Source organism: Chanos chanos, chromosome 12, assembly GCF_902362185.1.
Source record: "Chanos chanos chromosome 12, fChaCha1.1, whole genome shotgun sequence".
NCBI classification, from domain to species: domain Eukaryota; kingdom Metazoa; phylum Chordata; class Actinopteri; order Gonorynchiformes; family Chanidae; genus Chanos; species Chanos chanos.
This window is the reverse complement of record NC_044506.1, coordinates 5,157,259-5,222,258: the sequence shown is the minus strand read 5'-3', so window position 1 is coordinate 5,222,258 and position 65,000 is coordinate 5,157,259. Positions and strand designations below refer to the sequence as shown.

Sequence of the window (65,000 nt, the reverse complement as noted above, 5' to 3'; positions counted from 1 at the left end):
GAATGACTTGATGGGCATAGTACTTTTCGGGTGCTAGCATAGCGCTTGTGCCTGACCCTTGCTCGTGGCATCGTGTTTTTTTTCCCCCGCCGCAGCCCTAAAATCGTAAGCTGGATAAACACATTCTTATTTTAGGTTATAATGCGGATCACAGCCACACAAGCGGACACACAAGCACCTACCGAAACGGAGTGTACGCTACCTCTTCAATGTACAAATATACATTGGACGTTGCAAAATGGTCATTGTTGGGGGATATAAAATACCGGTAAAATAAAACATAAAAACTATGTGCCCCCTCCCACAATTCCAGACATTTTGAGACATGAATATCAAAAGCTAAATGAAATACGTTCTAAGACTTTATATTTTGCACGGATCTTTAAAAATGGCGGTTGCAATCATCGTATACCTGCGTCTGGACCAATGGCTGTACACCTACGTCACAAGGTTCCTATTGTGCTGCAAAAGTACCTACCCTGGAGTAGGGGCTAAAAAAGCCCCTCAAAACGGAGTTCTTAGAACTAAAATCGTTCTAAGTTCCTGTGGTGCGAACACGCCAAAAAGGGGGTACTTTCTCCAACAGTTCTAAGAACTATGAAAAGTTCCTCCGGTGCGAAAGCGCCTATATTCTCTATCTAATATGCACTCTCTCTCTCACCCCTCTCTCTCTCTTCTCTCTCTTTTCTACCATACACAAACACACTATCTCCATCTAATACACTCAGACACACACACACATACACACACACACACACATACAGACAAGATGTATGGTAGTGATGAGTGGATGTAAACATTCCTCTGCTCCACACTCAACACTCCACATTCAACACCCCACACTCAACACTCCACACTGCACCCTCCACACTCAACACTCCACACCCCACACTCCACACTCCACACTGCACCCTCCACACTCCACACTCAACACTCCACACCCCACACTCCACACTCAACACCCCACATTCAACACCCCACACTCCACACTGCACACTCAACACTCCACATTCAACACCCCACACTCCACACTGCACCCTCCACACTGCACCCTCCACACTCCACACTCCACACTGCACCCTCCACACTCCACACTCAACACCCCACACTCCACACTCAACACCCCACACTCCACACTGCACCCTCCACACTCCACACTCCACACTCAACACTCCACACCCACACTCCACACTCCACACTCCACACTGCACCCTCCACACTCCACACTCCACACTCCACACTCAACACCCCACACTCAACACCCCACACTGCACCCTCCACACTCCACACTCAACACCCCACACTGCACACTCCACACTCAACACTCCACACTCAACACCCCACACTCCACACCCCACACTCCACACTGCACCCTCCACACTCCACACTCAACACCCCACACTCCACACTCCACACTCCACACTGCACCCTCCACACTCCACACTCAACACCCCACACTCAACACCCCACACTGCACCCTCCACACTCCACACTCAACACCCCACACTGCACCCTCCACACTCCACACTCAACACCCCACACTGCACACTGCACCCTCCACACTCAACACTCCACACTCAACACCCCACACTGCACCCTCCACACTCCACACTCAACACCCCACACTGCACACTGCACCCTCCACACTCAACACTCCACACTCAACACTCCACACTCAACACCCCACACTGCACCCTCCACACTCCACACTCCACACTCCACACTGCACACTCAACACTCCACACTCAACACCCCACACTCAACCCTCCACACTCAACACCCCACACTCCACACTGCACACTCAACACTCAACACCCCACACTCCACACTCAACACCCCACACTCAACACTCCACACTCCACACTGCACCCTCCACACTCCACACTCCACACTGCACACTCAACACTCAACACTCCACACTGCACCCTCCAAACTCAACACCCCACACTGCACACTCCGGTGACTGTGGTGAGTCTAAAACACAGTGAAAATGAGGAATAGAGATGGATCCATTCACACTTCCACCAACTCTACTACAGCAGCACAAGTAAAATTAAACTCCCTTTAAGCAGACACCTGCATGCTTTCTGTGTGTGTGTACGTGTGTGCGTGCATGTGTGTGTGTGTGTGGCTGTGTGTGTGTGTGTGTGTGTGTGTGTGTGTGTGTGCCTGCGTGTGTGCGTGTGTGTGTGTGCCTGCATGCGTGCATGTGTGTGTGTGTGCGTGCAAGTGTGTGCGTGCGTGCGTGTGTGTGTGTGTGCGAGCTGCTCATAAACACAAACACGGGGCATCAAGCAGGGACTCAACATGATTAATATGTCAAATAATATTTGGCAGTTTTGTGTGTGTGTGTGTGTGTGTGTGCCTGTGTGTGCATGGCCGTGTGTGTTTACAAGTGTGTGCATGGCCGTGTGTGTGTGTGTGTGTGTGTGTGTGGCCACTCACTCACACACACACACACACACACACGCACAGAGAAACCGCTGACAAGGTGAGATGTCTGGAAGTAGACACGCAGACTCCTGCAGTCCAGGTAACCTTGATTTCCAGACACCACAGAGAGAGAGTGAGTGAGTGAAAAAGAGAGAAAGACAGTGAAAGAAAGACCTCATTCAACCCCCCCCCCTCACCTGCTATTCCTCCATCCCCCTCATCTGCTCTCTCACAGCCAATCAGAATGAGGGGTTCTCTTACACCTGACCAAGTGCCTCAGAGGCACCCTGCAGGGAAGAGAAAAGGGGAGAGAGAGAGAGAGAGAGAGAGAGAGAGAGAGAGAGTAAGGGGAGGTGGGGGGGGCAGACAGGCAGAAGTCTTGTATTCATCTATATTTCACAACACTTTTATTCTTTCATTGACTGGCATTATCAGTCTGTCTGAATGGCCACCTTGGGTAACAGCATGAGTAAACAGTCTGACCTGGAGAGGAAGCTGCCTTTATTTTACTGAGCTCTGCTACATGCGCAGTTTCGCTTACTTCAGTTTAAAATGCGTAACTGACATCTAAGGACGCGGTGCGAGGGAGAGAGAGACGGCAATTAGCTTTGGTCAAAGTTCGGTAAAACTCATAATTAATTATTGCTGCTACAGTGAGTCACTGAAACTCTTTAATGGTCTTGTATTGTCATCTCCGAAGCAAGGAAAGATTTTACACGACGGCTCAGCTACCTTGGCCGTGTAAAGAACACGACGGCGACTTTAACTGACCTTTGGCGCCATCAAAAAAACCCCAAAACAAAACAGCTTACAAAAAAAAAAGAGAGAGAGAGAGAGACATTGACCGTGGAACCACGAGAGCATGCGAATTAACTGCGGGGAAGTATTTCAAAGTGACAAGCGAGAAATTAATTAATGTTCTGGATCTCATGCAGCGGTGCAACCTGCAGCTGGGAGATGGCTCCTAAATCATTGAAGTTCTCCGCGCCCGCCCCACGTGACTAGCGCGCGGACCCGCGGCGTTTGGCTGCGCATGAAAGTGTAATGAGATGTCTATCGCCTCGCCTCAGACGGCTCTTTCTCAACCAGCGAGCTGCACCAAGACGACAGTCTGCCGCTGATGCGATATTGCTGACAGTTTGGGAATAGCGAAATGCCCCGGTAACGTTGGGCCGAAAGAGAGCGGGGGGGGGGGGGGGGGGGGTGGGGGGTGGGGGGGGGCGGATAGTGTCTAGAGCGAACAGCTTTTACGCGCTGATCGTACCGAGATAGACGCAATCTGTTCGCGCCGAGCTGTCTGCGCTCTCTCTCTCTCCCTTTCTCTCTCTCTCTCTCTCTCTCTGCATGTATACCCCCACCCGGCCTCACCACAAAATCTTACTAAGAGCATTCTTCTCATACGATGTTGAGAAACACAGAGAAGAAGATTACAGAGTCACACCCATATCCATAGCACTTAAGCTACAAAACAAAACAACAATTTGCCATGTTCGGAAAGGCGGAATGTAAACAAATGAGCGCCACAGCCCTGCTCACTGAGATATAACGTTCTTATAGCTTAATGCTCGCTAATGTTCAGGTCTGGCTCCCTTGGGACACAAAAGGCAGATATTAATGGTTCACTTCGTGGTTGTAAATGTTGAAGGGGAACGCGGTACTGAAATATCTGTGAGGCAAATAAGTCCAGTTGACCCATAAAAAAAAGAAGAAAAAAAAAAGACCAAGACAGGGATGTTTCTGTCGTAATGAAAGCTCTCTGACATGGGCTTGACAACGTTTTTTTTTTTTTCTTTTTTAGTCATTTGACAGTCACCACCTAAGTCTCTGTTTCCGCCCTGGCTGCTCAAGCGACTTAAACTACACCGCGGTGATAGAAATGAAGATTAAGAGGGTGTCCGGTGAGGTGTTACTCCGTTAGTGTTTTCATAGTGGGTTTTTTTTTTTCTTCTGGAGCATGTGTTGGACTCACGACCTTCATTAAACACAGATTAACTCCAAACATCCCCACATGCAGCAACCGTACAAACACCAGAGCGCTCACCGTCACACACGCCCATGGACGGGAGGTGTTCACAAAAGTGTTATTATCAAGACAATCAAGCTTTTACATGTAAATGCGCACACACACACACATACACACATAGAGACACACACACACACACACACACACATAGAGACACACACACACACACACAGCACACTCCCCCGCACATGGTTTAAATAGGCAATTATTATTATTATTATTTTTTTTTTTTATTAATAAACACGGTTTCAAAGAGTGAGTGTCACTAATGGACATCCAGTCACTCTGGTGAGCAGGAGTAGACTGCTAGACTGCCGAGCCGAGGACAGACTAATTCAACCGGATCACTTCGGCACGTCCTGGTATTCCGAATCGCCACTCTACTAAATTACTCTCCAAGATCATCAGTCACTCTCTCACAGTGAAAGAGGCATCCACCTCCACGCTGCACCGGTCAGGTCGGCACAGAAGGGGAGCGTGTCGTACCTTACGCTCTAACTGTGAAAGTAATTCATTTCTAATAAGAGTAAACGGAGAATTGTTTTAATGCAGCTGATGAGATGAAACAGTGAAGTGAAGTAAACTCTACCGTGAGGCACAGCTGTTTCAGGGGTTCTGTCTCGACACGTTTTTAGAGTGTATCCGCATCGCATTGTGCACAGATGCATAAAATTTACATCCAGTTTTTTTGAACTTGCTTTTTGTAGTCCTTCATGCATTGTCTTTATTGTCTTTGTCTTATGTTAAATATATTTTTCTCTCCTTTCTGTGGTAAAATCATAAGCTGATTCAACTCTGTGGGTGCATGTGTGTGTGTGTGTGTGTGTGTGCGCATGACGGAACAAGGGGAGGTGAGAGCTGATTATGACAGTAAATTTGGGCATCTTAACAAATTCATAAATGCTCTCTCCCTCCCTCACTCTCTCTCCATCCTTCTCTCTCTCTCTCTCTCTCTCTCCTCCACCGATGCCATGCGTAAACAGCATTCCCCTGGGACACAACGATCCACTTTCTGATCTTCCGGATCCTTCTCAGAGACGACTGATCAAAAACAGCGTAGCATCGGCCTAGATGCTAGATGCCTCACACACTGGGGACCTCATCCAGCATGGGACCACACTGTCACTGAACGCAAGTTTGGATTGGCGAATTGATGCAAAATAAAACCAAAAAAAAGCCACAGTTTCATTTGATAGAAGAAAAATAAAATAACAAAATAACAGAGAGAGAGAGAGAGAATGAGAGAGAGAGAGAGAGAGAGAGAGAGAGGGAGATTTTGTTGCATGTTCGTATAAATAGATAATGGTTATTTTGATAATCAAAATGTCAGCAGTAAAGTGAGTCCCACATCCAAGGCTTCAGAGCAGTCTGAGCGACCTCCACCCACACTTAGTGTGGTTATGAAACTGAGAGAGAGAGAGAGAGGGAGAGAGGGAGAGAGAGGGAGAGAGGGAGAGAGGGAGAGAGAGAAAGAGGGAGAGAGGGAGAGAGAGAGAGAGAGAGAGAGAGAGGGAGAGAGGGAGAGAGAGAAAGAGGGAGAGAGGGAGAGAGAGAGAGAGAGAGAGAGAGAGAGAGAGAGAGAGGGAGAGAGAGAGAGAGAGGGAGAGAGAGAGAGAGAGAGAGAGAGAGAGAGAGGGAGAGAGAGAGAGAGAGAGAGGGAGAGAGGGAGAGAGAGAGAGAGAAAGAGCTTTGATATTATTTATCGTGACCGTGCCTGGGGAATACACATAACAGACTAACTGTCATTATTATAATTATCATCACGATACATTCACGGCCTGTGAGAGGGGAGAACCGGCGTTTAGTCTGGCCCGGCATGCCTGAATCTGTGGGGAAAGTGATGGTTGAATTAGACGTGAATGTAGCTACACGGTTACGGTTATAGATGCAATCCCGTTTTACTCTTATCTAATGAATTAGACCATTTAGCTGAAAGTTCAAGAAAATCACAGTTGTTGGATAAAGCCCTTGCCCCATAGCTACAACCGTGCATTTGATACAGTTTTCAGTTTTCATATCAGCGTTGGTGAGTGATGTCTGGATCTGAAATATGTATTCCCCATTTATTATTACTATAGCACTTATTATTAATTACTACTGTAATTACTATGGATTACTGTTGTAATTACTATTGATTACAGTTGTAATTACTATTAATTGCAGTTGTAATCACTATTAATTACTATTATAATTGCATAGTAGTTAGACTGAATTTGACTGAGAGGTTTACTTTTCTGCTAGTTCTAAGCGAGGGTCAGATTTTCATAAATACAAGCTGCTAGCGGCTGACTCTCAGTCACTGGACCCAGACAGGACGTTCTGATCCCAGATCAGTTGTTAAGATTAGCCAGTTGTTAAGATGGCCATAAAAGCATATATTAATGTGAATCTCTTTTTTTTTATGTTGAAATCTCAGTGTGAAAGCTTGTTAACCTTGTTTCACTATCAATGCTGTGTGAACCGATGACATGCTACACACACACACACACGCACACTACACACACGCACACACACACACACATGCTAAATTCAAATTTAGACATCCTGCACGTTTAAAGGAAAACAGATTGACAGCAAATAGACCTCATATCAAATACATGGTAACTCACTGTACATTATGTACCGTTCGCTGCTACTACACTCCCAGGTATCTCAGCCTGCATCCTCAGACGCGAGCGAATGCAAATTTACACGCCGTATATAAAATGAAAATGTCTATGAATAAGACAGGGCCCTTCCATAATACATGTGACGACGAAGAGGGGCCCCGGAGCATAGCAAAAAAAAAAAATATTTTGAATAGAATGCATTATAGAATAGAAATCGACATTGAAGCTCGGGGGAAGGGGGAGGGGGGGGTTCTGTTTTGGGGGCTGGGGGGTTTAGGAAGGTGGGGGGGGGGGGGGGGGGGGGTAAGCCGCTCTTGTTGCCAAGCTGCCACAGCCTCAGTCAGAATAAATCCATCAAACGTCGAAATAAATCAGGCCACGAATTTGCATGACTACAGTGAAAAGGAAATGATGTGCTCGGTATAATGTATTCTGTTTAGACGAAATCCAGTGCCCCTGGAAGAGTCATCCAGTCGCATCCGGAAGGTTCTATTGTGCGACTTTAGTGTATTGTATTTGATCCTATGCACACAACCAAAGTTATTTATCGGTGGGGTTCGGTTTTTTTTTTTTGGCTATAATGGAAAAGCAGTGAACAAAAACATTGAGTGATAACGGGACAAAACAGGTCTGGGATCAGGCCTGGTGGTTCTGTACTGCCGTGATTCCACTGCAGATTCGCGTTGATGGGCAGTGTTTGAATATTGGATGGTGTTTCATAAACTGTTTATATGTGAAATGTAAATAGGCTAAAAAAAAAACCTGTCTCCTCCAGTGCATTTTAGCAGCCATGTCAAAGGTGCACAAATGTTGGCACCTAGGTCTCTCTCTCTCTCTCTCTCTCTCTATTACTTTCTCTCTCTCTCTCTCTATTACTTTCTCTCTCTTTCTCTCTCTCTCTGCACAGACTGGAGAGAGGCACGGAGATGCGGCAGTGGAGTCAATTAGAGGTTCAGCAGTATGTTTGCGTATGTGCGTGTGTGTGAGGATGTGCGTGTGTGTGTGTGTGTTCATTTGTGTGTGCGTGTCTGTGTGTGAGTGTGTGTGCATGCATGTGTGCGTGCGTGTGTGTATGTGTATGTGTCTGTGTGTGGTGTGTGTGTGTGTGTGTGTGTATGTGTGTGCGCATGCATGTGTGCGTGTGTGTGTGTATGTGTCTGTGTGTGGTGTGTGTGCATGCGTGTGTGAGTGAGTGTGTGTGCGTATGTGTCTGTGCGTGGTGTGTGTGTGTGTATGTGTGTGTGTGCATGCGTGTGTGAGTGAGTGTGTGTGTGTGTGTGTGTGTGTCTGTATGTGAGTGGGAACAGTATGGAGCTGCAGATGTATCCAGTCCCTCTGTGAAAATGCTTCCACTGGGACAAGGACAGCTGTGGCATAGCATCAGGGCCGTTAACGAGCCTTATCACACACACACACACACACACACCACACACACACACACACACACATTTGCCAGCACACACACAGGAGTACACTCTCAAACTCCACCATCCTACTCAGTACCTATTGAACAACAGTTTCCAATACGAACACATGTATACATTCATTTACAGATAAGGATCCGGAACATTTTGTCGATGTTTTCACGGTAAGCACTGTCCATTTCTGTTGGGTTTTTTTTTTTTTTCATATTTAAAAAATACCTGTTCATTTTCTCACTTCCCTCATAACAAACCAACAGCACACACACACACGCAAGCTTCCTCACACACAAAAAGCCTCAGACAACAATCATATTCCCTTTTGTTTGTCTTTCGATTTATTTTACAGTCACCCAAGGAGCAGATACATCATTAATAATAAAAAAAAAACAAAAAACAAAAAAAAAGAAGAAGAACAAGAAGAAGAAGAAGAAGAAGAAATAAAACTGATATTTGCTTGTCAAAAAAAATTATACAATTTTCTCAATACAGATTTTGTACAGAATAAGACAGGAGTAAAACGTTACAGCATCATGTTCGTGTAATAAAGATAATGTAGAATTATTTCAGAGGGTCGGCGTGACTCTCCCACAGACCCCCAGCTAATTCATCCAATAAATATTAACGGTATATAGTATGGGTAGTGTCGTCAGCCAGGCGTAGATGATACCAGCTCAAAAATCTCAATGGATCTCAGATACATTACTGGTCTACACCCACCCACACCTCTACACACACACGCACACGCGCGCGCACGCACACACACACACACACACACACACACACACACACAAACACACAGACACAGACAAGCACACACACACACACACACACACGTAGATATGATTAGCTCAAACACAGAAGCAAAAGAGAGTAAATCACAGTGGGGCCATGATAAAGGACCATCTCATACAGATCAGAGAGAAGTGAATGAAGGACATAGTAGAAAAAGAAAGACAGAGCGAGAGAGAGAGAGGGAGGGAGGGAGAGAGAGAAGAATAAGATGAAGACAGCCTTCATTGTTCTCGGTGGGCGAGTGAAAGAGAAGGATGGATGTCTGACAGGCGTATGTGAGAAGCTGCAGAGAGCCACTTGACATTTGGCCTGATTCAAACAGCTCCGTCGATGGACAGGCTCACGCACTCTCTCTCTCTCTCTCTCTCTCTCTCTCTTTCACTCTCTTTCACTCTCTCTCTCTCTGGCAACCAAATGCACTCTTTTTCTGTTTTCTATCCATCTCTCTCTCATAAGCTCATTAATCAATCGCTTCAATTTTTTTCCCAGTCCACTTTCTCTCTCTGACTTAACCACACGCTCACTCACTGTCCACTCTCTCCGTCTCTCTCTCTCTCTCTATCTTAGATTTTTTTTCTTTTTCTTTTCTTTTTTTTTTTTTAAATTTTTTCTTTTGCTCTGTAGCAGAAGGAGTAGGATCCAAGTCTTAGACACGCGGCCGCATTTCTGCCCTTTTGAATGAAAACTGCATCCAACGCACTTGTCGTTATAATGAATAAGAAAATCTCACTGACACGTAACGATCAAAAAGACGGACCACAGCAAAAGAAAACGCGTCTGGTGTTTATAACAGGAGTAATGAATAGGGGCGGGGGGGGGGGGGGGGGGGGGGGCGGGGGGAGACCACATGGGTAAGCGTGCACATTTGTTGTTTGTTGTTTGTTTGCTGTTGTCGTTGCTGTCTGTTTGTTTCCCTGCGACATAGTTTGACGGAACCACAACTAGGGCAGGCCTCCCCAACTCACACTTGTGACCTTGGCACACTATGCTGCATTTTCAAAACGAGGAAATACATATTTGCACGTGTCATCACTCTTGGTGAGCACTTAATTACTTTTTGTCTCTCTCCGCTGTAATCGTTGGATCAGAGGATATGATAGGGGGCCAGCCTGAGAGGAGGAGATATCGCCTGTTTATTATCCCCGGACTCTGTTCCTCTGCAAGCAATTCACAAGCGTAATCCAGCGCTATCTAATCATTCTGTGGAGTAGGTTTGATTCGTTTGGAATGTGGTCAGACCTTTGAGGCTTCGTTTTAGCTGCACGAACGTGGCGCTATCGACAGAACACACCCGGCCCCAATTAGGCGAAAACGGCCCGCAAACGTTAACGCGATAGCGCTGAATTTGGAATGAACGAACGAAACCGACTCAACTTGGACAAATTAGTGTTAAGACGCTGATCGAATAAGCACAGATTATTTAAAATAACGTCGCTGTATTCTCTCTTTCTTTCTTGGTGAGACCACACGCCGTCGCAGCCAAAACAGAGCCTGCGTCTTTAATTCTAAACTGCACAGGAAAACATAATGGAGTCTGTTCCCAGTGACAGGAAGAGGTGACTGTGATGCCTGGATGGGAACGCCAGAGCCACGCTCCGGATGTGCGGCCGCCTCGGATCATTCCTTATTTCATTACAGGGAAAAGCTACATAAATCCACGGAATGGCTGAAGAAAGGGGGGAGGGGGGGCACAGTAGGAATATTTTGCATTTCCCCGTATTCTGTCTCCACACCTCCTCACATCCTTCTATCTGCCCCCCCCCACCCCCCACCCACATGTAATGCAAAGTGACTTTAATCATCACTTTCACCGAAACACATTAAGTCAGTATTTCCGAGGGTAGATCGAAGGAGAAAGGGTGGAGGGGGGGTGGGAGGGGTTGGGGTTGGGGGGGGGGGAGTTTGGTAACCACTGCCGCTTAGAGCGTCATATTCAATTTGCAATAGTGATGCATTGCTGCAGCATTACTTTGGAGAAGATTAAACAGGATATGCTGAATTTCAATAGAGTCTCACTGATGTAGATCTGATTGATCACTGTCCTGGCCTACAGCAAGGGACGCCTACTGATCCTCCTCCGAACAACGAACAACGAGTTCTACAGATGCAAATAAAGCTATCCAACACACGCTCGCACATACATACACATACATTCACACACACGCATCTCCCAACAGCGCACACACCACATTTTCATGGGCGCAGGTTCATGGATAGCTTATTATGCAACCGCTCAGTTCCTTACTCCCATAGAAAAACAGAGACGCTGTTTTGTTGTTTTTTTTTGGAGTTGTTCTTTTCCTCTCTTCTTGAAGGATAACAGAGTCATTTGCATACATTAAACTCAGGCCAGAGGACGCTGTGATTTCCCCTCAGGTGGCCCAGGTTTCGCCATTACTGCATCTGAATGGATGGATGTAAAGTGCTTAAGAGCTTCTGACCAGTAAATTATGAAAGTGATAGATGGACAACAGACTGAAGGACGTTGCCCGTGGGCACGGAATCGGGCTCAAGAAACTCCACGACGGGGTATGGAAAGAGAGAGGTAGAGAGAGAGAGAGAGAAAAAGAAGAGGAGATAGAGTAGATTGGAAAGGTGACCTTAGGACGGTAGGAGACATTAGGAGCTGAGACATGTCCTGCTTGTCGCAATATTATCAGTCTTTTTCCTGAACGTTGACCCGACAGGTCACTCCCAAGGCTTTATGGGTGATTTTTTTTTCCCTTTAGAGTCATTTTTCCACCGTTGCCATCCTCATCCGGGCACCCAGCTCTGGCTGTTGTGAGCCTGCGGAGGTCCTGCGAACACCCCCATGCCCATACCTAAGCCCATTCCTACGCCAACGCCCTGCGACAGGGAACCGTCAAAGTTGAAGTCCATCCCTTCAGAGTCCATGAAGTCGTTGAGGAGAATGGACTCCACGTCACAGTCCAGACTGCTGGGGAGAACCTCCATGTCCAGGTTCGACGGATGCCGATTGTGAGGAGGTTGGTGCGGGTGATGAGGGTGGTGGGGGTGGGGGTTTCCGTGATAACCTGCGGTTTGGGAGTGTTGCTGTTGATGGTGTTGGTGTTGGTGGTGATAGTATCCTTCATGCCAAGGCTCCCTCATTCCCTGGTGGTGGTGCTGGTTGGGGTAGGGTTGGTGTCTCGGGTGGGGAGCTGAAGCCAGGCGGCAGGGGTCTTGGGGAACGTCGATGACGCCAGCTGGGTTTGGCGGTAAGGCTGTGGAGGGGAGGTGAGCACGGGGACCATAGAGGCTGGGTGATTTGAGGTTATAGGGTTGAAGCATGTCACTGTTAACCCGAGGAGACGGGGCAGGCTGTCTCGGGCTACCGTGTAAGTGACTGTGCAAGTGGTTCGGGTTGGGGCTGGCACTGAGCTTGTGGTCATGACTCTGGCTGTACTCGTGCCCCGGGTGGTGTTTGTGACCTTGGTTGTAGTCAAGACCGGGATGATGCTTGTGAGAGGGATTCTGGTTGTGATGGTGGTTGTGGTTGTTGTGGTTCTGGTCATGACTCGACCTGTGACCGTTGTGAAGGCTTTGGCCGTGATCTTGATTGTGACCGCCGTGCTCGTGGTTCCGAGAGGGATTGTGACCGCTGTTCTGATTGTGACCGTGCGAGATGAGCGCGTGGGCCGTTGCTCCCTGACCCATCACCATGTCCTTTCCGCCGTACTGTGGCCCGCCAGCCAGCAGGCTCTCCAAGGCGTTGTTCTCTGAGTAGCCCCTTAGGGGGCGCTGGAAGCTGGTTGGCTTGTTCTCCTGGATGGTCTGCATAGGGGTGTGGTGCCTCAGCATCCCTATGGACGGCTGACCGTAGACGGACCCGCAGTAGGAGCTGTCGCCCTTGGGACCATAAGGGAACCCATTGCGTTTTAGCTGGGCGGTCTGGGAGTACCCTTCATCCAAGCTAATGGCTCCCGTAAGGTCTGTCAGCTGGGGGAGCTCCACAGAGGGGCAGTGGCTGCCCGTCCCCAGGGCAGGGGACTGGGTGCTGGATGGGCTCGGGTAAAGCCGCGGGGAGGCCGAACAGGACAGTCCGCCCTCTTCCGGCTCGTCCGGTTCCGCCTCGGCAAGTATCGGAGACAGGCAGCCGCTTAGCGTAGACGCGGACGAGCTGGTTCGGGAGTGGAGATCCGTCCAGGTGTCGAACTCTTCGCCTCCCACTCCGACTCCGCCTTTCCCTGCCGGACTGCCGTGCTCTGGGGATCCCTGCATCCCGGGACCAGCCCCCAGACCTCTCCCCAGGCCTACCCCACCTCCGGGCACGGCCCGTTTGCGACTGACACGTCCACGGGTTTTAAGGTACTTGGTCCCGTTGTCCATGGATATGGCGCGTCGTCGAGGGCCTTTACCCATCTTCCCGCCTTCTGGATTCAACATCCACCAAGAACTCTTGCCCGTGCCTTCATTCTGGACGCGGATAAAACGAGTGTGCAGGGACAGGTTGTGACGGATGGAATTCTGCAGAATGAGAAAAAGAGGAGAACAGAGAGAGAGAGAGAGAGAGAGAGAGACTGTTAAACTCTGGGGAAATGCATAACATATTGTATCTCAGAAAAAAAGGTCAATATGCACATTGTTGATGGTTTTAAAACTGGAATACTGATCAGTATATATACCAATTACTTTTTAACTGCAAGTCGCAACTCTTATCGATCATAACACAAACAGCTTTAAAAAATAGCTTTAAAATCTAAATTTTGTGCTAAAAAGATAGATAATTACCCCAAAGTATTCGTGGAAGTTTACCTACACGCACAAACATGTCAAACATGATATATACGCAACATATACTCCTGCACAGATTCATTAAGCACGAAAGCACTGGCCTACATTATGAAAAAACAAACAAACAAACAAACAAACAAAAAAAGCATATACTGCAAAGGAGTATCTGAGCATGCTGTGCAGCGAGCCGCGAAAAAAGCTCTTAGCAGCTGAAGCGATCAATACAGTAAGCAGCCTAGTTTCTCTGTGCAGCACGCACTCTGAGTCATACTACTGCAAGGGGATCGGCGCACGCACGCCAGTGCCCGCGCATCAAGCCGTCACCAAGGTTACCGAAATGAATCACACGTGGCAGCGCAGTCGCAGACACCTCTATCGATTGCAGGCCTCCGAACGAGGAGAGAAGCCAGAGAGAGAGAGAGAGAAAGAGAGCGAGACCACTGAGAGGCATGATTTTGGCAAAAGGCAGAAACTGGGGGAGCACCAGACAAAGAAACAGATACCAGAGGATATGAGAGAAAGAGAAAGAGAAAGAGAAAGAGAGCGAGAGAGAGAGAGAGAGAGAGAGAGACAGAGATGAAGGGAGGGAATGGAGGGGGGAGGAAGGGAGAGAAAGTTCCTTCGAATCCAGTAGAAGATGTATTTTTTTTTTTTTACCAGAAGGGCAGATCCAGTTGCATTGTTGTGTAGGTGACAACAGTTAAAGGGAGTGGGATTTAAAAAAAAAACAAAACAAAACAAAAAAAACGTTCAGCCAGTTGGCACATTTCTCACACCTGTCATTCCTTTAGAAATCAAACCCTTAAAGAAAAATAAATAAAGCTATAGTTTAAGGAGGTTTTCAGTAAAAAAAAAAAAAAAAATTGCTTATGAAACCAGGAGACGGATGAAACCAGGTTGACGGATGAGGGATGGATCGGTTGTGAAAATGGAAGGATGTAGGGGGAGAGATATGGAATGTTTAAGAGGAGTTCCTTTCAACTGGACTCCTCTCCTCTTGGCGGTGTGTGTGGTTATGGGTGAGTCTTGGCTGCTGTAGCAGCATCAGTGGCTAATATTAGCCCGATACCTACATCAGGCCTGAAGAAGGCATTTCACAAACGCACATCACATCACAGCCAGTCAGTTTTCTCGGTGGCACTCTCTCTCTCTCTCTCTCTCCCTCTCTCTCTCTCTCTCTCACTCTCCCTCTCTTCCAACCTCTCTTTCTCTTGCTCTCTCCCTCTCTCTCTGGCTCTCCCTCTCTCTCTATCTTTCTCTAATTCTCTGTCTCTCTCTCTCTCTCTCTCTCTCTCAGTGTTGTAAGGGCCAAATCCTCCCATCTGTTTCTCTCCATATCGTCCTCTTGCCACAGTATGCTCGTGAACCACACTCTATACAGGATGTAGCACTCATCCACCCCCCCCCTCCTTCTCTCTCACTATCTCTCTCTCTCTCTCACTCTCTCTCTGTCTGTCTGTCTCTCTCTCTCTCTCACTCAGTCTCGGTTGTAAGTTTTTCTGTATGGTAGTTCTTACTCCCAGTGGTGCAGACGTCAGTTTTTCCAGTCAGTTTAGTTCAATTCATTAAAGCTTTATTAGAATTGATGTCAAGATTACACTACGGCAAAAGCGATTAACATCAGATCACTGCAAACTGCGGCATGCTGTATGAAGACTATTTTAATCGCACTCAGACTAGAATATAAGACACATAGAAAAACTCACTATGTCTGTTCCTCGACGTTTTAGTATCTGTTCATACTGCATTCATACAATATGTGTGTGTGTGTGTGTGTGTGTGTGTGTGTGTGTGTGTGTGTGTGTGGCACTATTAGGGCAGTGATTGTTCACACACACACACACACACCCTCCCTTTCTCTTGCTTTCTAATCTCTACTGCTTCTCCTGAATTCACACCCACCTCTCCATCATGCTTTTCTCTTGGATTCTCTCTCTCTCCCTCACACACACACACACACACACACACACACTCAGTCATCTCCCTACTCATGTCCCTGCATCTGTTTATCACTCTCTCTATCTCACTCTCCGTGTCTCTTGAGTCCCTGTACTCATAACCTGTCAGCGACACCATTTTCATTCACCCACTGAGATGGAAAACTGTGGAAATGACGAAAACAAATAGGACAGTCTAACACTATATCACTCACACATCAGTGCCACACATACATGCTTCTTCAAGTCGTCGTATTAGTCCATCTATACTTCATTTATCACATTTGGCCGTCTGTTTTACACACACACACACACACACACACACACACAGAGCGGGTAACGGCCTCTTGTTTTCAACAGTGATTCTGAGAACCATTATGGCTCCAAACCACTGAGCAGGTATCAGTCACTGAGAAGAGCCAATTACCTCAGTGAAAATTTACAGTTCAGCTTGAGATCAACACAAAAGTCCACCCCACCCCTCCTACCTATCCACCCCTCCCCACCGCTCTCTCTCTCTCTCTGTCTCTCTCTCTGTCTCTCTCTCTCTTTCTCTCTCTTTCTCCTGAAAGTCTGAGAGAGTAATTTTACACCCGTCCCTCACCCAACACATGCTGCTTTGACTCCGCTCTTCACTCGGAGGGAGTGAAAAAAATTGGATAAACGGGATGTATTTATGTTCTTTTAGCCTTTTTTTTTCCCTCTCTCTCTCCGCGTGACACTCTGCCAAATTGTGTCGGAGCCACATGCCGCTGAAACAGGCAGATGCCGTGGCGTCGCGGCACCGGCGGAGTGGGACTTAATCAAAGCCAAATTGAATGATGGCGTCGTGAACGAGGCCGGGCGTCGGAAAAAAAAAAAAGGACCCCGAGTCAGGTGATCAGAGAACGAAGCCCTGACAGCTCGACGGCTCCGAAGGCGGGTAACCATGACGACGGCGTAAACCGTACGTGAGAGCGGGAAGCGATGCCGGTGGCGGGGATGGTGATGGTGGTTGGAGTGCTGGTGGGGAAGGAAAAAAGAGGGAGAGGAAAAAAAAAAGAAGGAAAAAAAAAAAAAACACAGAATGCCTTTTGATGCTAGCAGGTAACTCCAAACAGCTTCTCATCTCCCGCTGTCAGACAGCTCAGTCAATACACAGGGGAGGTTCAATCAACAGCAGAAGCACAGACACAGTCTCAGAGGAAGGCTGATTAGCAAATCAAGCACACGAATGTCATGACTTCCACCAAGACGACTAGTAGTACTACAACTGCAACGCCAGAGCACGGATCAACTTGTTAAAAGGAAGACCGGCATCGTTGATCTGTAAAAAAAAAAAAAAAAAAAAAGAAAGAAAGAAAGAAAGAAAGAAAATGGTTTCTGCGCGACAGCGTAAATGAGCACGTCGAAGTAAAAACGCACAAACTTGTCGCGTTCTCTGACGAGGTTCTAAGGTTCTGCATTTTGATGCCACAAAGACGTGGTCAAACAAGAACAAAGAACCTCGCCATCTGTCGGTGAGTTCCAAAATTCCGAGTTGGAACTATCTGAAAATACGTTGAGAAGCTGACATTGATGAATGTAGTGTCGCTCTGGAAAAGCTTTGCCTTGAGGAGATGTGCTAAACCCACTGAAAGGCACATCTGCAAAGCCACTGTGTGGTCTGCAATATAAATAGCTCTTCCGTGACCACTAGTTTGACCCAGACACTCTCTATCCTGTGAGTCAGTGGCTGGTAAGCACTTTGGCCAGTCGGCCTACTCCCACACAAACACACACACACACACACACACACACACACACACACTCACACACACCCATGCCGCGTCACCCCCACAATCACCTCCACCCCTTTCCTAAAATCTCACTTAATCCCACTGCAGCCCGGGTAATCCCTGGGAATTTGGGGCTAATCCCAGTTAAGTCTGGACACTCCTCAGATGGGTGTAACCCCTATAACTGCTCTAAACTCCCTGGGGATCATATGCTCGTCGGGTAGGTGGTACTTAATTATATCGCTGAAATGTCTGGCACAAACTTTGTCCAACTGCCCCCCACCCCATCTCGTAAAAAACATTTTGTTTCCAAACAAACACAAACACGGCTCTCTCTTTTCCATGTAACGGATGTAATGGATTTATCTGCAGGTTATATACGACTGCGTATAGCTCCATTAGAATGATCAAACGGTGCTCAACGAGTCCCGTGATGAGGTCTGAAGTATTTGTGTTGCCCATAACGCGACAAATTAAATTTTATACATCGGTACCATCGCAAAACTCAACCGCCTGGCGCCAGCCAGAACGAGTCTCCACTCCACCCTCCTGTTCTTGTTTTTTTTTTGGTGTGAGACACAGCTGCCCACAGCAAGTCGTTTAAATGCACTTTTACATGGAAAGACTTGGTTTAACAGTTTCCTTTGACTGACCAAAAAACACCAACAGCACCAATAAACCAACACGTGGTTGAGTGGAGGAGTGGTTTCCCTCGTTAAAGTAAAGCAGCCGTTAGTCGGACTGGGTAGGCGAATGTGGCTTTGAATTTCGCACCTTCGTCGTGACTGTCTGGGGGAACCGAAGCTTCGGAGTTATTGGTGAGTAATTCAGTGAAGTTTTAATTACTTAAGGCCCCGAACCAAAAAATAAATGTCATCTTACGAAAAAGATCAATACCGGCCCCCGAAATTCTGAGATTTCCCCTCAATTAGCTGAGCCTCCAGGTTTCAGACGATCGATTTTTCTCTATTGGTGGCCCATTGATCTCAACTGCAAAACGCAAGTTGCAGAGACCTCGATCAAGTCGACTTAATGCAGTATCAAGGAGTCTGCAACCTTTTTGCCCAATGTCTCAGATCTGGGGTGAGCTCTCATACAAGCTTCTCCGAGCGCTTCACCGATGTAGTGATCATGTGGAAACCAAGGACGGAATGACAGCTCAGAACGTACCAGAAAAACAGAACGGATCAGAAAAACGTCAGAATGTCAGGGGTGCCTTTAGAACAACCTTCAACATCTGCTACAATACTGCTACAACAACAATACAACCCTAAAATATTCTTTTAGCAATCAACAACAATACAACCCAACAATACAACCCAACAATACAACCTAACAACCTTCTTCTATCTCCATATTTTTCCTTCCTTTTATTCATTTGGGCTTTACTTCCAGTTTTGGACACCAAAAAAAAAAAACACAAAACAAAAAAAAACAAAAAAACAACAATACTGAAGTATGTATGTATGTATATGTGTGTGCGTGCGTGTGTGTGTGTATGTGTGTGTGTGTGTGTGTGTGTGTGTGTGTGCGCGTGTGTGTGTGTGCGTGTGCGTGTGTGTGTGTGTGCGTATGTGTGTGTGTGTGTGTGTGTGTGTGTGTGTACATATATGTGGAGAGTGGCGGGGGGGGGGGGTGAAACCTCAGAGTGAAACCTCACTCTGAAGAACAGTTGTGTAGCGCAAATCATATTGTGTTACTATCCATTTTTACATTTCCAGAAGCGTTCTAATTTACAGAGCGCTCTCCTCGGAGCATTCCAAGCCACCATTCTGTTTCGCATTCCGCGTGGTGTTCCATTCGACACGGTCCAGAACGTTCCGTCGAGTGTTCTGGGAATTGTTCTGTGGAGCATTCTTGCGAGCTAGCGGACCAAGAGCGACGGCTGTTTTGTGCCGTGCTCAACCATTATTTATTAATCCATTTCACACAGCCAGGAGTCATTATGCATGGTCCTGTCAATGGGTATCTCTCTCTCTCTTTCTTTCTCTCTCTCTCTCTCTCTGCCTCGCATTTATTTGATAATAAGCACGAGAGAGAGAGAGAGAGGGAGAGGGAGAAGATAAAAGTGCTGACTGGGATCATTGTGGAGAGCTTTCTGCAGGCAGGGAGACTTCAAATGAGAGCTCTGTGTGAGAATGGGGGGCTCGTCTGCTAAGCCTGTCTGGAGGCAATCGATGGAAATTAGCCAACGCTAAAGATGCACTTCCTCTGGTTGATGTCACAGGCGGCGCTTGTCTGTTCGAAAGGAGAGAGAGAAAAAAAGAAAGAAAGAAAGAAAGAAAGAAAGAAAGAAAGAAAGAGAACTCGCAGGCAAACGTATTAATGGGGTAGTGGAAGGTGGAAGCTTCACGAGTTTTGAAATAAAGGCGGTGGGGGGGGGGCAGGGTGCGGGGGGAGGGGGGTGGGTGCTAAAGGAGGAGTAGTGGAGGGGGAAAAAGACAAAACAAATTCTGGCTCAACTCAAACAGAGCTAACATATGACAATGTCGTTGTCCCCTAACGCTAGCATAAGCTGTCGTGCTTCCAGGCTACTACAACTGTCTACCAGACCTTCCCTCATTTATTACAGTAACAATACCAATTACAGAACAAAAAAAAAAAAGATTCATAACCTTTGACAACGTTTTCAGATTGGCACATACATCTTTTCATGCAGAGTTCAGGACAGAGGTAAAGCAAAACACATCCTGAGGTAGCAGAAGGCCTTTCAATCTCCTTTCTCCCCGTGGACTTCCAGCCTCCAGGAAGAAACCGGAGTAGAGGGGAGTAACGTCTGAAGCTGCAGCCCAACCTGAGTGAGGTGTCCTGGGCAGTGGGGGAGAAGGGTAAGAACCCCCCCAGGGTCTGTAGGTGGAGGTAACAGCTACCGAGCTTCCAGCCCCAACGGACGGAGCTCTAATTGGAGCTTCGGGCCAAACTGGGCAGAGTCCTCCCGTAACAGGAGGAAAAAAAAGGACTCCAGGGAAGGGAGACAGCGAAGGATGGAGCGGTGACGGACAGAGGGAGGGAGGGAGAGGAGGGGGAGGAGGTTAAAAATAGAGCGGGCAGATTAACGAGCATCTGAGAGCAGGGCAGGGGATCGGAAAATCCTCTCGAACGTGCCAGCGATGCCCCGCCCGGAGGGCGCGGCCAGCTCTCCGCGTCTGCGTGCGCCCAGCGCAGCGCGGGGGCCCCCACGGGTAAAACTGTGCCTGGGATCCGAGCGGCGAGAAGCCCGTCGAGAACGCGGCGAAGTTAGGCGGCTAAGACGCCACCCACACACACACACACACACACACACACACACACGCACACACGCACACACATCCTCCACCTTACCCCCTGAAGCTTCACACGACAGGTGGAGGACCCAGACACCTGTGGGAGATCTCACACAAACACACACACACCTCCATTACAAAAAAAAGAAAAGAAAAAACAGATGTCCTCACACCTGAGCTTCACACACACACACTCACACGCAGACACACACAGGCACGCAGACAGACACACACACACACACAAACACAAATTGTCCGTTTTTCTTTAGATTTAAACTTAAAACACTGAAATGTTAACACAGCGTATAATGTCGAAGAGTCGGTACATTTCACTGAGACGACCACAACGCTTGAAGCCAGCGCATAGGTTTAAACTACATTAAAAAAAAAAATCTGTGGTCATACGGTTTTCTCCGTTCATCTGCCATTTTAAATAGAATCTTGGCGATTCTATTAAAACCATGGGAAAGCAGCTCTCTGGCTTTCTCAAGCTGTCCACGATCACCGAATGGGTAAGGGCTTAAAGCGTCAAAAAAGGATCTGACAAGCACTAAATACACACACCCCAGTGCTGAACAGTGATGTCACAGTGTTCCAGCTCCAGAACTTAACTTAACGTTAGAATTTTCTGTTAATTCTGAAATTGTAAGCAGACCGAAAACGTATCAAACTGCAATTTCACCACGTGCTGTATATTTTTAGTTATTTTTAATTATAGTAATTATTTTGCTTGTTTATTTGTTTTGTTATTTGTTTTGATTTGAATGAGAACGTAGCGAGTGCTTCGTTTCACCGGATGCAGTATTTAAGGTAATATCATTTAACTGATTTGAATATACTTTTACACGACTGACACGGTGAGCCACGTAACAGGTTGATCATTCGTAATAACATTAATAACATCGTAACTAAACAATGAAGTACATTGTTATAAGGGAGTCTTAACGCGAAACGCTGAAGTTTGACTTCAGTGACAATGTGCGTCTGAAAAAGCGTGTACCGCATTACCAGCACAATTCGGCCCAAGCATCTTTTTTACAAAAGAACTGAAATGATACTGATAAACTTCACAAAAGCTTATGATATCGTCTGATCATTTTACACAAAGTCGTCCCGTGTCCTCGGCAGAGTATGTGGAATTAATTAGTGGATCATTAATTGTGTCTCACTTCGATTACTGCAGTTTAAGGGCGTGGAAGGACTTGAGCTTTTTAATCAAGCAGAAACTGATCAGGAAGCATAAGGGTTGTTAATTAAAATATTCTCAGATTCATGTGTGTGTGTGTGTGTGTGTGTGTGTGTGTGTTTTAACAAACGCTTCAGCATCACATTAGGCTTTCTATTAAAGGGTCAGAGGCCTTTTCTTGCTCCGGAATGGAAAACAGGACAATTAGTAAAACTATAAACTACAGTGAAGCCGCTGAGGGATACAGACAGTCTGTGGTCCGGCAAAGAGGAAGAATCTCTCCTGGTTCCATATAGAGACATTGAAAAGGGCAAGCACGCATACACACACACACACACACACACACACACACACTGAGGGAGCCGCAAACAATACACCTCTCAAATGATGCCCAACAATATGTTTGAGGAAAAAAAAAAAAAAAAAAACTAAAACGCTGCTCTATTTTATTAAGAGCCTCCACAAAATGCCGTCAGATTTTCCGCTCCTTTACGGTGTCACACACACATACACACACGCGCACGCACACGCGCACAAACACACTCTTAGCCTGGCACGCCGGGCATTCTCATTACAACAATGCCAAGCTACCAGTTGCTAAGGAGACCTGTGGGAGAGGGAGGGTTCCTGTTGCTATGGCAGCAAGCCTGCTTCCTGCCAACTGTCTTTCCCCCTGAGACCTGACCATAGTAGACAGAGAGAAAAAAAAGAGGAAAAGAAACAGAAGAATACAGAGAAGAGAATGAACGTGAGGGAGAGAGAGACACACACACAGAGTGAGTGGTGTGTGTGCGTGTGTGTGTGTGTGTTATGTATGCGTGTGTGTGCGGGTGTATATGGGTGAGGGAGGTAGGAAGGGGGGTTATAGTTAAGACGTTGAAAGAAAAAAGATTTATAAACAAGAAGAGGGGGTGGTAGGCAAACTGACTGAAAAAAAGAGGAGGAAAAAAGTGAGAGAATGCACTGTGAAAATTCACAGAGAGAGAGAGAGACAGCGAGGGAGAGAGAGAGAGAGAGAGAGAATAAAGACAAAATAAAAGACTCCAGTCAAGAGAAGCCTACAAATGGGAAAGAAAAGAGGTTGTTGGGTTTTTTGTTTGTTTGTTTGTTTGTTTTTTTTTAGAGAGCGCCATTTTCCTCCGTGTTTCCCACAGAAGTGCGCGCATGCTAGCCACACCGTGCCGCCTCTTATTGTGCCTGTCAGCTGGTGACTGCACAAGATGGCCGCCAACCAGTTTTAAACTATTCAAAACTAAAACGCTGGGGATGTGCTCAGCTGAGCCTCCTACAACGCTCTTGTCCTGGAGTGAACCGCCAGACTTCTCCAAACACTCCCCAACTCTACTAAGCCTTCAGTGGGTTCATCGCCAGGATCAAGCCCAGAGAGGAGGATCGATGGAACACGACAGAACACGAGAACAGGCTTCAAGGCACGACGACACGACACAGCACAGCACAACGCAGTGACACAACTCAATGCAATGTAACACAACACGACACGACACAACACAGCACAACGCAGTGCAACAAAGGACAACACAGTAACACAACTCAACGCAATGTAACACGACACAGCACAGCACAACGCAGTGCAACAAAGGACAACACAGTAACACAACTCAACGCAATGTAACACGACACAGCACAGCACAACGCAGTGCAACAAAGGACAATACAGTAACACAACTCAATGCAATGTAACACGACACGACACAGCACAGCACAACGCAGTGACACAACTCAATGCAATGTAACACAACACGACACGACACAACACAGCACAACGCAGTGCAACAAAGGACAACACAGTAACACAACTCAACGCAATGTAACACGACACAGCACAGCACAACGCAGTGCAACAAAGGACAACACAGTAACACAACTCAACGCAATGTAACACGACACAGCACAGCACAACGCAGTGCAACAAAGGACAACACAGTAACACAACTCAACGCAATGTAACACGACACAGCACAGCACAACGCAGTGCAACAAAGGACAATACAGTAACACAACTCAATGCAATGTAACACGACACGACACAGCACAGCACAACGCAGTGACACAACTCAATGCAATGTAACACAACACGACACGACACAACACAGCACAACGCAGTGCAACAAAGGACAACACAGTAACACAACTCAACGCAATGTAACACGACACAGCACAGCACAACGCAGTGCAACAAAGGACAATACAGTAACACAACTCAACGCAATGTAACACAACACAACACAACACAACACAACACAACACGACACGACACAACACAAAACAACGTGACACAACACGACACAATACAATACAATACAATGTAACAAAACAAAACACAACACACTGTAATGTGACATGATACAGAGCAGCACAAAACAGTGAACAGCAGACAAAACAGCGTAACAATAAATTACCACATCGCTACACAACATCGCACAACACAACACAACACAACACAATGCGCAATGCTACTCATTCCCAAGTCACACAAACTCAGTTAGAAAGGACAGAATGGCATAGTATGGCCCTGAACAGCAGACCACAACCCAGACTCAACACAACACAACACAACACACCACAACACAACACAACACAACATCAAACAGCATATTACGCAACACAACACAACATCACACAGCATGATGTGATACACAGCATAACACAAACCCAACACCACACACCATAACACACATCACACAACATAACACTGCATGTCACACAACACAACACAGTGTAACAGAACACAACAGAAAACCTCACCACACGGCATTTCACAACGCAGCATGTTATACAACACAACGCAGTGTTCCATAAGATAACCCTGCTTATGAACAGAGGAGTACAAACACGGCACACGTACGCGTACAGGTACTGATCAAACCACAGCGCAGCTTTAAGCCAACAGCTCGAAGACTGTAGACCGGAGCACAGAGGAATAAAAAAGACAGAGTGTGTACCTTATACACCAGTGACAGAGAGGAAAACAGAGTGTGTACCTTATACACCGACATCAGAGAGGAAAACAGAGTGTGTACCTAATACACCAGTAACAGAGAGGAAAACAGAGTGTGTACCTAATACACCAGTGACAGAGAGGAAAACAGAGTGTGTACCTAATACACCAGTAACAGAGAGGAAAACAGAGTGTGTACCTAATACACCAGTAACAGAGAGGAAAACAGAGTGTGTACCTAATACACCAATGACAGAGAGGAAAACAGAGTGTGTACCTAATACACCAGTAACAGAGAGGAAAACAGAGTGTGTACCTAATACACCAGTGACAGAGAGGAAAACAGAGTGTGTACCTAATACACCAGTAACAGAGAGGAAAACAGAGTGTGTACCTAATACACCAATGACAGAGAGGAAAACAGAGTGTGTACCTAATACACCAATGACAGAGAGGAAAACAGAGTGTGTACCTAATACACCAATGACAGAGAGGAAAACAGAGTGTGTACCTAATACACCAGTAACAGAGAGGAAAACAGAGTGTGTACCTGATACACCAGTGACAGAGAGGAAAACAGAGTGTGTACCTAATACACCAGTAACAGAGAGGAAAACAGAGTGTGTAGTGAACAGGCTGGGGAAAGAGAGAAAGAGTGTTTGTCGTGAACAGGGAGATGTGTGATGAAAACAGAGTGTGTAGTGAACAGGCAAATGAGCTAAACACATGAATGGGGGGTGGGGGAGGGGGGGAGGGGGAGTGGGGGTCACACAGGGAGATGGAGTGAAAGAACATCCAGAGTCTCTAGTTCAAACGTGTTTTCTGGCTTCAGAATGAAGAAAATTGGTTCCATCCTGCTTTGCACATCTCCCTCTCTCTCTCTGATTGTCCTGATGTGTTACTCTCTGTGTGTGTGTGTGTGTGTGTGTGTGTGTGTGTGTGTGTGTGTGTGTGTGCGCGTGTGCGCACATACACCATAAGAGTTTAAACCAGACACAGGGAGTGGTACGAATACCACATAAACTCACTGGCCTCACAAGTAAAATGGTCGTGTGTGTTTGTGTTTTCGTGCGTGCGTGCATGTGTGTGCGTGTGTGTCTAGTAATTCGGTGCCCCATCAATCCATATAAACACCCATCAAGAAAATGCAAACATACTAACATATACACGTCCACACTCACACACACACATACACACGCACACACACACCACACATACACACCACACACGCTATATAGTCACAGCCGCAAGGAAGATCTCTTTTTCTGTCTCTCTCTCTGTCTCTCTCTCTATCTCTCTCTCTCTCTCTCTCACATCCCTCTGTCTGTGTCTGGTTCTCATTCTGAGGGAATGTGACGTCTGTCTCGTTCTCACAGGCTTGGATGAAGGGGAGTCTGGATGTCTCAGCCTCTCCACTTTCCTACACACACACACACACACACACACACACACACACACACATATGTGCATATGCACACACACCAAACACACACACCAAACACACAGGACCTTTATTAAGTTATTCATGCATGGGTTTATATTGGGGACATAGCACTTTTCTGTCTGCTTGTCTCAAACATACTAGATGCCCCCCCCCCACCATCCCACATGCACACAGACATTTTGTACTCAGGGGTATGGGGTTCATTTGAGGTTCTCCTGTACTCGTTTTCACCCTTCTCCTCATAACGTCTCTGTCCGTCAACTCCTCTCTCTTCCTTCATCCATTCTTCTGTCCATCTCTTATATTACGTGCTCTCTCTCTCTCTCTCTCTCTCTCTGTAAACCCACCCACTTTTTATAGGCAACTCTCTTTCACTCACTCTCTCTCTCACACACACAAACACACAAACACTCTCTCTCTCTCTCTCTCTCTCTCTCTGTAAACCCACCCACTTTTTATAGGCAACTCTCTTTCACTCACTCTCTCTCTCACACACACAAACACACAAACTCTCTCTCTCTCTCTCTTTCTCTTTCTCTCTCACTCACTCATTCTCTCTCTCTCTTTGGTTAAAATCCAAGGGAAATGGAAGGTAGGCCCACATTTCCTGGAACAAAGACAGCCCAATTAAGTCAGTTTGAGTTAAGGTCTATTTGGCGGCAAGAGCGGAGGAGAGAGAGAGAGAGAGAGAGAGAGAGAGAAGTCTAACGAAAAGAAGCTAATGTTAGGAGGACAAAAAAAAAAAAATAAGCAAAAAGGAGGCATCCGAGTGACTTTGTAGCAAAAAGCGGAAACAGGGCGACTTTTTTTTCTCTTTCTCTTTTCGTTCCTCAATGGGAGAGTATGAAATATTAATAGGGTTTCTAGCCCTCCACTACTTCAGAAGCCCACTCTAAAACTTAGAGTCTAATGAGACTCTGCTCATGAATTGCTAATGAAGATGCTGGAATGTGTGTTTTTGAGTGTGTTTTGTGTTGGTGTGTGCGCGCATCATTGAAGGTTGTGGGGGGTGGGGGGTGGGGGGTCAGTTTCGATGCAAAGAAAGTGCGGTACCGAGGAGGAATGCGAAAGTTCTTTCAAAAGACTTCACTGAAAACTTCATTAAAGAAAACCCGGAACCTTCTACGGACGCACGTGAGAGCCGAAGAAGCGTCTTAGAGGCGCCGCTCTCCACCCCTCCCCCTCCTCCCCCCACACACACACACACACACACACCCCGGCCAATCACACACTTCATCTAATAACAATATCAGCCACCGCACCAGGACGCTCTGCACAGTCATCCAGGGACGGGACTTAAGCCCTCTCTTTCTTTCACAATCTGTTTCACCCGTAGCCCCGACTCAGACGGTTTAACGCGCATTTAGCTCAGCTCAAACGCGGAGGTGTCCGGCCATTTCGCCAGCGGCGCAAAAAAGGAAAAACAGGACATGTGTGTGAAGGCTGAGTCCCTAAGCTTCAGAGAAAAAGAGACCGGCAAAATGTCTGTTAATCTCATGTTAAAAACATCCCAAATGAAAGATAAAAAAAAATAACTGGGGTTTGAACCGTAATCCCTGTATAAGAGCCAGATTACGTTAAAATCGGTGGCCCTAAAGACGTTAACGCGGTGAACAGGTGTAGGAGAAGGCGAGGAGATCGACTGTTGAGGCCTGTGTTGTGTTGAAGAGAGAGCCCATGGAGTGGAATGACTTTCAGTATCTCAGATCAGACATTTGTTACAGGGACAGAGAGAGAGAGAAAAAAAAAAGCTAGTTCCCTTGTGCATCTCCCTCTGTGAGGTGCTTACAAGAGACAGGAGACACATGTGAGAAACTGGAGACAGGCTGAGGTAAATCTCTCACTCTCGCTCTCTCTCCTCAGAAACAGTTAGGACAGGGTTGGTGTGTGTGTCTGTGTGTGTGTGTGTCTGTGTGTGTGCTCTATTTCCAAAGTTATATTGTTTGATAGTACGGTTTTATATGTGTGTGCGTGTGTGTGTGCGCGTGTGTTTGTTGACTAGATACATCTTCAGTGTTACACTGTTGGAGAGTAGTGTTTTAAGTTTATATGTATGTGTATGTGTTTGTGTGTGAATGCGTGTATATGACATGTCACCGCGCGTGTGTGTGTGTGTGTGATTTGACACATTATGTGGACATATGTTTCGTCTGTGCACTGAGATGCGGTAATGACTGTACACTGCATACACACATCATTTTTTCACAGTTAACTCTCTCAACCGTAATGCATATGTATGAGAGGGCCCTGTCTGTCAATGCGTATTTAGAGATGTGTGTGTGTGTGTGTGTGTGTGTGCATTAGGATACGCACTTTCACAACTGCACATGTGTGTATACATATGTGTGTGTATATGTGTACACACACACACACATATACTATATATATAGTATATGTGTGTGTATGTGTGTGCGTGTCTGCGTGTATATATTTGCCTGTGTGTGTGTGTGTGTGTGTGAAGGGGGGTGTGGCAGTAACAGTCTTTCCGCCTGAGCGGGGCTGTCAGTGGGCATCACTCAACCACAGAGCAAGAGCACATCATTAACACACAGAGAGAGAGGGGGGGGGGGGCGAGGGAGGGAGAGAGAGAGGGAAAGAGAGAGAGAAAGAGAGGGAGGGAGGGAGAGAGAGAGAGAGAGAGAGAGAGAGAGGGAGGACAGAGGGCCAGAGCTGAGGGAGCAGGAATCTGGGCACAGAGCCTCTTAATATCCGTCTTGAGAGCATTACACAGACAGGCCAGCTCTCCCTCCGTTCAGTCACGCAATCCCAGCAGCACACACAAACCACTCTTCTCTCTCTCTCTCTTTCTCTCTCTCTCTCTCTTTTTCTTCTCCTTTACCTTCTCATTCTCTTGCTCTGTCATTCTGTCACTCTTTTGCTGCGTTGCTCTCACTCTCTCTCTCTTTCCCCCTTTCTCTCTTTCCCTCTCTCTTGCTCTCTCTCTCTTTCTCTCGTTCTCTTTCTTTCATTTTATCTCTTTCCCTCTCTCTCTCTCTCTCCCCCTTGGTCTCTCCCTCTCTCTCTCTCTCTTTCTATCTTTTTGTTTCAGTCATACTCTCTTTAAAAGTCACAGTTCTCAATATCACTCTTTCCTTTTCCTGTTCCTTTTTTTTATTTTTAATTTCATCTTTTCTATTATGCAGTCAACTGTTGGGGAGGAAAAATGGAAGAAAAAAAAACAAAACATGAAACACACATTTTCACACAGTGACATGTGAAATGTCTTCCTGGTTTGAAAGGAAAGGAATATATATATATAAATATATATAAAAAAACACTGACAGTATGTAGTGAGGAGAAGGGAAGAGTGAACCGTTTCGTTTTTTCAGTTCATAAGATCCTAAACCCATTCCTTGTTCTTTCCACGTCTGTCCTGATCCAAGTTTTTCTTTATTAAATATCTGTCCTTCTTCTTTTGCCTCTTTTTTTTTCATTCCTCTATCCATCACGGTCACTCCGTCTTCACAGGCGCTGTCTAACTGACAGATTAATTCTACTGTTAAATAGACCCTGCCTGACTTCACTAGCAAGTCATCAACCATTATACAGACACGCAATGGAATACCAGATTTGACGCTGACCACATTTAGGTGCAGCAATAAATCAGGACAGACAGCTGCTTAACCAATTAAAACAGAGAGAGAGAGAGAGGGAGAGGGAGAGGGAGAGAGAGAGGGAGGGACGGTGGACTCGTCAACGTCTGGTGTCCCGTGTCGTCTCCTCATTTCAGAACTGCTCCACATGCTCAGAAAGAACGAGAGAAAAGGGCAGCAACAGGGGATGGCAGAGTTCAGATTACAGAGAGAGAGAGAGAGAAAGAGAGAGAGAGAGAGAGACAAGAGAGAGAAGAGAGAGAGATAGAGTTCATCCAAGGCTATCTGTCGTCTCTCGGAGTCAGTCATGGCACAGCCGGCATACTAAATGCTGTACGCCCTGCTTCCTGACCTATTTTCATCAAACTGACACACAAATCCACTTTCTGCTGTCATCTTACACTTCAACTCTGTCTACCCACCCGCCTGCCGCTGCCGCTGCTCCTGCCCCCTCCCTGACACACACACACACACACACACACACTAGTCACAGAAAAACTCACCGAAAAGAAAAAAAACAAAGAGGTTTTATGTGTGCCAGTAGATAGCAGTAAGTTCCACAGTGATAAAGTCAATATTTTTGACTGGAGAGAGAGAGAGAGCGAGAGTCCGCCGGTGGTATTAAAACTGTTGCTACATTTAAATCCACGTCAAAAAAAAAAAAACCCTGCTTGGCTATTCTTTGTTCGTTTGCTACGAACATTCACAGAGAGAGACAAACTATGTGATAGGATTTTCAATTTGTTAGCGATGAATCCAATAAATGCAAACGAGCCCACGTCTCTCGAGCTTCGCTAAGAAAACGCACATTTTAACTCGCTGTAGCAAGTCATCAGCAGAGTGAGTCTGAGGACACAGAACGCGTCCTCAGAACAGCGGAGTGTTTAATCTGGGGTGGTGGGGTGTTTAATCTGGGGTGGTGAGGTGTTTAATCTGGGGTGGTGGGGTGTTTAATCTGGGGTGGTGGGGTGTTTAATCTGGGGTGGTGGGGTGTTTAATCTGGGGTGGTGAGGTGTTTAATCTGGGGTGGTGGGGTGTTTAATCTGGGGTGGTGGGGTGTTTAATCTGGGGTGGTGAGGTGTTTAATCTGGGGTGGTGGGGTGTTTAATCTGGGGTGGTGGGGTGTTTAATCTGGGGTGGTGGGGTGTTTAATCTGGGGTGGTGAGGTGTTTAATCTGGGGTGGTGGGGTGTTTAACAGGGGTGGTGGGGTGTTTAATCTGGGGTGGTGAGGTGTTTAATCTGGGGTGGTGAGGTGTTTAATCTGGGGTGGTGGGGTGTTTAATCTGGGGTGGTGAGGTGTTTAATCTGGGGTGGTGGGGTGTTTAATCTGGGGTGGTGAGGTGTTTAATCTGGGGTGGTGAGGTGTTTAATCTGGGGTGGTGAGGTGTTTAATCTGGGGTGGTGGGGTGTTTAATCTGGGGTGGTGAGGTGTTTAATCTGGGGTGGTGGGGTGTTTAACAGGGGTGGTGGGGTGTTTAATCTGGGGTGGTGAGGTGTTTAATCTGGGGTGGTGAGGTGTTTAACAGGGGTGGTGGGGTGTTTAATCTGGGGTGGTGGGGTGTTTAATCTGGGGTGGTGAGGTGTTTAATCTGGGGTGGTGGGGTGTTTAATCTGGGGTGGTGGGGTGTTTAATCTGGGGTGGTGAGGTGTTTAATCTGGGGTGGTGAGGTGTTTAATCTGGGGTGGTGGGGTGTTTAATCTGGGGTGGTGGGGTGTTTAATCTGGGGTGGTGAGGTGTTTAATCTGGGGTGGTGAGGTGTTTAATCTGGGGTGGTGGGGTGTTTAATCTGGGGTGGTGGGGTGTTTAATCTGGGGTGGTGGGGTGTTTAATCTGGGGTGGTGAGGTGTTTAATCTGGGGTGGTGGGGTGTTTAATCTGGGGTGGTGAGGTGTTTAACAGGGGTGGTGGGGTGTTTAATCTGGGGTGGTGGGGTGTTTAATCTGGGGTGGTGGGGTGTTTAATCTGGGGTGGTGAGGTGTTTAACAGGGGGTAGCAGAACGTCTAGTCGGGGCAGTAAAGTGTTCAGTCTGAGGCGACAGAGTCTTTAGTCTGGGGCAGTAGAGTCTTTAGTCTGGGGCAGTAGAGTGTTCAGGTTGGGGCAACAGAGTCTTTAGTCTGGGGCGGTAGAGTGTTCAGTCTGAAGCGACAGAGTCTTTAGTCTGGGGCAGTCCTGTTTTGTTTGTTGTTGGCATGTAAAGCCCTTTGAGACTGTAAACGGTAGTATCGGGCTCTAAATAAACTTGAAACTTGAACTAGAGTGTTTAGTCTGGGGCAGCAGAGTGTTTAGTCTGAGGCAGTAGAGTGTTTAACCAAACCAGTGGAGTGTAGCGTGAGTCAAACTTCAGAGGTAGAGCCAGTGTTGCATCATTAATCAGCCAGACTCTCTCTCCTCCCGATCACGGTCCATCAATCTTAGTTTGCCGAGCTCTCCAAACGGGAGAGGACGTCATAAAGATCTGATTAAAAATGTAAGTAGCTTATAATGTAAGCACACGCTCCGCTTCAGAGTCAATATATTTGAATACACAAAGGCTTTGGAGAGTATTCAACAAAGCCCAGGAGCAGTAAGCAGTCATCTGCCCGGTTAAAGCGAGAAAGATAACGCAGCGCCGGTTTGTAAGTAGAGGAAGTAACTGAAAAGTACCTGCTAAGTAAAAGCAGTGCTGTTTACAGCTGTAGGCGAGCTATGTGCTGTGAATGTGTGGTGTCTGTGTGGACCAGCTTGGCTGCAATTAAAATGGAATCAGTTTGAAATCTGTGCTACAGTGATAATGAGCCTCGTCTGAATTATTAACCGGAGCTGCGCATGCGCGCGCGCACACGCACACACACACACACACACTGCGCACGGATACTAATATGCTCGGTGGACGCACACATTTAGTTACGTATGTGCATCCACACACTAGTTACCCAGGAAACACACTCGCGCCTTAATCTCTTATACCAGCTCATTAACGAGAATGTCCAAAAAACACGCATAACGGTACACAAACATACCAACAATTTAACACGGTTGTGGCCAACTTTAAAACAGATAATAAAACAGATAATCTTATCTTATCTTTATTATAAAAAAAAAACAGGAGAGAGAGAGAGAGAAAGATACGTCATTTTGCTCATTTTTTGTTCTGGGGCTTTGAAGAACGATTACATATTTTCATGAGCGATTCTGTAATACCGTATTTTTACGAGCTAGGTAGCAACCCAACATGTCAGACAGTTTACCCAAGCCTCGTAGATCAGTTTAAACTTGGGTCTCTCCTTGTCTCGCCCACTCAAACCGTTCACAGCGTACGTACAGCTTTCTCTCTCCAGTTTAAAATCTCCCACGAGAAACCTCTCTGCCCTCCGGCGTTCACCATGGATCACCAATTTATGACTCATTCCCAGTGATATCCTGTCTGAGAGGGAGCGAGAGAGCTTCGGGATTCAAACGAATTTCTCATTTTCGCAGCTTTGCTTTTCTTAAAACGGACACATTTGTGTGACTAACGTGAAAAGAAGGCGACAGTGGAGCATAACAGGCCAAGGCTCCGGGGAGAACCATCAGGGATTGGCTTGAAATCCTCAATTTCGATCCAATCCAGAGGCGTTTTCACGTTAAAAAGTTGTTTTGTTTTGTTGTTGTTTTTTTAAACGCAGGTCAGCAGATACAACGATACAGCGTAAAACTAATGTAGGTCTGTAGCATCTGTTTACGTTAGCCCTCTTGACATGAATTGTTAACTACACTTAAAACTACACGTAAACTACACGTAAATTTAGTAGTAGCCCATGCTGTTGTACTCCTATTGCTTTTTAAGGCTTTATGAAGAAAAGATTATGTTTTTTATTATTTTCTATATTTGTGTTATACTAATAATTGAATATTTTGTCTTTTTTGTCTGTAAATTGTTTCAGCCCCTTGGAGACATTATTATTATTATTATTGTTGTTGTTGTTGTTGTTGTTGCTTTGTTGTTGTTGTTATTATTGTTGTTGTTGTTGTTGAATAGTTAGTTTTCTGTAAATCACAGGTTAAATAATATTGTTTTGCAAGTTATGCTACCAATGACATTTTATTGGGTTTGTTAGACCAGTTGAGACCAGTTGAGACCAGTTGTTTCCAGTTGCAATAAATAGCAGGCAACACCAGTTACATCCTATTGGTTGGAACTGTGTGGAACTGGTGAAGCAGCCACTGCCCATAGCTCTATTGGGTTAAATGGGTTTTAAATGGTTTCAACTGGTGTTCCTATTCTTGTTATATTCTGGTACTCTTTTGTCAGTGAAATCTTTGGAATAAAAGGATGAAGTGTCGACCATGGCTGTGAGACATAACGCCAACAACGTCATACCGCTCAGACGTGGGTGTTATAACGGACGAACTGAAGACCATTAAGCAGTGGCTTTCCATCTTCTGCTGGGGTCCCATTAGATTCTCTTTGTAGGCTTTTCTCCATCCCAACCACAGCGTCCCTTTCCAGTTCTCCCACACTCATCCCCCTCTTATCCACCACTTTCATGGCACAAAACAGCCATTAGAAAGGCCTCAGAACAGCTACCTTCCTACAGCAGCCAATAAGAAAACTCCCTGTTCTGCCCCCTTTCAACCAATCAAAATACACTTCTCCCAAATCTCTGTCTACTGTTTAATGTCAAGAGCCAACATCCAACATGCAACCACTCAAGAGCTCATTGTCCTTCTCCTGTGGCTTTGTGACAATAAAACATAAAAGTTTCCAGGGCAGAGGGGGCTCTCTGCTGAGCGTAAAGACAGAGTCAGGCAGTCTGGCACTGGGCTATTTCACCAGACCAAACCCAAGCCAGTCGTCGCTGCAGGCTCTGAGGGAACACAGATGCTCAGTTCCCTATCAGAGAGCTACAGGACGCCAAGGCTACTGCCACTCTCTTTCTCTCTCTCTCTCTCTCTCTCTCTCTCTCTCTCTCACGATCTGTCTTTCTCTTTTCCTGTGTCTCTCATTCTGTCTTTCTTTCTCTCTCTCTCTCCCACGATCTGTCTTTCTCTTTTCCTGTGTCTCTCATTCTGTCTTTCTTTCTCTCTCTCTCTCCCTCCCTCTCTCTCTTTCTCTTTTTCTCTTTCTCTCTTTCTCTCTCTCACTCTCGCTCTCTAACTCTGTCTCTCTTTCTCGCCCTCTCTCTTTCTCCTTCTTGCTCTCTCCGTCACTATCTCTCTCCTTCTCTGTGTGTCTAACTCTTTGTCTCTCTTTTTCACTTTATCTCTCCCACTCTCTGCCTCTCTGGTATTGTCTCTGTGTCTGTCTCTCTCTCTCAATTTCCCACCCCATCACCCATTGTTTGTCTTTCTCTGCCTCTCTCTTTCTATCTCCTACTCTATCTCCCGTTCTTTGATTCTCTCTCTCTCTCTCTCTCTCTCTTCCAGTCTCATCTCAGTTCCAGTTTCAGACACACACCGTTCTGCTGGTGAGGAAAATAAAACATTTGAAAATCAAAGCCGTATCTTTACTGACTTGCTTCCCTAATATCTTTTCCATCATTTACTTTCTGTCTTTCTTGTCCTTTGTGAAGATGCCCCATTAAAAGTCTAAGCAGAGGCAAGCTGTGACCCTGTGCCCTAGTGCCCTCTGTTCACAACGCTCAGACAGTCTAAAAATAAACCTTCCCCTCCACTCACATCAGCTCCCAGACAGAGGCTTCTGTTGAGGGGAAATCGGGAGACCATCTCCCTGCTGTCTGCAATGCAACTCTCACTCAGCGACACACGGAGACTCAAAGTCCACATTCCTTCACACTTACATACAAAACTCATGTCTTTATGTGCCATATAATGTGCTGGTATTTCTTGTGCTAGCACACAGATTTACAAATGCGCGCACGCACGCACACACACACACACACACATACACACGCCACATGTCTGCATGACTGCATAACTAAGGTAGATTTATTCATATGATTCCACAGGAAAAAAAATAAAACAAAACAAATAAACTGACTTCAGTTGAGTTTAAGTAAAAAGAATAAGAGACGCTTTTGTGTAGAATCACGTCCCTGACATACTATTAAACATGCTCCGGTCCAGATATAAAACCCAGTTTTGAGAGTGGGGGGGGTGGGCAGCGCTATTCCACAGAACGAAGTTTCACAACACGAACGCCGACATTAAAACCTCAGACCAAACCCAAAACCGGAGTCCGAATTCGCAAAAAAATGCGACCGCACGGGCAGAAAAACGCCAACGTAGCATCTCTCATGGTCGCAGTATGAACCACAAATCATCGGTCACACAAGCGAACGCACACAATCGGCGTGCCTTGGTGTCGCCTAGGGGAAATCCCTACCCACTACCACAGTGGTCAAAGTCCAGACCCTTTCCTGAAGGGAAAAAAACCAAAACATTTGTATTAATAGCCTTTACGAGCCCGTCCAGACTCGCAGTAACTGGCTCCACCGCAGCCAGAGGAGAAGAGGAGAGACAAAAGAAAGAGAAGGCAGAGTTTACACACGGGCTGCCTGCTCTCAGACAGGATTACACAACAGCTATTAAAGAGCTCTTTTAATAGCCGTCTCTACAACTGTATCTGATTTTGCCCCCCCCCCCCCCCCCCCCCCCCCCCGCTCATTTCATCTCATCAACATCTCGCCAATGTTTTTATTGACGGCTTTGGCTGGCTCGTGTGTGTGTGTGTGTGTGTGTGTGTGTGTGTGAAAAGAGAGAGCGTACATCATATACATATGCTGGAAATATACAGATAGATAGATAGATAGATAGATAGATATATAGATAGATAGATAGACAGATAGATAGAGAAAGAAGAAGAAGAAAAAGAAAGAAAAAAGATAGATAGATAGATAGATAGATAGATAGATAGATAGATAGATAGATAGATAGATAGAGAGAGAGAGAGAGAGAGAAGAAAAAGAAGAAAAAGAAAGAAAGAAAAAGATAGATAGATAGATAGATAGATAGATAGATAGATAGATAGATAGATAGATAGATAGATAGATAGAGAAAGAAGAAGAAAAAGAAAGAAAAAAGATAGATAGATAGATAGAGAGAGAGAGAGATAGAGAGAGAGAGAAGAAAAAGAAGAAAAAGAAAGAAAGAAAAAGATAGATAGATAGATAGATAGATAGATAGATAGATAGATAGATAGATAGATAGATAGATAGATAGATAGATAGATAGATGGAGAAGAAGAAGAAGAAAAAGAAAGAAAAATAGATAGATAGATAGATAGATAGATAGATAGATAGATAGATAGATAGATAGATAGATAGATAGATAGATAGAAGAAAGAAGATGTAAACAGATGTATACATGTAAACATTGTAATAGATGTAAACATTACACATACATACACATAGATACATATCTGAGTGTAAATATGTTTGTGTGGGTGTGGGTGTTGGTGGGGTGTGTCTACACAAACACATCTACATGTGTTATTTGGTGTGTGAGCGCATGTGTGTTACGGACTAAAACCGTATTAAAATCCGATGCCAACTGTTCCCAGCCAGCATGTGGGTCTGAGCGTGTGGGTCTGTTTTTGAAAGCAGTTATTTTGATTGAATCAAGTTGTTTTTTAGCTCTCTGTGGCGCCTACCAGCCAATCAAAGCCCTCCTCTTCATCCAGAGCCCTATGGGGATGTGTGAGTGACACACTGCCTGTGTATCTCTAGGCAGCACAAACAAAAGTCCAGGGAATTAAGTCGACACTAAATCCAGTTTAAAACTATGAGCCAAGGATTGGTGTAGCTGCTCTTTGTCCTTGGACGTAAACGAAAGGACGATCTTGTTTGGCGGCAAAGAGCTCTCGGATCACCGTATTAAATCCATATTATGCATATGATGAAACAGTGGACCAACCTCTAGAGAGATCAACCAGAGAAAAACTACTCCATACAAAACACAGATACCATACTTCAATTCTACAGCTAAACACTGTTTGAATACAGATCTCTGAAGTGCTCCCTAACAGATTCTGAAGGCTTTTTAATGAACTAGACCTATTTACATAATGCAGTTTATGTTATTTTGATGTCATATTTGATGTTAGAACTTTCTCTGTGTTCTCTGTGACTTTTTTTTTCTTTTTTTCCAAAACAGCTACAGTGAAATCCCATTCAAGCAAATTGATCACACATCGGTAGATTGTTAAATACAGACATGCGATGGGCTGAATTAAGGAGAATAAGCTCCAATCAGAACCCACCGTTACATAACAGGCTGTCCATAAAGAAAGCCAGAGCAGATCTGAAGCCTGCGACTGGAACCGTCCCTTTGAGAGTAATATCAACAATTATTAACAAACCCTTGGGAGACCGTGAAGGAAGGGAACAAAATGTGATTGTTTGATTTTTCCAGATGTTTCCAAGTTTCGTATTGATTCGGTGCATATGTCATAGAATGTTTGCCAAACAGTTACAAACCATTGACAAACACATGGGCGGATTTCCAAAGAGGATGTTTTTTTTTTTCTTTTTCTTTTTCTTTATCTTCTTCCTCTACTTCTTTTAATTTTTTTTTAAAAAAGGGGTCATTCGATAATTCAGTGTTGGGATTTATTAATCCATTTAAGAAAAAGTTGTGAAATTCCAGTCATGAGGATACAAATGAAATACAGTGATGCTAAGGTATGTGTATATGTGTGTGAGAGAGAGACAGAGAGAGAGAGAGAGACAGAGAGAGAGAGGCAGGCAGAATGCCTAGGAGTACTATATGATAAATGAACTGAAAAAAGATTTTCCTATCATACAACTAACTGTGGTGAACCACTATGTTGAAATATTTTTTTTCTGACCAGTTTTTGGCAAACATGTGGGAACGGAACAGACCTCTACGATGACTGAAAAGGAATCATTTGCTTTTTTAAACCACTCATTACGGGGGGGGGGGGGTGGAGTGGGGTGGGGTGCAGTTGACTTGATTCATTTTACTCCACACTGTATTCATGTGACGTTTATGTAACAGTTTTAAAAACCAGTGTACCCTAAGCGCAAACAGCAGCCCGTAGACAGAAACATGATGAAGGGAGAGCAGGCAAGGGAGTGAACGCAGAGGGGAGGGGGCGACTGTAGTATGTGTGTGGGTTATTCCAGACCAGACAAACGGCGTGCGTGCTGAACGTTGGAACCGAACGCTTCGCGGCGCTGACCGGACTTGCTTGTGTCCCCTAGGTGACCTGCTATCCCCTTTTCCACTGCGAGTATTCCACCAAGATGACAACAACAAGACCGGGTTTGCGTAATTTTTTAAGGCGTTTGCAAACTCCACTGTCGTCAAATTACACGAACTGAATCAACACGAATGCGTCACAATGTCTGCTTTTCTCTGGAAAAGAAGAAAAACCATAGTTCCCCCCCCCCCCCCCCCCCTGAATTTTACAGCTGTATATGATTCCCGTGTTGTGAACTCAATGAACTCTCCACGTCTGTGCACTGTTCACCGCCCAATTCGATTCACTGCACTGGAAATAGTGAAAGGGCTTTTGCTATAAGGAGAGGCAAAGATTCTTTCCACTAAAATATGTTGCAACCCGTGTCTATGGAGAGCCAGCGATGCCTATTACTACGCTAGCTCTTAACGTGAGAGAATCACTTAAACCATAATCAGTAGTGTACACTGTTAGTCTATTAATATCGACAAATTTCTGCAACTTCACTTTGTACAAAAGCCACTGAGAAAAATATGGATATAACTCAACTATACCTTCCATCCAGCTGAGCTATTGCTGTCCCCTTTATCCTTGAAATAGGGCACAAAGCGAACCATCCAATCATATATTTGAGACAAGGTGAGTCTCTTTTCTGGGGTGCTTTCAATTGCACGCGTGATGAGGTCCGCGTAGGACTGATTGCCCCACGCGTTCCGCCGCGAGGACTTGGATTTCCGCAGCTGGCCGGGCACATCGAGTGCAGCCCCGGACATGCACGCGGGGGCTGCTGCGATAGGCGCGGGGGCCCCGGCTGGATGCTTTAGCTCCGTTGGCGCGCCGCCGCTTCTATCGCCACGACACACCGGCACGTTGTATGGCTCCACTTTCACGGATGCCGGAGGCAGAACCCGCTTTTCCTCCTCTCCCCCAGGAAAATCCTCCGGACACTGCAGGGGCCAGGTGCACGACCGCGGTCGGCTGTGAGGCTCGTAATCCGTCTCGAGCTCAACCTGATGCGCATCCATTCCGTTGTTCTCCATCATCAACATTTTGTCCGTTTTTTTTTTTTAGACAAGCAAGGTCAGAAGAAAAATAAAATAAAATAAAAATAAAATATACACAATAAAACCCACTGCCAAGGCTAAAGATGCCCTATTGTTCGTTGTTTGGGACTGCACCAAAACAAACAAACAAACAATAAAAATTAAAAATAAAAATAAACGGTTAAGAGAAAACGCCTGGAGACGTGGAGTGACTCGTCATTCTGTGTGACCAGTCTGCAATATCAAAAGCACGCAAGCAAATGTTGCAAATGCATCACTATTAACAATAGTCTCTCTTCCATGTTACTAAACAATTCAGTCACACGCAACTGGCTGTCCACAAGGCTGGGGTGCTGTAATCACACACCCATAAATGAACCGTGCCAAATTCAAAGCCACATCTGAGTCTTTGAAATTCCCAAATCCCTTCAGTCGCAGCAGCAACAGTTGATTGCTCCGACAGACGGTTTGACAGGCAGTCTGACAGGATAGACTTGTAAATTTATTTCACGAACCTACCTCCTCGCCAAATAAGCAAGGGAGAAATCAATGGACTTTTCGCTAGAGTCTGCTGCCAGTTGCCCGGTGTCTGGAGCTCTCTCAGTCTTCTCTGCAGATTTGTAACCGGCTTCACACGCAAGCACTCACGCGAGCACAGGCATAACTGATAGTGCACACACAGAGCGAGCGCAAATTACTCCCTTTAAAATAGGGTCGCGTGAATCATTTATAGAGTCGCAGAATTCCAGACGGAATAAGCCGCGCACTGTTGGTTGCGTCCTCTCGTCTCTCGCGCACAGTGAAGATGTCTCATCGTTACTAGATCCGCGCTTCTCTTTCTTAGTTAGATTAAAATTCCAGATTATTATTCCAGCCAGATTTGTTCCCCCCCTCAATTTCTGATGACGAGAGAGAGCTGTAGCACGGGATGAACGCTGCAGATAATTGGACAACGCTCGGATCAAGTCACTCCCTCTGGAACAGGTTTGTCTGGGGGGGACGCATCTCTTCATATTTCAGTTTCAGTTGGAAGGCTCCACAAATTTATTTTATAACACGAATTTTTCCAATGTAAAACATCTAAAGATGCGATTTTATCCAATTCCTCTGGATTTAGCCTTGGAAAAAATAACATCACGGTTTAACGTTAATTTATTGCTTTAAAAACGCATCACTGCATTAGAACGTGATGTTGAATCTCCCATCGTAAATACTGACAACTGTTATTGACTTTCCCCTAAAATTTCATCTTTATTCTCTGACAGGGGACTGGATTGCAACCTGTTGCTCTGACAGGTTGAATTGTGGTCGGAGTGTGAGATTATGATATCCCGAAGTCCTGCTCAGTTTGATTTCAGCGCACTGCCTCGCGCCTCAAAGGCTTTACTTGCCAGACATATGTCCTTGATGATATGAAATAATTCGGTTTTGATCAAAGTGAATTACTTCGCATTCTTGATAGGATTCATCTTTCCGATGAATGACGTTCAGGCCACGGGCAAAGCGGTGGCGACAAAATTCCTATGTCAAGCGCTTTGAGACGCCTTTGAAGGGGAGTAATGACAGAATTGTGAATGATATATCTCTTTGGAAGTAGTTATTGGCAAGCAATTTATGTCACACTTCTTCAACTCGTCTGTCTTTTTCTGAACCGCTGTGGGCGGGACGATCGAGAATGTCACATTCAATAGGGGCCCGTGTACTCTCCATGTGTGAATAGCTGATAAATTGACCGGGGGGGATTCCGCCCACGCCGCAATCCAGAGTCGCCTAGACCCGATTGGGTTCTGCCTGACAGTTGGGAGGGGTTCCAAAGCGCTCTCTTCCAACCAGTCACGATCGTTTGACACAGAACCATGTGTACTGGCTGTTATTGTTCTCAGGTAGGCGGGGATATCTCACTTGTATAAATCCCCCATAAACCCCTTTTTTGGGTGGAAAATCCCCCCCAATGGTGACGTTGTCATTGACTATTGACAGTTGGTTGTCAATGGCAACTGTATCCTTAAATGCTCCGTCGTGGAATGCTTTCATCGCGATTAAATGGCGCTTTAACAGCTCAAAATGAGAAGAAGAGACAGAAAGAAATCGAGACGGTCGTGGGGAGAGGGAAGGGAGAAAGAGCGAGAGCGAGAGAGAGAGAGAGAAAGAGAGAGATGTTGTAAATGAGAACAAACAGAGGGGTAATTCAAAACACATGGAACTGCGGTTTTTGGAGAGGAGATTTTTATGCACCGCAGTGAAGTTGTAACAGGAATGCGGTGTGACTCCCATTCTGTGGAATGAAAACACTGAACTCGCGCCAGCTGAGCGGATTTAATGTTCAATCGTATTTTTCTTCTCCTTCAGTGAGCCTAGGGCAACTCGATGAGAACCGGCAACGAGACCGATCAAAATGTTACCTCTTACCGAACGCGAAGTATATATGATTGTATATATATAATCATAGCGCGCGATTCAGACTCTTCCAGGACCGTTGGTTGGAATGTCCTAATCACTATTAAGAGAAACCCCGTACGCACACACACGCCACCGCCCTAGGGTAGTTGATGGGGTGTGTGCTTATGTGCGTGTTTAGTAAGGGTGAGTGAGTGTGTGTGTGTGTGTGGGGGGGGGGGGTCCTTTTACCTGCCTGAGCTGGTGATTGGGGGTGGCGCTACTCTGCCTCTCAGACTTGTGCTCATCTGTAGGCCAAAACAAAAAAAAGACTGTTGAGTAACATTGACTGGCAGCTAAAATACCACCAACATACTGGCACATTGCAAATCCCGATTCCGACCAATTACACATGTCACGCACTAAGCACAGGCCCACCACACACACACACACACGCGTGCGCGCACGCACAGAAAAGGAGACTGTCTGTGCAATTGTGCCTTTGAACGGCTCACATTTAGACATGATACCACATGGAAATGTTTAATAACACACTCATTTCTCTCTCTCTCTCACACGAGCGGGCCGTCTACGAGCTATTTAAGAATCCACTATGCAACTCCCATTTGGCCTCTTTGGGCGGATTTGAACCACGTTTTTTGCCAAAGGGGACCCAAAGATCCTGACACCAAAGACTCTGACTCAAATCGTCATGGGAACCATTACTGTTCGTTCAGGACTTGGTGGAAGTTGCGCTTGGTTTTTTTTTTTTTTGCTTTTTTGTTTTTGGGTTTTTTTTGGCCCTATGAAATACGACACTGATTTGACGGAGGAACTTTTTTTTTAATTACTATTATTTTTGACCTTCTGTCTTTGTTTTGCCCAACATTTTTCTCCATCTGTCTTTATACCCCCCCCCCCCCCCCCCCCCCCCCCACACACACACACACACACACACACACACACACACACTCCCACCCTCTCCCTCACTCTTCTTCTTCAGGTTTTTCACCAGCCAATTTCCTGCCCCCCAAATCTCATTCTTTGTCCCATACAGGATCTTTACCAGACCTGTTACAGTCCCAGTAATCTGTGCATGGTTTTAGGCAGTGCAGAAAACTCTGAGGGTTCTGTTCAGTGACACCACTGCCAGTACCCCCCTATCCCCCCCCCCCCCCCCTCTCTCTCTCTCTCTCTCTGTGTCTCTCTCTCTGTCTCTCTCTCTCTCTCTTTCTGTGTGTCTCTCTCTCTCTCTTTCTGTGTGTGTGTGTGTGTCTCTCTCTCTCTCTCTCCGCTCAACCCACTTGTGTTACATAAGTCGTTCGTTTGGCTCCTTTTTCCGTGTGTGCGGGGACCGTGGGCGTGAGGAGAGCTAGGCGTTCCCGGCACTGTTCTGCCGATGGCCATCCCAGGAATGCAATCTCCTCCTCGGGCCTGGGCAGCCGCCAACCATGTGGCTTCCCAGTGTCACTGTGGGAGAGAAAGGAAAAGCGTTTGGCTGAAGGCTACGGGAGACGCTCCAAAGAAACGGAGCTAGAGCTGACTCCTCTCTGCTGGCAACACACCCTTCTTTGACTAATTCTTCCTGCTCGGCTGTCTGCTTAGAGTTCCATCCCTGCTTCCTTTTTTTTGTTTTTGTTTTTTTACTGTCTTTCTCCTTCACTTAAGAGGTGGAAACACACTCTACAATATGGTGCTTCTTCTTCATTCTCTTGATGAAACACCAGCATAAGATGAAAGCTATTTTTGAAACTCTTCACAAATGAATGCGAGAGCAGAGAGAGAGAGAGAGAGAGAGAGAGGGAGAAAGAGAGAGAAAGGCTCGCTAAATGACTTGGTGTGAAAGACTTGAAGTACTCCGCCTTTCCGGAACAGATTTAGAGAGGGTTTAGCCAACACAATCCGACACCGACAGTTAATCCCGTTTTTAAATCTCACACTGAACCGTAAGACCTCACAAAGAGGAGAACAGCAGGTGTGTATCACCTACCTGCCAGGATCAGCGGTGTCACCATGATAATCGTCTCTTAGAAAAAAAAAAACACTACTTCGCAAAGCCCAATGGGAGCCAAAATAAGTATTCTAAGAAAATTAGCCGCTGGGGTTTTTAAATAGGCCCAGTTCACTAGGAATCAAATAAGCTTTTTTGTTTGTATTTGTAAGGGCATTCCGTTCCAGACTCCTGTCTTTCTAGCACACAACATAGTGCGTTCGTGTAAGGGCCACAAGTAACAATTTTAATAATTCAGTAACTGGACATTCACAAAGAAAGCATGTTTGAGATGGGTAAAAACAGACTAAGAGCATATGTCTTCAAAGAAATGTGGAGATCAGCAATAAGATTTTGGGCCCTGGATGTGTGTGTGTGTGTGTGATTGCCTTCATGCTTGCATGCACCATGTGTGCCCACTAAATTTTGTGATTGTAGTTCATCTGTGTGAGTGTATTTAGAGTAAGATATGTGAATGTAGTGTGAATGTGTTTGTATGAGGGCAGTCGTGCATGTGTGTGAACGCGTGTGTATGGAGCTGTTTTGCAAATGTGCAGTGTGTGTGTGTGAGTGCGTGTCGGGAGTGAGTGTTGTGAATGGTACAGTGTGTGTGTAAAAGGGGTTAGTGTTGGAAACATATAGTGTGTGTGTAGGAGGTAAGTGTTGTGAGTAGTACAGTGCGCGTGTGTGTGTGTGTGTGTGTGATTGCCTTCATGCTTGCATGCACCATGTGTGCCCACTAAATTTTGTGATTGTAGTTCATCTGTGTGAGTGTATTTAGAGTAAGATATGTGAATGTAGTGTGAATGTGTTTGTATGAGGGCAGTCGTGCATGTGTGTGAATGCGTGTGTATGGAGCTGTTTTGCAAATGTGCAGTGTGTGTGTGTGAGTGCGTGTCTGGAGTGAGTGTTGTGAATGGTACAGTGTGTGTGTAAAAGGGGTTAGTGTTGGAAACATATAGTGTGTGTGTAGGAGGTAAGTGTTGTGAGTAGTACAGTGCGCGTGTGTGTGTGTGTGCGGCGTCACGGCCGCAGGGCAGGGAGTGTGTGTGTGTGTGAGCAGGTGTTGTGTTGAGTTCTGCTCGGGTGCATTAGACACACGGAGGATGTATCACAGATGACAGACCCTCACTGTCTCTTCCATTCATCTGTCACAGCCGGTCACCTAAAGCCAGAGAAGTCTCACCAACCTTCCCTCTCTCTTTCCCTCTCTCTTTCTCTCTCTGCTCTTCAGACCCTCCATCCAGTCACACATACATTTCTCTCTCTCTTTTCTCCTCTTTTTAATCTCTCCCCTCACATATCTCTCCATTCTTCAAACCTGCACAGGGCAGTTTTCTTCTCGTCAGTCTGACTCGAGTACAGATTACATTTAAGTATTTCAAATAATGTCTTCTTTGCATACCCTAAACTTATTATGAGGAAATTGTATCTGTCAACAAATTCGGGGGGGGTGGGGGGGTGGGGCTATATCACTGTTCTGGCACAATTGCTAGGCTTAGCCATGTTCAGTCGGTTCAGACGCTTCAGTTCAGTTCGCGGAATGGCAAAAATAAAAAGAAAACATCACAGAGAAAGCTCAGAAAAGGTTAGAGCTGGGGCAGAGAAGGAGAGAAGAGACAGACAAAGTCCTGCTTTTTTTAGTATCATCTCCACATCTGCTACTCTGTCCCTGTTATCCATCTAATAAAATAGACAGCCGTGGGTTAAGGCTGAGTGAGAAAAAAAAATAAAATAAAGGGGAAAAAACAACTTGAATTAGACGGAGAAAAGAAATAGGCGAGTTCATAGGGTCGTATATCATTAAGCAATTGAGAAAGTTAATTAGGCAGCTCTGATAATTATTGCCATGGCAACCTGAGCGCACTCATGCAGATTTGATTAATGAGGTGCCATTTATCCGCGCTGGAGAGACGGTGCCGTCACAGAGGAGCCCGAGAGACTCCTAGTGGTCGTTACAGGTACTGCAACTCTACTATAATAACACATGGAACATCGCCAAGGACACTGTAACGTTACAGGCAAAACATGAGGCTTGTGCTCAAACAGAACGCCATCTGGTAAACCATAAGTACGAGTCGGGTATGTGATTTCCTTATATATGATAGACAAAAACAAGTTATTACGTATGCTTTGGGACATATTGCAGAATCTCCACTTTGTTACCCGACCTTTACCTAACACAGGCATGAAGACAGAGGTTTAAACTGATCATTTGTGTTGTCCGTCGTTTAAACGGATGGATGCAGACGGCTCCCTCTGATTTATTTAACTTGTGGTTAACGTGCTGAGGCGATTGCGCACGCATATGGCTGGGACTTTCCAGAAATCTCATCCTTCCGTAACCAGCACTCAGTCCTGCTCAACGCAGCCGAGATGGTCAACTTTAATAGCGGTTGACAGACCGTGAGCAGCTCTGTAACACAGCACCCCCTAGTGGACAAGACCGATAAATCATAACTGTGAACCTCAAAAGTCTGCTGGAGCAGACACATTAGGTAACCCCTTATCTCAAATCAGCTGAGACTGATTCCCCGAAACAGATGAAAGCTTGAATGACCTGATCCAAGATCAGCTAACGTTAGTAAACTGTGAGCCCTAAACCCTTCACAGACATTGAAAAGTGATGTACGATCTGCATTGTGGCTGTTTACAGACAGGTGGAGGCATGGTTCGAATTACAGGGGGAACTGGGGGGGGGGGGGGGGTCTGACCCCCCTAATTAAGACTTGGACCCCACCCCAAAAGAAATAAAAAAAAAACAACAGTTCAGGGGGGTCGAAACATTTATACATCCTATGCTATGTAGCCCTGGAAAAAAAGTTGACCCCCTCCCGACTGTCTGTGTATAATCCGCACTCTGGGTAGAGGTTTAAACATACCTGAAATGGGTTTGCCTAACAAGTTTCACAAGAAAAATGTTGGCTAAATACTTGTACTTAGTGGCCTTTCCCAACTTCTCACAGCTAAAAACAACGACCCAGTCATTTAAGGTCGAGTCTGATTTCTGATTCTCAAAATGAAAACACAGAACACACAGAAACAAACAAACAAACAAACAAAGGCAAAATGAAAGAATACTTAGGAAACATGTCCATTAAGATGTCCTCTTTAACAGACCACATGCTTCGCTGGTACCTGTTAGGAATACTCTTTATTAAACAAATAGGAAAGAAAGACGGTAATCCCAACTCTATAGTACGAAATCACTTTAGCATCCATTTCATCACACATTGGGCATCGCCTGCCGTGTCAAACTGCATACTGAGATATAAAAATATAAAAAAAACACACAAATAAAACTCTCACAAATACAAACCTTGCTTCCTTCGAGTTCCTGTAACAAGAGCTGAACTCAAAGTTCATACCGTTTCTAACGCGTCAAAGGTTAGGCCTACGCAAAGACGCTTCGACGTCTTGAAGCCGAATGGCGGCAAAATTCCCTCCGGTGAGCAAAGTGTAAAGGAGTCTGCAATTTCATGAGCGTTATTCGAAAGATACTAAAGTTCATAGTTTATGAACAAAACGAAACGAACACCTTTGTAAAACAACGACGGCATTTTTCCCCAGACTCTCCCGACGCAACGCAATAGGTTGTTAACGTATCTTGATACGTTGAGAGCACTTAAACTAATGATTAGGCTCATGTCATGTCTGAGTTCATCTCGGAGATATTCCGTGTCAAACAAAGGTGAGCGTGTGAACTGTTAACCAAATCGCTCTGGATGTCTGGCGGTTTTTATCTGATTAGTGAAAGCTATGTCAATAAACCAGTGAAAAAATGTTACTGTCAAAACCGCAAGATTATTAAAACAAAAAAAAAAACATCTTCACCCTACCTCGCAAAACACAACGTGCTGACTGTATCAGTTAAAGTGTAGTTACTCGGTCAAAACAGATACAGACATGACCGGTTCAGCATATCAGAGAAATACAATTACAATGGTATGACTTGTAACGTTCACAAGCAAAACATCATTTTCAATTTTAAAAAAAATGTCTTCCCATCCTCACTGCATTTAACCCTAAGCAACTATCGTTCTCACTGCTGACGCAACCACACCCCGCTCATAAATAACGCTAAACCTCATTCAGCTATTTAAAATGGCTCAATCGCAATATTTTGAAGCGTCATAAGCGTTGTAAAACTTGAGTTAGAGACAACACTAGACAGAAGCACTTGAGCAGCTGCATAAAGTGTTAAAGAGTTTGTGATTCAAACATACTTTAAATGTACATATTTGACCCCCCCCCCCCCCCCCCCCCCCCCCAAAAAAAAGGAAACAAAATGACCTCGGAGAATTCTCTGGATAAGACAGAAAGACCGCCATCTCGTCACCGTTACCACAATGTTCAGAGGAAAGCAGAGCGAATCAGATGAGGAGAGAAGGGGTGGGTTTCTTGCCGGGCCACGCCTCCTTGGCGTATTTTTTCTTGCGCGGCTCGTTGAGCGATTCAGCCGTGAAGGGTCCCGGAGCGGGCGTGGGTTTTAGGACGACCGGAGGTTGAACGGAGGTGGGAGACAGGTCGACCTCCGGAGCAGGGTTAGGGAAGGGCAAAGGCAGCCCCCCCAGCAGGGCGGACCCGCCGTGGGTCCCGGCGGACTGGTGACCTGCCTCGGTGCTGGTTGGGGGGAGGTCGCCGTAGAGACCAGCGGCGAGAGGGAAGTTATGCATTCGTCGCGCGACGCTGTCCTCTAGACCCAGCGCGCTGTGGCCCTCCATCTTCTTCTTCTGCAGTCAGAACGAGAAAAAACAAAACCGTATCACTTTATTTAAAAACATCCGCGTTTAAAGATGTATTCAGTACATTCAGTGACGTTCAGTACGGTCTTTCAGTCTGAGCCACGTGACAAAAGAGGATACATTTCACAAAAAAAAAAAACAAAAAAAACGAACAACAGAAGTTTAGCTTAAGTTTCTGAGCGACAACGATTGCGACACAAGCGTTGCGAGATAAGTACGAGGCACGTTGCCCTGGGCAACCACAACCTTGAAAAGTATTTGACAAAGAGGGATCTGAAAGAACCTTCTGGAATGGGCCTTGGGCGTTTGGGGGTAAAATAAAGAAGCGACTGAACAGGAATAAACCTGACAAAGGGCCAGAGGCGCCATGTCCTGGAACGACCCCAGATAAATAGTTCTGGCTCCGTTACAGGACGAAATTTCCACCGCGTTACAAACGTCTTTTGTTTTTTTTTTTTTAACGACGGGATGAATCCGTACGCAGGAGGCAGGGAGAGACCGGAGTGGACCAATCCCTCCACAGGTCAGAGGTGAACCGGACAGGTCAAAGTGAGCACTGCGGTATCCTGGACGTGGGATTTTCTTACCTTTAGTGGGACGACAGCCGTCTGTACCATGTTCCGGAAACGTCCGACGGAAGGGTCGATGTCCTCTGACAAACCGAATAAACACGGGCACGATCAGAGAGAAATCGACAAATAGCTCCATGATCGCCACAGTCAGACACAGCAGGATCATGTAGCAACATGAAGAAAAAAGCATGAAAATCAAACAGAGGTGTGGAGGAGCGGAGGGGGTGGGGGAGGAATCTGTGTTCAAGACCATAGACACATAACAAGTACCAAATAACAGCGCGTGAGAGCAGACACATCAAAATCAATTTAGTGTCTTTTCACATAATTACTGTGGTTTGCATTCGCGTCGCTTGCTGCAAATCACACTTTGGTTTTCCAGCGAATAATTTTTCAAATGTAATTTTCACTTCTCTTGCTAATTTGAGAAATGAAAGAGTCCAAAAAAGAAAAACGATTCCCAATCAGTGCCTGCATCCCAGCCGTCCTCAACACAACCACACACACACACACACCGTTTGAATGTCTCCCTTTCACCGTACGTACGTGTGTGTGTGTGTGTGTGTGTGCGTGTGTACCTGGGTTTATGATCTCCTCTTCCTCGCTGAAGGACACTCGCGAGCTTCTCCTCTTCCTCTTTGGTCTCTGGATGTCCAGATTGCCCTCCTCTATGGTCAGTGTGGAGATTCTCTTATTGTGGGCAGTGTTGAACTCAGTCAGGTTCTGAGAGAGAGAGAGAGAGAGAGAGACAGAGACAGAGAGAGAGAGAAAGAAAGAGAGGGAGAGAGAGAGACAGAGACAGAGAGAGAGAGTGAGAGAGACAGAGACAAAGATACAGAGAGAGAGAGACAGACAGAGAGAGAGAGCGAGAGAGAGAGAGAGAGACAGAGAGATGCATGATGTGGAGAGGATGTGACAGGGAGAAGGAGCACACATTCATACACTTAGATAATTTTTTTACCATGTAAAAAAAAAAAAAAGAAAACATGTACTCAAACCATACATCTAACGGCAGCTCAAAATAAACTCCACTGACCGCTTTCACATGAATTAATTCATGAATTAATTATCAAAAAATGTAACGTCAGTGTTTCAGCTAATGACAAGTTTACATGTTCTCATCTGTAGCATTTTGTTTTTGTGTTGATCTCTCTCTCTCACACACACACAGACAGACACACACACAAACACACCTCTAACTCTGTCGCTGTCTCTCTCTCTCTCACACACACACGCACACACACACACCTCTAACTCTGTCTCCTCCTCTGGGAGGCCGAGCAGTCCTTTGAGCTCCTCGTCCTCCGTCCCTTTGTTCTCCCCGACCAGGGCGCTGGGCTGGCTCTGCGGTTTCTCCCTCAGCGTGTAAACCCGCGTGGACGCCCCGAACGACATCGTGGAGTCGATAGGCACCTGCTGCGGCTTGTGGGGCTCCAGACGGATCCGACCCAAAAACGTTCCATGCGCTGAACGATCAGACGACCCAATTAACCGTTCATAATCCGGCCAGACCAAAAATCAGAGATTTGATTCAACACAACGGCCGCTCATAGCACTCATACAAATCCCCCCCTTAAGCCTCCATTCTCTCCCCTTTAAATCATATAGTATTTCATTCTGGTCCAAACTACAAAAAAAACCAAAAAAACAACAACAACAACAAATGATATATCAGATTATATTACCAATTATTTATGACTACTTTGCTATTGTGACAGGGGACAGGTGACAGGTGCCTACTCACTGCTGTTGAGGTCGATGAGAAAAACCCTTTTGAGGTGTCTGTGGTAGACCAGGGCCGCGTGAACACGGGAACAGGACTGGTGGTCTATTGTGAAGTCACAATGGTCTGGGTTTCGCCCAAAGAGATAGAACTTTTTTTCATCGATAATGAGCTTCTACAGAAGACGAAGACATTACACGGAAGGGAGGAATGATCGCAGGGGTGATAACCTCTTAGCAGTTTGCATAGTTCTGCCTTGGAAACGTAAAGCCTAATTGGTATAATTATGGCCCTATTTCTGAGCTGGACCCTCCCCTATTCTTATGAGTGGCATTTCAATTAGCCAATCAGAGTGCTTTTCATAGAAAATTAGTCAGCCTTGTGCAAACGGGCCTTGAAAAGCAGGTCAGCGGAAAAAATGGAGCGCGAGTTGAAGTAAGGTGAGCCCCACATCCTGATTTACATTACAGGAAATATTGTTCAGTGGAGAACAGTTACATGACAACATCACTCTGGCCACAACATTGTCACTCAGTCCACTGAATCTTTATTTAGACAGTCTAACTGTCACCATAAATATTTTCTGACAAGTTCAAGGCCAAGGGCCTTTGGGGTTCACGCAGGGCCATTTGAAACTACATATCGGACAACCAGTCACGTGCTGTTTTAACCAAAAGAGACAAAACCAAAGAAAAAATATACCTGGGTTTTTTGGTAGATTTTTTTTGCAGATTAAGTTTTTCAGTTAAGCTCGCAAATTCCTACCTCTATAAGTTTGTCTCCTTTGACAACGTCCAAATGAAGTCCTGGAGGCGGTTTTCCTGCCCTACATTAAAATGAGCGAAGGTTACATGTCACCACTATACTTTCATAGATCAATATTTCATAAGTTCTGTTGCATGTGCTAAATGAATAAAGTGGTTCACTGTTTTAAGTGTGTAGGTGAGACTGCCTGGCCGAATGCGTTACTTTCATTTACAACATTTTTAAAAAAATGCGAAAGCGTGCAATTCATGAAGAATTTCAGAACATACAGGCTGACGCTTAACGTTAAAACCGAATTACGCTCCCCTTGCAAAAGAACGCTATTAAATGGCAGGCATTAAATACAGCTTTACACAAACGTCAGCGTTCCATATATTGACATCTCTCCAAAAGGAACATTTCAGGAAAGACATGCTGAGAAAACGTTGCGATCATTTAAACTGACATTCCGCGTTGTGCATGCACGTGCAATTAGAGAAAAAAAAATGTATATTTTTTTTTTCCTAAAAAGTCAACGGACTTGTTTACTGCATGAACTGCTTCAGCGCGGCTAGTTAACTACATAAACCACTGCTGGTCAACTTATCGCCCGAGGTTGCATGTGCAAAATAGAGAACATTATGTTGTATAACTGCGCATTTTTTTATTATAGAGTGCAATAACATGCATTTTTCTGGACAGGCTGAAAGGATTGAGTGCAGTCGCTACATAACTATCGCTCATTATTTGCTCTTACCATGACGGGCACTCAAAAGGAGGTGTGTTTGTGCTTGGGTTCGCTGCCATCTTACACAGTCCTATTGAATGCTGGGTAATTGGCGGACTTCCCAAAAAAAAACCTTACGTACATGGGAACCGTAGTTTCTAGTATTGTAACTGTACTGGCCTATTCTTCTAATAAAAGGATCGAATGAAATTGTTAAGTATGAACGTTTTTATCACTGTGGTATTCAAATTCTACAACTGTTCAGCAAAAGAGAAACTGGAACACAACAGAATGGCCAATGATATTTTGTTTTGTGCAAAAGAACAGAAAAACAAAAGGAGGGAAAAAAACAACATTTTTCTTTTTCAGTTGACAGCATTTTCTAACAGTGAATGAAAACATATTCAAATAGATGATAGAAAACAAACAGCCATTCAGTCAAAGATTTTGTTCACAAAATGACACAGGATGAGGTCAGAAGTGTTTCACACAGTCACAGCTAATTTTGCAGAGAATCCGCTAAATTCTCTCTATTCACACAGCAAAACACATCTAACAAATAAGCTATTTCCACAAATAAGGTGCTTCCTGCACAATCAGTTGTCATGGAGATGACGCGTAGAGTTCACTGAAACGAGATTCCGGACTGTACACCATCCATGACGATCATTTCAACCGTACGTCGACTTGAAGTGATTTCCATCGATGGTTGAGAAAATATGACCCTCGCCTATGAGAAACTGCAAGCTACGGCTGCAATTTGGGCGGGTCAGAGAATAACAGAGTAGGAGATGGAGCGAGAGGCGCAAAGACAGACAATGAGTGATGGAGTGAGAAATTGAGAGAGAAAGAGAGAGAGTGAGATAGACCGACAGACAGTGAGAGAAAGAGAGAGTGAGAGAGAAAGAAAGAGAGAAATTAGGTGACATTCACACAAAACAAAAATGTGACTATCGGGGGGGGGGGGGGTGGAAATAAATAAAGGATTAAAATTGACACCTGATGTCGTGTTGACTGAGGCGTCGTAGTCTGTTCATTAAGATTTGCAGGCTGATGCCTTCATGATCCGGGCAGCTTCTGATCACTTCCAAAACCTCAAAATTTAAAAAAAAAAAAGGAACCAAGTCTTAACTCTACTGGGATACATCGAGGGTTGGAGCGAAACAAAAAACTATATTGTTACCAAATGCAAATCATGAGGATAGTGGTTTGCCACCTCTATGTAAAACTATCCACTCACTTGTCTCTGTGTGTGAGATAGACCAAGGCAGGACATATCGCTGACGGCTGAACACACGTCTGGATTAGGGTGGCACATCTTGGCCATAATTGAGCTAGATCCCTCTGTACTCATCTGAAACACCACAAAGGGGTCACTTGTACTTGTAGTGTCCACAAATACATACAAATGAAGAGAACAGCAGAAATGTTAAGAAATACAAACATCCACTGCTTTCGTGATGATGCTGAAAATTCCTTTAAGGTAGATTCAAGACACGTGAGAAAACTAGAAAAAAAAATGACATGACTCATGTAATTTGGGTCATGTAAAATGTTGGGGGGAAAAAAAAAAACAAAAACAAACAAAAAACATTCAGTTTGCTGGACAGCTGTTTATGAGAACTGACCGTGTCAGGTGAAGGACAGCCAATCAGCATGTGAGCCTGAACAACTTCCAGCATATGAGACGTAATTTCATTTAGGTCGTCTATTCGCCGAACACAGAGCGCTAACAGCGTCCTACGGCGCTGACGAGAGAAACACGTGTAAACAAGCATGCACGAGCTGTCATAAAATCGGTCCTATTTAAACAGTATAAACGCGTAATCACCCAGTGAAACAAATGGTGTCAACTTTAACAGAAAGAGGCTGATTTCATTATAAGTATGATATGTATTAATAAATTGTTAAAATTGTCCTTTGCTCATACAGAACATATGCGACGCCTTGAGAAGTCAGTGGAGAGAGAGAGAGACAGGCTTTTACTGAGAGTTTTACAGCTCAGGACTGGATACTAATGAAAAGATTAAATAAACAATAAACAAACAAACAAACAAACAGCCCAAAGCTACCTGAAATGAGCGGAGATTTCCGGTCACCTTCACATATGCTCCACAGGGAATAACCAACTCCTCCAGACCTGTCTCCTAAGAGAAAACTTACATACACTTTGACAGTTTTGCCTCTTATTCATCTGAATGTTAGATATTTTATTTCTGTACAGAGTTAGAATTATGGGGGGATCTGACCCGCCTAATTAATATACGACCCCCCCCCCCCCCCCCAAAAGGAGGTAAAAACAACAGTTTGGGGGGAGGGGGGGTCGAAACATTTATTTATTCTATCCTATATATTCTATCCTATATAGCCCTAGAGAAATAAACTGACCCCCCCCCCCCCATAACAGCCAAACATAACCAGGGATGGGTGGTGTAGGTGGATGCACTTGCCTCTAGATCAATCCATTGCTTCACATTCAACGGAGGCCCAGTCATGTCATCTAAAGTGTACTGGATGTCGGTTACAGATGGCACCGCTCGTCTGATTACACCCACTAGCGTGACCTTCAGGGAGAGATTTCGAAAGAAATAAACAGTCCCTAACTTTCAAAACCAGTTTTACTTTGGCAGTGAGTGTCATTATGTACGTTTAACCACAGCGCGGTACCCACCCGAAACAGCTCAGCTTCTCCTATCAGGAAGACATCCTTGGTCTCGGAGGCAGATAACAGCTGAGAGACTGTGCACGGCGATATGCGTGATTTTCCCTAACGAAGGGATTTTCCCCCTCAGTCAAGTGTGTAAATTTGTGTAAGGGCAAAGCTTATAAAACACGTGGCTAAAAAAATTCAACTGAAATTCAACGGAAGTTTTGAGGTCTCACCTTGAACCTTTCTCCTTTTTCTGGGGCGCGTGTGTCCCTAGGAGAATGACTGTAGTTGTGGCCTGTGGGAACGTGGACCAAGAGGGAGCAGAACCCGAAACGTTTAACGGTCAGTAACGTTAGGTACGGGATGCGATAGACCCTAAACCTCAGTAGTAACATTAACCAATCCATACAATGCCGTGATAGCCTACATCTCCCAGTAAACATTTATATGTCATATATGTGACAGAAATTCCACCAAGGTTCAGAAACCCACACCTTTGCTGCCCATCTGGATTAGGCTAGTTTACAGTGACGTGACGGTGAATTATCCACACGTCGGAAACAAACGCAGATAGGCTACCTAACGTTATGTTTAGATTTCAGTGGGCACCTAGCGTGCGTGCCAAATTGCATGATTTGCATATCAAATTGCTTAACTGATCCAAACTTCCTATCAGCAGCTTCGATTTGTCGTGTTTCTACAACGTTCGTTTTATTGCTGGACAAAACTAATAATGTGACCGGGTGAAACTAGTTATTTATCTGAATGTTCGGCCAAGGGGGGCGAACACGAGGCATTTCCACAACATGAGTCCGACAGAAAATATAACCCTTCAAACCGCTGAGATCCTGTTACGCTGTGTTTCTGCCAGCAACTGCTTGTCTCTGATTGGCAGAAGAATGTTCAGCTTGTTGTACAGGTAGAAATCGGCCCCTGATCACGCGGAGAGGTGGAAAAGAAACAGGAACTTTGCCTTTAGGAAGCAGACTGCAGTAACCTTAAATCGACCAGGAGTACCAACGGAGATGTGTTGTCAGATTATCAGATGCAATCGGCTTTCAATTTATATAACTATTTCAGTTTCTCTAATTAGTTAGTTACTTATTTGTAACTGAAATAAATACAAACTTTCTCCCGCTATATTAAGTTATTTGTTATTCAGAAAAAAATATTTCAACATGGGTGAATATTATGTTCATCAAAAATGCGTACAGCACACTTAACTCATCAACTGAAATTTTATTTAGAAATAAAATGCACACAATAAATTACATTCATTTACACCAGTTGTATTAATAAATTTCAATCCATCTCATCAAAATATTTTACAGTGAAATAGAAAAATGAATAGTAGTACAAAAAAAAAAAAAAGCGCTTTTCAAGCCACAGTCTGCTGGTTTATTAAAGATCCCCCCCACCCTGCCACCCCCCCCCCCCCGAAAAGAAAAGAAAAAGCTCATGTCAATGTGTAGTAATGTCGGATGATAGTTGAGGAGAAGAGCGCAGTGTAGCCTGGACACAGTGTCTGAAATATAAACAAAATAAAAACATCTGCTACAGTCTTGTTCTTTCTTGTTCTTCTAACCTTTGGCCAGTCATTGGACTTGTTTGTTTTCAAAATGTGTATGACACATTAGACAGCCCTTGGCTTTCATCCATACTTACAGGGTGTGTGTGTGTGTATAAGAGAGAGAGAGAAAACTTTTTCAGGCAATGATGCAAAAAATCCACCCCAATCAACCTGAATCGATGTATTTGTGAAACATGACACAGGCTCTGTTTGAGGGGAAGATTGGAGATATATTTCTCCAAAAACACTCTCTTTAAAATAAGTTTAGGAGGAGGCCCAGAGAATATTGAATAGCAGATGCAGAAAAAAGGTAATTCTGTGGTCAAATCAGCTTCAACGGAGATCCAGTTTAAAAAGAACGAGAGACGGTTGTCGATTTCTTTAACACCCACGAGGGGAAAGTCCTTTTGTGGTACAGGTTATGTAGCGATTAGTCAAGTGAATGAGTCAGCGTCTATACAACACATAGATGGGGATGTTGCTCTCTTTTTTTTTTTCTTTTCAGAAATTACACAGTCGACACAGAACACAAAACCCTTTGATTCGTGATAATCATTCCACCCTCCCTTGTTGCCCCGCCCCCCCCCCCCCCCCCGCCCAAAAAAAACGTCAGGAGTAAACCACAATATCAGTTCATTAATCACCAGAAGAATCAATGTTGTAAGTATAAGATCTCATTTAAAAAAAAAAAAAAAAAAAAAACCAAGCAAAGCAAATGCAAGCTGATACAATTGTTGTCACAGCAAACCCATCAAGGCAGTTAGACAATAAACTCCAACTCAGTAACATCCATCAGAAATCCAGAAACCATGCCTCCCAGACTTGCCCCTCAAGTTTAGCCGATAGGCTGCCCATATACACTATGTACAGAGTGCAAAAAATTATGGTAAGGGGTAGAGTGGGAAGGAGGAGAGAGAGGAAAAAAAAAAACGGCAAAGAAGAGTTCTCTTTCTCTTCTCTTTTCAAGGCCCAATATTGTTTTGACAAGACTTAGATTAGACAATGAGGGGGAGGTTGTAATGCAGTGACTCGGCAGGCCCGTAAAAAAAAAAAAAAGAATCTGATCTAGAATCGGCTCCTCTCTGTCCAGGTTTTATTGAACGAGATTAAGGAAGACAAACGACCGCTTCTAGATCAGTAGGCTACTCTTGTGCTGAAACTGGAGACCAAAGCAGCCAGAACTGGAAGAGGTCGTGTCCATATCGCTGGCCTGGAATCAGTTTTGTTGTGTTTTTAAACTCATACCAACCACATATACCAGGAAGAAGAAGAAAAAAAAAACCCTGATCCAAGATCAGCGCAACACCAATGCCTAATGGGCCCAAAAGCTCCTCTTATCAATGGTCTGATGATTGACAGGTTAAGTCAGGTGCATGGGTGCTTTGGTCCTTAAGATTCCAGTTGAAGGAACCCAACTTAAAGTTCCAGTACTGGGAACCCCATTCACAGCATACGTTTTAGTTCCCTCCGAGCGTCAGTTTTCATGTGATTCGTCTTTGTTTGAATCTAATCAGCGAACCTTCGATTAGCTTTCCCAGATCTCTGACCCAGTGCTGTGCAAGATTGAGAAAAAAAAAAAAACCAAAACAAAAAAACATGCGGTCCAATGGCTGATTAGGACTGGAGTCCTGAGATGACCCATCCGGGCACACAGCAGTCACCGCCAGACTAGACCAGACTAGACTTTGGACATGTGGGTGACCTATTTTCACAAACCCCGAGCTCTGATCTCGTACAGATTAATGTGTACAAAACAACCGACGGGAACGCCGCTGACAGGAGAGTTCTGTGTAAACAAGTGTCAGTTGGGGGAAAAGAAAAACATTTTAATTAAGAACCAAAATGTTAAGATTTCCGGCGCCTCTTAATACTGATAATTAAAAAAAAAAAAAAAAAAAAAAGCACTCCTGAAGCAAGGCATCGCTCTACGAACCCGCTGAAAAGCTCAAAAGCTAAAGCACAGGACAGTCATCTCTAACACTGTGGAAACTGATTCATTGCTTTGAAAGGCCTTCAGGCCATTGTTCCAAACCTATTCTATCCTATCAAGTACTAAAAGGGGCAATGAGATTAGAATATAAATTATGGTAATCTCAGCGGGAAGGCATTAAAAAAAAAAAAAAAAAAAAGTGTTTGGGTAATAAGACAGCAGTGACACCATTGGAGATAATCCCTTCATCCACTGTTCTAGTGATAATATGGATTACAGGATAATCCCATGATTTGCCTTCATGAAAATCTTGGCGAGGAAAGGGGTGGGGGGGAGGGGGAAGAAAAGAAACTTTGAGTTGAGTTTTGTGTTGAAGATCATTGTTTGCTGGTACAGAGATTAACAATTAGTCCCACAGACAAAGGGTTCACAAAAATGTACCCTTATATTCATTAAAGCCAAAAGGATATGTCCACGTTAAAAAAAAAAAAAAGACGTGAAATGTTCCTTCCATGCAATGGAGAGATACCTGTTTTGTTCTGTATAAAACAGTAGAAAATGTTGACCTGAATGGCATTTTCAGGTGGGGGCTTTTTTTGTCAAGTGCCTTGACAATTTAACAGGCTTAGCATTGGTCTGTCGCAGGCACCAGGCAAAGGGGATTATCGGTAAGAACCTGCACTCAAACAACCCAAACGCAAAACAGCACAGTGAGAGGAGATCAAGCTCACCTCGACGGTATTAAATGTCAAAACTACAGATCCCTGGGCTCCAGGCAGTACACGTGTGTGTCACAGAGAGAGAGAGTGTGTGTGTGTGTGTGCTGGCCTTGTTCTTCTCAAACACTGTTTCAGATGTTCCCTGAAGGTGGAGAAATGTCACATGCGTTAATAACCATTAGTCTGTTGGCAGCACACATTAGCGTTGGCTGTGTGTTTAATTACATCAAACTGGGCAAAAAAAAAAAGAAAAAAAAGAAAAAAAAAGTTTAAAGATGCAAGGGAAAAAAAAAAAAAATTCAGTGAGAGCAGTCATGAAAAACAAAGAATCAAAAGAAGTGCAAGTCTCAAATTAAGTCGCTCTTTCAACACACTTAACTAGTCTCTTTCAACACGCTTAACAAGTGTCAGCTCCACATTGACCTTCAAGTTTGCAAATTCAAGTCATAGCTATGATAAAAAAAAAAAGAAAAAAAACAAAGCAGCACACTCACCAGATCAAAAAAAAAACAAAAACAAAAACCCCACAAAAGGGATGTATCCAGGCCAGGCAACAACCACGGGCCTGTCTGTTCTCAAGGCAAACCAAACCAAACCAGCATGTCACTCCACCTTAATACGTCTTATGGAGCTTAATTACATTCTCACATTCCACAGGCAACTTAAGTCTTTTCAATTTTGTCCCACTTTAAGCGAGTTCACACTCGTTCACGTCACATTGGCTGGACTGCGCGTGAGATCGGCCTTCGTAAAATGACCTACTTCCCACAGACCTGGCCCTTTGCCATAGAACGAGAGAGAGCGAGAGAGAGAGAGAGAGGGGGAGAATAAGTGGTGGAGTGGCAAATTAAGAAAAAGAATGAGAGAGAGACAGAGAAAGAGTTGGTGGTGGGAGGGGCCAAAAAGCTAAATCCCCCCCCCCCCCCCCCCCTCCTCTCCCAAAGTCCCTAAACACTGCCACTTTACACAAGGTGAAGAAAACCAATCAAAACAAAAAGCAGAAGATCCTCACGCGAGTGATTGGCAGAATGCTGTGACATCATCACAGACGGAAGCCTGGCCTCCCTGCGAGACTCCAGGTCAGTGCTTCCGTTAAGAATCTCAGAACATCCCGTCCTTCAGCAGCTGCACTCCGCCTCCTCCAGGCGTCGGGCCCGCGCTCGCAGGGCTCAGAGCCAAGCGCACGGCGTGCCAACACTAATGTTTTTAAAGCTCTGTCCCGTTCGGGGCTATTGTAGGTGAAGCGACGGTGTCGAGGTTTCCGGTGGGCTCCCTTTCGGTTTCCTCTTTGTCGACGAAAAAACGCAAAGCGCCTGATTTCTCGACGCTCTCCGTCACCCTCTGTGCTTATCTGTTCCGTAGTGAAGAGTCGATGGTGACGTGTAAAAAAAAAAAAAAATAAAATAAAAAGGCGGGTGTGGCGACGTGTCGGCCCTGAAACGACTTCACCTGTGCTTACAAAAAAAAACCAAAAAACAAAACCCTGCTCAGAGAAGCATGCAGCTAGTTAAAGAACCTGGATGTTTAAAGTACAAATATTTACCAGCCTGAGGGAAATCACTGGTGTAAAAAAAAAAATAATAAAAATAGTGTTGAGGAAGATTCCGGTCTTTCAGGCAGAATGGTTGACCATGTCTGTGACTGCGTGCACCGTTTTTTCCAAAAGGGCTTGTTTTTGTTTGTTGGGTTTTTTTTTTTTGTTTGTTTGTTTGTTTCCCTGTGTTTTGGTTATGCGTTGCATCAGAGGTAAAGAATTAGCACCAAGAGTGAAGCAGACATTAGCTGACGAGCTACCTCAGGCTGTAAGAGAGAGAGAGAGAGAGAGAGAGAGAGAGAGAGAGAGAGAAAACGAAAAGTCTCCAGAGAGCCAGAATAGTATCAGGGAACAATATGTCACCACTGTGTTTACCAGTCAAAGTTTGTTTGTTTTGTTTTTTTTTGTTTGTTTGGTTTTTTTTGTGCCCAACCAAACATTCCCTCATAACGGCTGGAACACATTTAAGACTCGGTAAACCTGGCCATTGGTTCGAGACGCCATCCTTAAGGTCCGCGGAGCAGGAGCACGGCCAGAAAGGTAAAGCTAACCACAGTCCACAACAAGGACCCCTTGTCAATGTGCTTTCGGAAGATAAGATAGCCGGCGAAAAAACCAAAAAAAACAAAATATAAATCCAATTTTAAAAAAAAGAAAAGAGAAAGACTCTGAATCATCAACGAGGAACATTTCATCAAATACAAATCATTCTTTGTCAGAATACACAGCAATTTCCAGGGACAAATATCACTTACTTGTTCCACTGGAAAGCAAAAAGAGAGACAAATCAACTGAAACGTTTCAGCTCAAAAAAGAAAAACAAAACAAAAACAAACAAACATACTTTGTACACGTTCTCACTTCAGTGTGAGAGCCTGTGTGTGTGTGTGTGTGTGTCCACTCAGATCAGTCTTTTTTTTTTTTCTTTTTTCTCTAAGAAGACCAAAACACACAAACAAATAGGAAATGAAAAAAAACAAAAAACAAAAATAATAATAATAATAAAGAGAAAAGAAACAAACCCACGAGAGCTTTGCCCCGTCCGTCCTCACGTGTCCCAGTCCAGTTCTCGACACGCGATCCTCACCAGTCTGAGCTCCAGTTCGAAGGCGTCGGGCCGCTCCTGAGGATTGGCCGAAAGCATCTCCCTGATGAGCTGCTTCATCCCCGCGTTCATGCTCTTCTTCCTCGCCGGGATGAGCAGCTCCATTTTGGGGTTCTCCAGCAGCGCCTCCCCGAGCGGGACGATGTCCTCCCCCTGTTGGACGTAACTCCCCAGCAGCTCCTTCTGCGTCTCCACGTCCACGAAGGTGATCCGCTCCACCATGGCCCAGATGATGACGCCAAGGGCGAAGATGTCGGCTTTGGCCGTGTACTGCCCCTCCCACACCTCGGGGGCCATGTAGAAGTCCGTCCCGCACGCCGTGGACAGGAAGCACTTGTTGACGTTCGCCGGCTCCTCGGGGTTGAGACCCGACGTGGAGCAGACCTTGCTCAGGCCGAAGTCGGCCACTTTGAGGGTGGGCTCGGTGGTCCCGGCCGGCGTGCAGGCCTGAGAGATGAGGATGTTGTCGGGCTTGAGGTCTCGGTGGATGATCTGGTTGCGGTGGAGGAAGGCCAAGGCGCTGCCCAGTTGGAGCATGAAGCTGGTGTTGATTTTGCGGCTGGGTTTCCGCGACAGCAGGTAGGCGTTCATGTCGCCGCCGTCGCAGAAGTCCATGACGAACCACAGGTAGTAGGCGCAGCGCGGGTCGAAGGAGATCTCGCCCTTCAGCGACGTCTCCACGAGCTGAACCGACCCAAAAAACAAAACAAAGAGAAGAGGGAATATGAGTGAGAGAGAGAGAGAGAGAGAGAGAACCAGTGCTGAATGAGAAAAGACCATGCTTTATCGTGGACACGTCGGACATTCTCCAATCAAAGACGACGAATGACAGACGCTGAAATCCGTATCGTTAAAACAACCAAACAAACAAACGCAGCGAAATGACCTACGACGTTAAAATTTATGAACTCTCAGGGTCAGCTCTGACAAATCTCTCTTTATTTACCCAGAGCAACTCGCAGTCGTTACTTCATTCACCTTTGGAATGACCTTGAACTGTCAGGTATGTGGTTCAAAACTACAGTCCTCTTGTTGCTAAGCTAATTTCCTTACCACTACACCGTTGCCATGCTCTTAAATCTACCTGTATATTGACTATAATCATGAGTCTCCTTGACACGCACACACACACTCAGACACACACACACAGACACACACACCCACACACAAGCTGCAAAGCCACAGTAAACAGGGTGTGAAGACACAAACCACGTCCTCAGTTTTCGATGGCACTGGACTTTAGCACAAAGGGAGCATCCACGACTTGTGAGCAATTAAGGGGCGGCTGTGACATTGGATAAGAGTGTGAGAAAACACCCGACACTTTTGTCTGAGCATTCCTTTTGGCTTTGGCTTCGGTTTCAATGTGTGTGTGACAGTGAGTTTGATGGGCCTTCGGCCTGCTTCCTCTGTGTTTTCCAAAAAAAAAAACCAAACAAAAAAACAGTGCCATGTCTCTTGTCTTTAGAAAAAAAAACAAAGAATTCTCTGAACCCTTAAATCATCTCTCACAAACTCTCATATACTCCTGCTTTCGAAAGACGTGGCCAGATGAGAGAACCCCAAAACCTTCATCACACACACACACACACACACATACACACACACCACACGCTCACACACGTGTACAATCGCACGTATTACCACATGAATGGTCACGTATTTACCACATACGCAACCGCATGTTTTACCACCAAATCTGGTTGGTGTCATTTCTGAACAGATGTCACGACAGCTTCCGTAACAGGGCCGTCGACGGCGGCGGCGCTGGGTTCGGTGTTTGCAAATTTTGCACTTTTTTTTCCAGACGCGTCCAAGCCCATTAGCCCCGAAATGTCGGGGTCTGTGGAGAAGATGTTACGTTAAATGAGACGGTATGTTCTTTCACAAAGCACACCCTCAAGTAAACAAGGTTTCGTGACCATAAAGAGAAACAGATTGGAGTTTTGTGTTCTGCCGAGGACTGAAAAGAGAATGTCTGTGAGTATATTAAAAAAAAAAAAAAAATCTGGGTTTGAATCTTGGCCAAAGCAGCGAAGCAGCGTTAGCAGCTGAGAGCAGCTAAGGTACAAATTGCTCTCCTTTTGAAAGGAGCGTGTGAATACAGAGAGACAAATTGTTAAATATGGCACTGATAATGGGGTCCATTTAAGACACACACACGAAAAAAGAAAAAAAAAAAAGAATATCCACATTCCGCCGTTACCACAGAAACCGGATTCCGGCCAACTGTCGTCTGTTTTTTTTTTTTTTTTCTGAGAGGCCACTCAGTGGGAATAGCAGAGAGGAAACTGA

General features: G+C 45.3%; 4 protein-coding genes across 4 annotated transcripts in view; all 4 read right to left on the bottom strand.

The window, feature by feature from the left end:
- Nucleotides 1-12,035: 12,035 nt before the first annotated feature.
- On the bottom strand, nucleotides 12,036-40,326 carry foxo6b (forkhead box O6 b). The gene is made up of 2 exons (XM_030789437.1): nucleotides 39,832-40,326; nucleotides 12,036-13,748 (listed from the first exon to the last, which is right to left on the bottom strand). The coding sequence occupies exons 1-2, from the start codon at nucleotides 40,324-40,326 to the stop codon at nucleotides 12,036-12,038; spliced, it is 2,208 nt and encodes a 735-aa protein (XP_030645297.1).
- An 8,678-nt stretch (nucleotides 40,327-49,004) lies between these two features.
- Nucleotides 49,005-53,277, bottom strand: ppp1r8a (protein phosphatase 1, regulatory subunit 8a). The gene is made up of 7 exons (XM_030789427.1): nucleotides 53,228-53,277; nucleotides 52,492-52,552; nucleotides 51,748-51,901; nucleotides 51,252-51,469; nucleotides 50,582-50,726; nucleotides 50,019-50,083; nucleotides 49,005-49,419 (listed from the first exon to the last, which is right to left on the bottom strand). Exons 1-7 carry the CDS (start codon nucleotides 53,275-53,277, stop codon nucleotides 49,060-49,062), a joined length of 1,053 nt encoding a protein of 350 aa, XP_030645287.1. The 3' UTR covers nucleotides 49,005-49,059.
- A 591-nt stretch (nucleotides 53,278-53,868) lies between these two features.
- On the bottom strand, nucleotides 53,869-56,354 carry LOC115825555 (replication protein A 32 kDa subunit-B-like). The gene is made up of 8 exons (XM_030789338.1): nucleotides 56,342-56,354; nucleotides 56,081-56,142; nucleotides 55,869-55,964; nucleotides 55,648-55,761; nucleotides 55,270-55,344; nucleotides 54,826-54,945; nucleotides 54,197-54,291; nucleotides 53,869-53,950 (listed from the first exon to the last, which is right to left on the bottom strand). The coding sequence occupies exons 1-8, from the start codon at nucleotides 56,352-56,354 to the stop codon at nucleotides 53,869-53,871; spliced, it is 657 nt and encodes a 218-aa protein (XP_030645198.1).
- A 6,294-nt stretch (nucleotides 56,355-62,648) lies between these two features.
- Nucleotides 62,649-65,000, bottom strand: part of pdik1l (PDLIM1 interacting kinase 1 like) — a 6,320-nt gene continuing 3,968 nt past the window's right edge. The window contains exon 2 of the mRNA XM_030789398.1: nucleotides 62,649-63,389. Coding sequence (XP_030645258.1) covers nucleotides 62,649-63,389 — 741 coding nt within the window. The remainder of the gene's footprint in view (nucleotides 63,390-65,000) is intronic.

Coding starts and splice junctions, on each gene's coding strand:
- foxo6b (XM_030789437.1), bottom strand. CDS start 40,326: ATGTTGATGATGGAGAACAACGGAATGGATGCGCATCAGGTTGAGCTC. Junction 13,749..39,831: donor ATAGCTCAGCTGGATGGAAG/GTATAGTTGAGT, acceptor CTCATTCTGCAG/AATTCCATCCGTCACAACCT.
- ppp1r8a (XM_030789427.1), bottom strand. CDS start 53,277: ATGGCAGCGAACCCAAGCACAAACACACCTCCTTTTGAGTGCCCGTCA. Junction 51,902..52,491: donor AAGGAGACAAACTTATAGAG/GTAGGAATTTGC, acceptor CGTCTTCTGTAG/AAGCTCATTATCGATGAAAA. Junction 50,727..51,251: donor AGGAGGAGACAGAGTTAGAG/GTGTGTGTGTGT, acceptor TCTCTCTCTCAG/AACCTGACTGAGTTCAACAC.
- LOC115825555 (XM_030789338.1), bottom strand. Junction 54,946..55,269: donor GAAATCTCCGCTCATTTCAG/GTAGCTTTGGGC, acceptor TTCTCTCGTCAG/CGCCGTAGGACGCTGTTAGC. Junction 53,951..54,196: donor CTCAGTCAACACGACATCAG/GTGTCAATTTTA, acceptor CCCAAATTGCAG/CCGTAGCTTGCAGTTTCTCA.